Consider the following 68,239-nt stretch of genomic DNA (forward strand, 5'->3'; position numbering starts at 1 on the left):
TGCTGCCTTTCTCAAGGCGTGGCGACCTGGTTCAGGAACAGCACAGCAACCAATCCCAGGTTGCTTGGTTCATCAGCACACAGACACTAATGTGGTGGAGGCAAAATGGCATTTATTCAAAGGTTACACTGCCTTATATAACCTGGGTTTACCTCGTCACTTCCGCCTGCTTACGTCAGAGATCCATATTGATTGGTTGCAGGGAGGGAGGCTCTACCTTTCCGTACAACACGATATCTTCCGGTCGCCGGACCCTAGCTTATCTTTCCGTACAACGCGATATCTTCCGGTCGCCGGACCCTACCTACCACATTTCCCCCCTCCCTATGCTTAAAGTAAATGGGCAGAAGTATAAAAGTTTAAAAATATAAAATACAAGGCACATTAGGTTAGTAGCATCTAAAGTGACTAAAAATCCCTTATTGCGTGTGATTAAGTTGATAAAGCATAACGAACTAAAAAGTTACAATAAAAAGCTTATATAAAACATAGGACATATCGAACAAATAGAAAATAGAAGAAATTCATTAGTTGTAGAACATTCCTTTCTATATAAAAATTATCAAACTAAGATTATATACTAATGTTGCGTTCTCAAAGCAACTGTCGACGTTCTACTAACATTATGTTAACTTTTTCTAGTCGACTCTTAACAAACAGCACAAGCCTGTTCAATATACATGGTCCAAAAATCAACACTAGCATGAACAGTATAATTGGTCCCATTAGCGTAGAAATGAGGGTGGTTAGCCACGGCGTATGGTTAAACCACGACTCAGACCATCCTTGCTGGGCTTCCCTATCCCTCTTTCTTTTTTCTAAACCCTCCCGGAGTTTGGCCATAGTATCACGAACGACACCAGTGTTGTCTGCATATATACAGGATTCTTCCCCCAAAGCAGCACATAGTCCTCCTTGTTGTAAAAACAAGAGATCTAATCCTCTACGATTTTGGAGAACTACTTCCGACAGAGAACTCAGCGATTGTTCTAAAGCGCTGATTGATTTCTCAATTCGAGTAAGATCCTCATCCACTGCCATTCTAAGGGAATGAAATTTTTGATTCTGCTCAACTAATGAAGCTATTCCTGTTCCTGCTCCCGCGGCTCCTATGGTCAACAGGGTAGCTATGGTCAGAGCGGTAAAAGGTTCTCGCTTTTGTACATGGTGCAAGGTTGAAGAAGTCAAATGATCATAAACATATTCCTCCGGGTGATATATAATTCTCGGAATAATTAATACTTGTATACAAAATTCGGCTTTTATCTTAAGTTTCCTAATAGATATACATGGAGTAATTCCGGCCTTTGAACATATCCATTTTGTATTAGTAGCCGGGACTAACCAATCAGCTATTTCTCTGTTGTTTTTATTAAGTTGTTGTCTGTCTTGTATAATCTCAAACTTACATAGACTTCTTTTTTCAAGAGGTATTACACCAACACATGCACCTTGCCCTGACACTTGCTGCATTGTTACTCCCTGTTTGTTTTGAGAATCGCTCCACAAACACTGTATCGGGTTAGGCCCACTCACCCATTTTGGTTCAGAAGGTATACCCACTGCCTCATAAAGAGGGGGTCGTACATCATAACAAAGCCAACAATGTGTCGTCATCTTTGGATTTGTTGAATTTAATATTTGGTATGTCGAATTTAGTAATTTCCATAAAGGGGGTAGTTTAGGATCAAACGTTGTCAAAATTTCAACATCAGTAGGAGTCGCTTTTCTAACAGCAGTCGTAGTGTCATATCTCACAGGTTTAGGCGTCTGTGGATTAAGGACTAGATTTGGCCCAACAGCTTGAGGTGCCTGGGGTACAGTCTTAATGATCTGCACAAGTACTCCCATATCTTTGTAACTTCTCTGAAGAAACGGAGACCACATCTTACCTAAAAGCCATCCTGAATCACCCGGATTTAAAATTTCCAAAACCAACTGGAAACAGTTAGATCCCCAGCTCACTCGTAAAAATTCATCCTTTCTTTCTGGTGTCCATCTACTACCCGTCACTATGGTTTCACAACCCCAATATCCACAAAACCAATATCCAGGGTAGTTACAATAACTTTTCCCTGGATTTGAACCTGGGCACCAATATATTTCCCCATATGTTTGTCCATGTCTCCTAATATTTGGGTTTGTTGCCGCCTCATATCTCGTACGGGAGGAAGCTGTGCGCGGCTCAGGCGCCTCCTCCCCCTCCCGTTTCCCTGACTCTTCAATTTACATTCCTTTGCATGATGTCCGTTCTTACCACAGCGCCAACATGGACCTTTAGGTGATATCTGACGTGAGGTAGGTATCGTGGGTGGATTCATTAATTGAGGGCAATTTGCCATGATATGGCCTGCTTGGCCACATTTAAAACATGCCATTATGTTAGCTATTGCGGTATGGACGGCCGCTTGAATCGGGACTAAATGTTCCTCTTTCGCGACATGTCTAATCATGTCTGCCAAACTCGACCCCACCGGCAGCGATCGTAAAATTTCTTTAGTGCTGGCATTGCATTGTTGGCGTAAACAGTCTGTGACTACCGGACCCTTTGCCTCTGCAGGCAGGGAGGAAGAGTCAATCGCTGCTTGAAGGCGATCCACAAACTGCGCAAAACTCTCACTCTCATTTTGTTTTATAGTTGACCATGGGGACGGCTTGGCAATAACCTTAGAAGCTGTACGAATAGCTTCCCTACCTGCACGGGTGGTTGTCATCACCTCATGGGCTCGCAGACCCAGAGCCTGCGCTTGAGGTGTGATCATTGTTGGATCCGTTCCCATCAATCGTTGTAAACTAGAACCATACAATGGGTGGTCCGCCCCTGTTACCTGAGCTAATTGTCTCACGCAGTTGTCCTCCCAATCTTGTTTGAAAACTATCATCGCTGCGCCATCAAAAACCAGCCTGCAGGTTTGTTTTATATCAAATGGGAGCATGTCATCTCCTCCGAAGATGCCATCTACTAAAGTAGAGACCATGGCAGAATTGAGCCCCTTATCAGCGATCGCCTTAATGATCGCCTGTATATCTTTAGGATTTATAGGAGAGTACACTCTTCGTGCCCCATCACCATCTCCCATTACTCTAACCGGGAATGCTAGCGCGGCTGAGGGGGCCCAATCTGCACATGCAATTTTTATTTTCCTCCAATCCGTAAGAGGAATTTTATCCTCTCGTATTCCTTTTTTGCTATGAGCAGTATTATATCGAGTTCCAATTTTTGTCTCATCTTCATCTGAGTTTAAATCAGCCGTGAGCCAGTCGTCTCCATCTGCATCCGACTCAATATCGGAACTCGACTCACTAGTCACTTCCAGGCTCTGGTGTTTTTCCTTTGGGCTCCTGTCCCGCCTACTTTCCTTTTTGGGACTTCGACCCCTCCTACTTTGTCCGTAATCGGGCAATTCCCTCCCCTTCGACTCGCCCCCTCGTCTGACCGGGGAGGAGTTTACTCTATAGGGGCGTGTTTGTAGGCGGACATTCTGACTGGTCCCCCACCCCTTAGTCGCCTCCGCCTCCCCTTTCTGACCATCCCTCCCATTCTCCTCCTCCTCACTCTCCATTGGTGGAGAATGCGGGCATATTACTGGGTAAATGCTCTGATTGGCTTTCCCCTTTTGAATGTCCATACCGCCTTTCTCTTCTTTGTTGTCCTTATCTTCCTGCCCACGTGTATTCATTAAACCTTGCATTCCTTCCTTATCTTCCCCAAGAACATCATCGCCCCTCCCTTTCTCTTCCCCGGTCAGTGCCATTCAGAGGCGCATAGGGCGGTGGTCTCACCCAGATGTTATCAGATTCTATTTTCTCCGCGGCATTCCCAGCCTCCCCGGCCAGCCCACCCCAGAGGGACTCCGCCCGCCCCTGATCCCTCACGAGCGGAGTAGGGTGGTTTGGGGATTGAGGGGGGGGGGTATCACCCTCCCGCCGGTCCCCAGGGTCCGCTGAATTATCATCATTTAGAGGGCGTGAGGTCTGTGTGGCTGCTCCAACCCCAAGTTTCGGGACAGCTAATAAACAGTCCCTTGCCGCCCTCCATGCTTCCTGCTCCTGCAGGGCTTTTTTCAAAGCCTGCACGACCCTCCCCCACGCCTTAAGGTGTTTCGCCGTGCCTGAGCACATGGTCTCCTCGGCAAACACTTTAGTGCATTTATCCCACGTTTCTGGGTGGAGAATATCCACCGGCTGATCAATGACCCCGATCTGTAAAAGCCTTGCGACTGCAAGGGTAAAGTCTTTGGGCTTACAATCAATCCCCCACTGCTTATGCAGCTCAGATACGACCTTTACCAGGGCTTCCATTCTCCTTGAAGGTCCGGGAGCGTCCTCCCCACCGGGCTGGTCCTGCCGCTCCGGCCGCCGTTCACCAAATCCAGGCGAAATTCCCGGGTTTCGGCACCACTTGCTGCCTTTCTCAAGGCGTGGCGACCTGGTTCAGGAACAGCACAGCAACCAATCCCAGGTTGCTTGGTCCATCAGCACACAGACACCAATGTGGTGGAGGCAAAATGGCATTTATTCAAAGGTTACACTGCCTTATATAACCTGGGTTTACCTCGTCACTTCCGCCTGCTTACGTCAGAGATCCATATTGATTGGTTGCAGGGAGGGAGGCTCTACCTTTCCGTACAACACGATATCTTCCGGTCGCCGGACCCTACCTACCACACCTCACAGTGACATGGCCACTACTGACCTGCTGCCCACTGTGACATGGCCCCCACAGTGACATGGCCAGCACTGACCTGCTGCCCACTGTGACATAGCCCCCATATTGACATGGCCACCACTGACCTGCTGCCCACTGTGACATGGAACCATAGTGACATGGCCACAACTGACCTGCTGCCCACTGAGACTTAGCCCCCACAGTGACATGGCAACCAGTGGCCTGTTACTCACTGTGACATGGCCACCACTGACCTGCTGCACACTGTGACATGACCTCACAGTGACGTGGCCACTACTGACCTGCTGCCCACTGTGATATAGCCCCCATAGTGACATGGCACCACAGACATGCTGCCCACTGTGACATAGCCCCCACAGTGACATGGCAACCAGTGGCCTGTTGCTCACTGTGACATGGCCCCCATAGTGACATGACCACCACTGACCTGCTGCCCAATGTGACATAGCCCCCATAGTGACATGGCCACCACTGACCTGCTGCCCACTATGACATGGCCACCATAATGACATGGGCAGCACTGACCTGCTGCCCACTGTGACATATCCCCCACAGTGACATGGCAACGAGTGGCCTCTTGCTCACTGTGACATGGCCATCACTGACCTGCTACACACTGTGACATGGCCCCTCAGTGACATGGCAACTACTGACTTGCTGCCCACAGTGACATGGCCCCCATAGTGACATGGCCACCACTGACATGCTGCCCACTGTCACATGGCCCCCATTGTGACATGACAAGCACTGACCTGCTGCACACTGTGACATAGCCCCCACAGTGACATGGCAAGCAGTGGCCTGTTGCTCACTGTGACATGGCCATCACTGACCTGCTGCAAACTGTGACATGGCCCCACAGTGACATGGCAACCAGTGGCCTCTTGCTCACAGTGACATGGCCACCACTGACCTGCTGCCCACTGTGACATAGCCCCCACAGTGACATGGCAACCAGTGGCCTGTTGCTCACTCTGACAGGGCCATCACTGACCTGCTGCACACTGTGACATGGCCCCACAGTGACGTGGCCACTACTGACCTGCTGCCCACTGTGACATGACCCCCATAGTGACATGGCCACCACTGACCTGCTGCCCACTGTGACATGGCCCCCATAGTGACATGGCCACCACTGACCTGCTGCCCACTGTGACATAGCCCCCACAGTGACATGGCAACCAGTGGCCTGTTGCTCACTGTGACATGGCCACCACTGACCTGCTGCACACTGTGTCATGACCTCACAGTGACATGGCCACCACTGACCAGCTGCCCACCGTGACATAGCCCCCATAATGACATGGCCACCACTGACCTGCTGCCCACTGTGACATGGAACCATAGTGACATGGCCACCACTGACATGCTGCCCACTGTGACATGGACCTATAGTGACATGGCCACAACTGACCTGCTGCCCACTGTGACATGGTCCCCACAGTGACATTGCCACCACTGATCCGCTGACCACTGTGACATAGCCCCACAGTGACCTGGCCACCACTGACCTGCTACCCACTGTGACATGGCCCCCGTAGTGACCTGGCCACCACTGACATGCTGCCCACTGTGACATGCACCCATAGTGACATGGCCACAACTGACCTGCTGCCCACTGTGACTTAGCCCCCACAGTGACATGGCAACCAGTGGCCTGTTACTCACTGTGACATGGCCACCACTGACCTGCTGCCCACTGTGACATGGACCCATAGTGACATGGCCACAACTGACCTGCTGCCCACTGTGAAATGGCCCCCACAGTGACATGGCAACCAGTGGCCTGTTACTCACTGTGACATGGCCATCACGGACCTGCTGCCCACCGTGACATGGCCCCCATAGTGACATGGGCACCACTGACCTGCTGCCCACTGTGACATGGCCCCCACAGTGACATGGCCACCACTGACCTGCTGCCGACTGTGACATGGCCCCCATAGTGACATGGCCACAACTGACCTGCTGCCCACTCTGACATAGCCCCCACAGTGACATGGCAACCAGTGGCCTGTTGTTCACTGTGAGATGGCCACCACTGCCCTGCTGCACACTGTGACATGACCTCACAGTGACATGGCCACCACTGACCAGCTGCCCACTGTGACATAGCCCCCATAGTGACATGGCCACCACTGACCTGCTGCCCACTGTGACATGGACCCATAGTGACATGGCCACAACTGACCTGCTGCCCACTGTGAAATGGCCCCCACAGTGACATGGCAACCAGTGGCCTGTTACTCACTGTGACATGGCCATCACGGACCTGCTGCCCACCGTGACATGGCCCCCATAGTGACATGGGCACCACTGACCTGCTGCCCACTGTGACATGGCCCCCACAGTGACATGGCCACCACTGACCTGCTGCCCACTGTGACATGGCCCCCATAGTGACATGGCCACAACTGACCTGCTGCCCACTCTGACATAGCCCCCACAGTGACATGGCAACCAGTGGCCTGTTGCTCACTGTGACATGGCCACCACTGCCCTGCTGCACACTGTGACATGACCTCACAGTGACATGGCCACCACTGACCAGCTGCCCACTGTGACATAGCCCCCATAGTGACATGGCCACCACTGACCTGCTGCCCACTGTGACATGCACCCATAGTGACATGGCCACAACTGACCTGCTGCCCACTGTGACTTAGCCCCCACAGTGACATGGCAACCAGTGGCCTGTTGCTCACTGTGACATGGCCATCACTGACCTGCTGCCCACCGTGACATGGCCCCCATAGTGACATGGGCACCACTGACATGCTGCCCACTATGACATGGCCCCCACAGTGACATGGCCACCACTGACCTGCTGCCCACTGTGACATGACCTCACAGTGACATGGCAACCAGTGGCCTGTTGCTCACTGTGACATGGCCACCACTGACCTGCTGCACACTGTGTCATGACCTCACAGTGACATGGCCACCACTGACCAGCTGCCCACTGTGACATAGCCCCCATATTGACATGGCCACCACTGACCTGCTGCCCACTGTGACATGGAACCATAGTGACATGGCCACAACTGACCTGCTGCCCACTGAGACTTAGCCCCCACAGTGACATGGCAACCAGTGGCCTGTTACTCACTGTGACATGGCCACCACTGACCTGCTGCACACTGTGACATGGCCCCACAGTGATGTGGCCACTACTGACCTGCTGCCCACTGTGACATGGCCCCCATAGTGACATGGCACCACAGACATGCTGCCCACTGTGACATAGCCCCCACAGTGACATGGCAACCAGTGGCCTGTTGCTCACTGTGACATGGCCCCCATAGTGACATGACCACCACTGACCTGCTGCCCAATGTGACATAGCCCCCATAGTGACATGGCCACCACTGACCTGCTGCCCACTATGACATGGCCACCATAATGACATGGGCAGCACTGACCTGCTGCCCACTGTGACATATCCCCCACAGTGACATGGCAACGAGTGGCCTCTTGCTCACTGTGACATGGCCATCACTGACCTGCTACACACTGTGACATGGCCCCTCAGTGACATGGCAACTACTGACTTGCTGCCCACAGTGACATGGCCCCCATAGTGACATGGCCACCACTGACATGCTGCCCACTGTCACATGGCCCCCATTGTGACATGACAAGCACTGACCTGCTGCACACTGTGACATAGCCCCCACAGTGACATGGCAAGCAGTGGCCTGTTGCTCACTGTGACATGGCCATCACTGACCTGCTGCAAACTGTGACATGGCCCCACAGTGACATGGCAACCAGTGGCCTCTTGCTCACAGTGACATGGCCACCACTGACCTGCTGCCCACTGTGACATAGCCCCCACAGTGACATGGCAACCAGTGGCCTGTTGCTCACTCTGACAGGGCCATCACTGACCTGCTGCACACTGTGACATGGTCCCACAGTGACGTGGCCACTACTGACCTGCTGCCCACTGTGACATGACCCCCATAGTGACATGGCCACCACTGACCTGCTGCCCACTGTGACATGGCCCCCATAGTGACATGGGCACCACTGACCTGCTGCCCACTGTGACATAGACCCCACAGTGACATGGCAACCAGTGGCCTGTTGCTCACTGTGACATGGCCACCACTGACCTGCTGCACACTGTGTCATGACCTCACAGTGACATGGCCACCACTGACCAGCTGCCCACCGTGACATAGCCCCCATAATGACATGGCCACCACTGACCTGCTGCCCACTGTGACATGGAACCATAGTGACATGGCCACAACTGACCTGCTGCCCACTGAGACTTAGCCCCCACACTGACATGGCAACCAGTGGCCTGTTACTCACTGTGACATGGCCACCACTGACCTGCTGCACACTGTGACATGACCTCACAGTGACGTGGCCACTCTTGACCTGCTGCCCACTGTGACATGGCCCCCATAGTGACATGGCACCACACACATGCTACCCACTGTGACATAACCCCCACAGTGACATGGCAACCAGTGGCCTGTTTCTCACTGTGACATGGCCACCACTGACCTGCTGCACACTGTGACATGGCCCCACAGTGACGTGGCCACCACTGACCTGCTAGCCAATGTGACATTGCCCCCGTAGTGACCTGGCCACCACTGACATGCTGCCCACTGTGACATGGCCCCCATAGTGACATGGGCACCACTGACATGCTGCCCACTGTGACATGGCCCCCATAGTGACATGGGCACCACTGACCTGCTGCCCACTGTGACATAGCCCCCACAGTGACATGGCAACCAGTGGCCTGTTTCTCACTGTGACATGGCCACCACTGACCTGCTGCACACTGTGACATGACCTCACAGTGACCTGGCCACTACTGACCTGCTGCCCACTGTGACATGGCCCCCATAGTGACATGGCCACCACTGACCTGCTGCCCACTGTGACATGGCCACCATAATGACATGGCCACCACTGACCTGCTGCCCACTGTGACATATCCCCCACAGTGACATGGCAACGAGTGGCCTCTTGCTCACTGTGACATGGCCATCACTGACGTGCTGCACACTGTGACATGGCCCCTCAGTGACATGGCAACTACTGACCTGCTGCCCACAGTGACATGGCCCCCATAGTGACATGGCCACCACTGACATGCTGCCCACTGTCACATGGCCCCCATTGTGACATGACAAGCACTGACCTGCTGCACACTGTGACATAGCCCCCACAGTGACATGGCAAGCAGTGGCCTGTTGCTCACTGTGACATGGCCATCACTGACCTGCTGCACACTGTTACATGGCCCCCATAGTGACATGGCCACCAACGACCTGCTGCCCACTGTGTCATTGCCCCCATAGTGACATGGCCACTACTGACCTGCTGCCCACTGTGACATAACCCCCACAGTGACATGGCACCACAGACATGCTGCCCACTGTGACATAGCCCCCACAGTGACATGGCAACCAGTGGCCTGTTTCTCACTGTGACATGGACACCACTGACATGCTGCCCACTGTGACATGGCCCCCATAGTGACATGGGCACCACTGACATGCTGCCCACTGTGACATGGCCCCCATAGTGACATGACCACCACTGACCTGCTGCCCAATGTGACATAGCCCCCATAGTGACATGGCCACCACTGACCTGCTGCCTACTATGACATGGCCACCATAATGACATGGGCAGCACTGACCTGCTGCCCACTGTGACATATCCCCCACAGTGTCATGGCAACCAGTGGCCTGTTTCTCACTGTGACATGGCCACCACTGACCTGCTGCACACTGTGACATGACCTCACAGTGACGTGGCCACTACTGACCTGCTGCCCACTATGACATGGCCCCCATAGTGACATGGCCACCACTGACCTGCTGCCCACTGTGACATAGACCCCACAGTGATATGGCAGCCAGTGGCCTGCTGCACACTGTGACATGGCCCCCATAGTGACATGACCACCACTGACCTGCTGCCCAATGTGACATAGCCCCCATAGTGACATGGCCACCACTGACCTGCTGCCCACTATGACATGGCCACCATAATGACATGGGCAGCACTGACCTGCTGCCCACTGTGACATATCCCCCACAGTGACATGGCAACGAGTGGCCTCTTGCTCACTGTGACATGGCCATCACTGACCTGCTACACACTGTGACATGGCCCCTCAGTGACATGGCAACTACTGACCTGCTGCCCACAGTGACATGGCCCCCATAGTGACATGGCCACCACTGACATGCTGCCCACTGTCACATGGCCCCCATTGTGACATGACAAGCACTGACCTGCTGCACACTGTGACATAGCCCCCACAGTGACATGGCAAGCAGTGGCCTGTTGCTCACTGTGACATGGCCATCACTGACCTGCTGCAAACTGTGACATGGCCCCACAGTGACATGGCAACCAGTGGCCTCTTGCTCACAGTGACATGGCCACCACTGACCTGCTGCCCACTGTGACATAGCCCCCACAGTGACATGGCAACCAGTGGCCTGTTGCTCACTCTGACAGGGCCATCACTGACCTGCTGCACACTGTGACATGGCCCCACAGTGACGTGGCCACTACTGACCTGCTGCCCACTGTGACATGACCCCCATAGTGACATGGCCACCACTGACCTGCTGCCCACTGTGACATGGCCCCCATAGTGACATGGCCACCACTGACCTGCTGCCCACTGTGACATAGACCCCACAGTGACATGGCAACCAGTGGCCTGTTGCTCACTGTGACATGGCCACCACTGACCTGCTGCCCACTGTGACATGGCCCCCATAGTGACATGGCCACCACTGACCTGCTGCCCACTATGACATAGACCCCACAGTGACATGGCAACCAGTGGCCTGTTGCTCACTGTGACATGGCCACCACTGACCTGCTGCACACTGTGTCATGACCTCACAGTGACATGGCCACCACTGACCAGCTGCCCACCGTGACATAGCCCCCATAATGACATGGCCACCACTGACCTGCTGCCCACTGTGACATGGAACCATAGTGACATGGCCACAACTGACCTGCTGCCCACTGAGACTTAGCCCCCACAGTGACATGGCAACCAGTGGCCTGTTACTCACTGTGACATGGCCACCACTGACCTGCTGCACACTGTGACATGACCTCACAGTGACGTGGCCACTACTGACCTGCTGCCCACTGTGACATGGCCCCCATAGTGACATGGCACCACAGACATGCTGCCCACTGTGACATAGCCCCCACAGTGACATGGCAACCAGTGGCCTGTTTCTCACTGTGACATGGCCACCACTGACCTGCTGCACACTGTGACATGGCCCCACAGTGACGTGGCCACCACTGACCTGCTAGCCAATGTGACATGGCCCCCGTAGTGACCTGGCCACCACTGACATGCTGCCCACAGTGACATGGCCCCCATAGTGACATGGGCACCACTGACATGCTGCCCACTATGACATGGCCCCCATAGTGACATGGGCACCACTGACCTGCTGCCCACTGTGACATAGCCCCCACAGTGACATGGCAACCAGTGGCCTGTTTCTCACTGTGACATGGCCACCACTGACCTGCTGCACACTGTGACATGACCTCACAGTGACGTGGCCACTACTGACCTGCTGCCCACTGTGACATGGCCCCCATAGTGACATGGCCACCACTGACCTGCTGCCCACTGTGACATAGACCCCACAGTGATATGGCAGCCAGTGGCCTGCTGCACACTGTGACATGGCCCCCATAGTGACATGACCACCACTGACCTGCTGCCCAATGTGACATAGCCGCCATAGTGACATGGCCACCACTGACCTGCTGCCCACTGTGACATGGCCACCATAATGACATGGCCAGCACTGACCTGCTGCCCACTGTGACATATCCCCCACAGTGACATGGCAACGAGTGGCCTCTTGCTCACTGTGACATGGCCATCACTGACGTGCTGCACACTGTGACATGGCCCCTCAGTGACATGGCAACTACTGACTTGCTGCCCACAGTGACATGGCCCCCATAGTGACATGGCCACCACTGACATGCTGCCCACTGTCACATGGCCCCCATTGTGACATGACAAGCACTGACCTGCTGCACACTGTGACATAGCCCCCACAGTGACATGGCAAGCAGTGGCCTGTTGCTCACTGTGACATGGCCATCACTGACCTGCTGCACACTGTGACATGGCCGCACAGTGATGTGGCCACTACTGACCTGCTGCCCACTCTGACATGGCCCCCATAGTGACATGGCCACCACCGACCTGCTGCCCACTGTGTCATTGCCCCCATAGTGACATGGCCAGCAGTGACCTGCTGCCCACTGTGACATAACCCCCACTGTGACATGGCAACCAGTGGCCTGTTGCTCACTGTGACATGGCCACCACTGGCCTGCTGCACACTGTGACATGACCTCACTGCTGCCTTTCTCAAGGCGTGGCGACCTGGTTCAGGAACAGCACAGCAACCAATCCCAGGTTGCTTGGTTCATCAGCACACAGACACTAATGTGGTGGAGGCAAAATGGCATTTATTCAAAGGTTACACTGCCTTATATAACCTGGGTTTACCTCGTCACTTCCGCCTGCTTACGTCAGATATCCATATTGATTGGTTGCAGGGAGGGAGGCTCTACCTTTCCGTACAACACGATATCTTCCGGTCGCCGGACCCTAGCTTATCTTTCCGTACAACGCGATATCTTCCGGTCGCCGGACCCTACCTACCACATTTCCCCCCTCCCTATGCTTAAAGTAAATGGGCAGAAGTATAAAAGTTTAAAAATATAAAATACAAGGCACATTAGGTTAGTAGCATCTAAAGTGACTAAAAATCCCTTATTGCGTGTGATTAAGTTGATAAAGCATAACGAACTAAAAAGTTACAATAAAAAGCTTATATAAAACATAGGACATATCGAACAAATAGAAAATAGAAGAAATTCATTAGTTGTAGAACATTCCTTTCTATATAAAAATTATCAAACTAAGATTATATACTAATGTTGCGTTCTCAAAGCAACTGTCGACGTTCTACTAACATTATGTTAACTTTTTCTAGTCGACTCTTAACAAACAGCACAAGCCTGTTCAATATACATGGTCCAAAAATCAACACTAGCATGAACAGTATAATTGGTCCCATTAGCGTAGAAATGAGGGTGGTTAGCCACGGCGTATGGTTAAACCACGACTCAGACCATCCTTGCTGGGCTTCCCTATCCCTCTTTCTTTTTTCTAAACCCTCCCGGAGTTTGGCCATAGTATCACGAACGACACCAGTGTTGTCTGCATATATACAGGATTCTTCCCCCAAAGCAGCACATAGTCCTCCTTGTTGTAAAAACAAGAGATCTAATCCTCTACGATTTTGGAGAACTACTTCCGACAGAGAACTCAGCGATTGTTCTAAAGCGCTGATTGATTTCTCAATTCGAGTAAGATCCTCATCCACTGCCATTCTAAGGGAATGAAATTTTTGATTCTGCTCAACTAATGAAGCTATTCCTGTTCCTGCTCCCGCGGCTCCTATGGTCAACAGGGTAGCTATGGTCAGAGCGGTAAAAGGTTCTCGCTTTTGTACATGGTGCAAGGTTGAAGAAGTCAAATGATCATAAACATATTCCTCCGGGTGATATATAATTCTCGGAATAATTAATACTTGTATACAAAATTCGGCTTTTATCTTAAGTTTCCTAATAGATATACATGGAGTAATTCCGGCCTTTGAACATATCCATTTTGTATTAGTAGCCGGGACTAACCAATCAGCTATTTCTCCGTTGTTTTTATTAAGTTGTTGTCTGTCTTGTATAATCTCAAACTTACATAGACTTCTTTTTTCAAGAGGTATTACACCAACACATGCACCTTGCCCTGACACTTGCTGCATTGTTACTCCCTGTTTGTTTTGAGAATCGCTCCACAAACACTGTATCGGGTTAGGCCCACTCACCCATTTTGGTTCAGAAGGTATACCCACTGCCTCATAAAGAGGGGGTCGTACATCATAACAAAGCCAACAATGTGTCGTCATCTTTGGATTTGTTGAATTTAATATTTGGTATGTCGAATTTAGTAATTTCCATAAAGGGGGTAGTTTAGGATCAAACGTTGTCAAAATTTCAACATCAGTAGGAGTCGCTTTTCTAACAGCAGTCGTAGTGTCATATCTCACAGGTTTAGGCGTCTGTGGATTAAGGACTAGATTTGGCCCAACAGCTTGAGGTGCCTGGGGTACAGTCTTAATGATCTGCACAAGTACTCCCATATCTTTGTAACTTCTCTGAAGAAACGGAGACCACATCTTACCTAAAAGCCATCCTGAATCACCCGGATTTAAAATTTCCAAAACCAACTGGAAACGGTTAGATCCCCAGCTCACTCGTAAAAATTCATCCTTTCTTTCTGGTGTCCATCTACTACCCGTCACTATGGTTTCACAACCCCAATATCCACAAAACCAATATCCAGGGTAGTTACAATAACTTTTCCCTGGATTTGAACCTGGGCACCAATATATTTCCCCATATGTTTGTCCATGTCTCCTAATATTTGGGTTTGTTGCCGCCTCATATCTCGTACGGGAGGAAGCTGTGCGCGGCTCAGGCGCCTCCTCCCCCTCCCGTTTCCCTGACTCTTCAATTTACATTCCTTTGCATGATGTCCGTTCTTACCGCAGCGCCAACATGGACCTTTAGGTGATATCTGACGTGAGGTAGGTATCGTGGGTGGATTCATTAATTGAGGGCAATTTGCCATGATATGGCCTGCTTGGCCACATTTAAAACATGCCATTATGTTAGCTATTGCGGTATGGACGGCCGCTTGAATCGGGACTAAATGTTCCTCTTTCGCGACATGTCTAATCATGTCTGCCAAACTCGACCCCACCGGCAGCGATCGTAAAATTTCTTTAGTGCTGGCATTGCATTGTTGGCGTAAACAGTCTGTGACTACCGGACCCTTTGCCTCTGCAGGCAGGGAGGAAGAGTCAATCGCTGCTTGAAGGCGATCCACAAACTGCGCAAAACTCTCACTCTCATTTTGTTTTATAGTTGACCATGGGGACGGCTTGGCAATAACCTTAGAAGCTGTACGAATAGCTTCCCTACCTGCACGGGTGGTTGTCATCACCTCATGGGCTCGCAGACCCAGAGCCTGCGCTTGAGGTGTGATCATTGTTGGATCCGTTCCCATCAATCGTTGTAAACTAGAACCATACAATGGGTGGTCCGCCCCTGTTACCTGAGCTAATTGTCTCACGCAGTTGTCCTCCCAATCTTGTTTGAAAACTATCATCCCTGCGCCATCAAAAACCAGCCTGCAGGTTTGTTTTATATCAAATGGGAGCATGTCATCTCCTCCGAAGATGCCATCTACTAAAGTAGAGACCATGGCAGAATTGAGCCCCTTATCAGCGATCGCCTTAATGATCGCCTGTATATCTTTAGGATTTATAGGAGAGTACACTCTTCGTGCCCCATCACCATCTCCCATTACTCTAACCGGGAATGCTAGCGCGGCTGAGGGGGCCCAATCTGCACATGCAATTTTTATTTTCCTCCAATCCGTAAGAGGAATTTTATCCTCTCGTATTCCTTTTTTGCTATGAGCAGTATTATATCGAGTTCCAATTTTTGTCTCATCTTCATCTGAGTTTAAATCAGCCGTGAGCCAGTCGTCTCCATCTGCATCCGACTCAATATCGGAACTCGACTCACTAGTCACTTCCAGGCTCTGGTGTTTTTCCTTTGGGCTCCTGTCCCGCCTACTTTCCTTTTTGGGACTTCGACCCCTCCTACTTTGTCCGTAATCGGGCAATTCCCTCCCCTTCGACTCGCCCCCTCGTCTGACCGGGGAGGAGTTTACTCTATAGGGGCGTGTTTGTAGGCGGACATTCTGACTGGTCCCCCACCCCTTAGTCGCCTCCGCCTCCCCTTTCTGACCATCCCTCCCATTCTCCTCCTCCTCACTCTCCATTGGTGGAGAATGCGGGCATATTACTGGGTAAATGCTCTGATTGGCTTTCCCCTTTTGAATGTCCATACCGCCTTTCTCTTCTTTGTTGTCCTTATCTTCCTGCCCACGTGTATTCATTAAACCTTGCATTCCTTCCTTATCTTCCCCAAGAACATCATCGCCCCTCCCTTTCTCTTCCCCGGTCAGTGCCATTCAGAGGCGCATAGGGCGGTGGTCTCACCCAGATGTTATCAGATTCTATTTTCTCCGCGGCATTCCCAGCCTCCCCGGCCAGCCCACCCCAGAGGGACTCCGCCCGCCCCTGATTCCTCACGAGCGGAGTAGGGTGGTTTGGGGACTGAGGGGGGGGGGGTATCACCCTCCCGCCGGTCCCCAGGGTCCGCTGAATTATCATCATTTAGAGGGCGTGAGGTCTGTGTGGCTGCTCCAACCCCAAGTTTCGGGACAGCTAATAAACAGTCCCTTGCCGCCCTCCATGCTTCCTGCTCCTGCAGGGCTTTTTTCAAAGCCTGCACGACCCTCCCCCACGCCTTAAGGTGTTTCGCCGTGCCTGAGCACATGGTCTCCTCGGCAAACACTTTAGTGCATTTATCCCACGTTTCTGGGTGGAGAATATCCACCGGCTGATCAATGACCCCGATCTGTAAAAGCCTTGCGACTGCAAGGGTAAAGTCTTTGGGCTTACAATCAATCCCCCACTGCTTATGCAGCTCAGATACGACCTTTACCAGGGCTTCCATTCTCCTTGAAGGTCCGGGAGCGTCCTCCCCACCGGGCTGGTCCTGCCGCTCCGGCCGCCGTTCACCAAATCCAGGCGAAATTCCCGGGTTTCGGCACCACTTGCTGCCTTTCTCAAGGCGTGGCGACCTGGTTCAGGAACAGCACAGCAACCAATCCCAGGTTGCTTGGTCCATCAGCACACAGACACCAATGTGGTGGAGGCAAAATGGCATTTATTCAAAGGTTACACTGCCTTATATAACCTGGGTTTACCTCGTCACTTCCGCCTGCTTACGTCAGAGATCCATATTGATTGGTTGCAGGGAGGGAGGCTCTACCTTTCCGTACAACACGATATCTTCCGGTCGCCGGACCCTACCTACCACACCTCACAGTGACATGGCCACTACTGACCTGCTGCCCACTGTGACATGACCCCCACAGTGACATGGCCAGCACTGACCTGCTGCCCACTGTGACATAGCCCCCACAGTGACATTGCAACCAGTGGTCTGTTGCTCACTGTGACATGGCCATCACTGACCTGCTGCACAATGTGACATGGCCCCACAGTGACGTGGCCACTACTGACCTGCTGCCCACTGTGACATGGCCCCCATAGTGACATGGCCACCACTGACCTACTGCCCACTGTGACATGGCCCCATAGTGACATGGCCAGTACTGACCTGCTGCCCACTGTGACATAGCCCCCACAGTGACATGGCAACAAGTGGCCTGTTGCTCACTGTGACATGGCCACCACTGACCTGCTGCCCAATGTGACATAGCCCCCACAGTGACATAGGCACCAGTGACATGCTGCCCACTGTGACATGGCCCCCACAGTGACATGGCAACGAGTGGCCTGTTTCTCACTGTGACATGGCCACCACTGACCTGCTGCACACTGTGACATACCCCCACAGTGACATGGCAACCAGTGGCCTGTTGCTCACTGTGACATGGCTATCACTGACCTGCTGCACAATGTGACTTAGCCCCCACAGTGACGTGGCCACTACTGACCTGCTGCCCACTGTGACATGGCCCCCACAGTGACATGGCCACCACTGATCCGCTGACCACTGTGATATAGCCCCACAGTGACATGGCCACCACTGGCCTGTTGCTCACTGTGACATGGCCATCACTGACCTGCTGCAAACTGTGACATGGCTCCACAGTGTTGTGGCCACTACTGAACTGCTGCCCAATGTGACATAGCCCCCATAGTGACATAGGCACCACTGACATGCTGCCCACTGTGACATGGCCCCCATAGAGACTTCGCCACAACTGACCTGCTGCCCACTGTGACATAGCCCCCACAGTGACATGGCAACCAGTGGCCTGTTTCTCACAGTGACATGGCCACCACTGACCTGCTGCCCACTGTGACATGGCCCCCATAGTGACATGGCCACCACTGACCTGCTGCCCACTGTGACATGGCCCCCATAGTGACATGGCCACCACTGACCTGCTGCCGACTGTGACATAGCCCCCAACGTGACATGGCAACCAGTGGCCTGTTGCTCACTGTGACATGGCCACCACTGACCTTCTGCACACTGTGACATGACCTCACAGTGACATGGCCACCACTGACCAGCTGCCCAATGTGACATAGCCCCCATAGTGACATGGCCACCACTGACCTGTTGCCCACTGTGACATGGACCCATAGTGACATGGCCACAACTGACCTGCTGCTCACTGTGACATAGCCCCCACAGAGACATGGCAACAAGTGGCCTGTTGCTCACTGTGACATGGCCACCACTGACCTACTGCACACTGTGACATGACCTCACAGGGACATGGCCACCACTGACCTGCTGCCCAATGTGACATAGCCCCCATAGTGACATGGCCACCACTGACCTGCTCCCCACTGTGACATGGCCCCCATAGTGACCTGGCCACGACTGACATGCTGCCCACTATGACATGACCTCACAGTGACATGGCCACTACTGATCCGCTGACCACTGTGACATAGCCCCCACAGTGACATGGCAACCAGTGGCCTTTTCCTCACTGTGACATGGCCACCACTGACCTGCTGCACACTGTGACATGACCTCACAGTGACATGGCCACCACTGACCTGCTGCCAAATGTGACATAGCCCCCATAGTGACATGGCCACCACTGACCTGCTGCCCACTGTGACATGGCCCCCATAGTGACATGGCCAGCAGTGACCTGCTGCCCACTGTGACATAGCCCCCACAGTGACATGGCAACCAGTGGCCTGTTGCTCACTGTGACATGGCCACCACTGACCTGCTGCACACTGTGACATGACCTCACAGTGACATGGCCACCACTGACCAGCTGCCCACTGTGACATAGCCCCCATAGTGACATGGCCACCACTGACCTGCTGCCCACTGTGACATGGACCCATAGTGACATGGCCACCACTGACCTGCTGCCCACTGTGACATAGCCCCCACAGTGACATGGCAACCAGTGGCCTGTTACTCACTGTGATATGGCCATCACTGACCTGCTGCACACTGTGACGTGGCCCCACAGTGACGTGGCCACTACTGACCTGCTTCCCACTGTGACATGGCCCCCATAGTGACATGGCCACCACCGACCTGCTGCCCACCGTGACATGGCCCCCATAGTGACATGGCCAGCAGTGACCTGCTGCCCACTGTGACATAGCCCCCACAGTGACATGGCAACCAGTGGCCTGTTGCTCACTGTGACATGGCCACCACTGACCTGCTGCACACTGTGACATGACCTCACAGTGACATGGCCACTACTGAACTGCTGCCCACTGTGACATGGCCCCCATAGTGACATGGGCACCACTGACATGCTGCCCACTGTGACATAGCCCCCACAGTGATATGGCAACCAGTGGCCTGTTTCTCACTGTGACATGGCCACCACTGACCTGCTGCCCAATGTGACATAGCCCCCATAGTGACATGGCCACCACTGACCTGCTGCCCACTGTGAAATGGCCCCCATAGTGACATGGCCACCACTGACCTGCTGCCCAATGTGACATGGACTCATAGTGACATGGCCACAACTGACCTGCTGCCCACTGTGACATGGTCCCCACAGTGACATGGCCACCACTGATCCGCTGACAACTGTGACATAGCCCCACAGTGACCTGGCCACCACTGACCTGCTGCCCACTGTGACATGGCCCCCATAGAGACTTGACCACAACTGACCTGCTGCTCACTGTGACATGGCCACCACTGACCTGCTGCACACTGTGACATGGCCCCCATAGTGACATGGCCACCACTGACCTGCTGCCCACTGTGACATAGCCCCCACAGTGACATGGCAATCAGAGGCCTGTTGCTCACTGTGACATGGCCAGCACTGACCTGCTGCACACTGTGACATGGCCCCCACAGTGACATGGCCACCACTGAACTGCTACCCACTGTGACATAGCCCCCATAGTGACCTGGCCACCACTGACCTGCTGCCCACTGTGATATAGCCCCCACAGTGACATGGCAACCAGTGGCCTGTTGCTCACTGTGACATGGCCATCACTGACCTGATACACACTGTGACATGGCCCCACAATGATGTGGCCACTACTGACCTGCTGCCCACTGTGACATGGCCACCACTGACCTACTGCACACTGTGACATGACCTCACAGTGACATGGCCACCACTGACCAGCTGCCCACTGTGACATAGCCCCCATAGTACACATGGCCACCACTGACCTGCTGCCCACTGTGACATGACCCCCATAGTGACATGGCCAGCAGTGACCTGCTGCCCACTGTGACATAGCCCCCACAGTGACATGGCAACCAGTGGCCTGTTTCTCACTGTGACATGGCCATCACTGATCTGATACACACTGTGACATGGCCCCACAATGATGTGGCCACTACTGACCTGCTGCCCAATGTGACATGGCCCCCATAGTGACATGGCCACAACTGACCTGCTGCCCACTGTGACATGGTCCCCACAGTGACATGGCCACCACTGACCTGCTGCCCACTGTGAAATGGACCCATAGTAACATGGCCACAACTGACCTGCTGCCCACTGTGACATGGACCCATAGTCACATGGCCACAACTGACCTGCTGCCCACTGTGACATGGTCCCCACAGTGACATGGCCACCACTGATCCGCTGACCACTGTGACATAGCCCCACAGTGACCTGGCCACCACTGACCTGCTACCCACTGTGACATGGCCCCCATAGTGACCTGGCCACGACTGACATGCTGCCCACTATGACATGACCTCACAGTGACATGGCCACTACTGATCCGCTGACCACTGTGACATAGCCCCCATAGTGACATGGCAACTAGTGGCCTTTTCCTCACTGTGACATGGCCACCACTGACCTGCTGCACACTGTGACATGACCTCACAGTGACATGGCCACCACTGACCTGCTGCCAAATGTGACATAGCCCCCATAGTGACATGGCCACCACTGACCTGCTGCCCACTGTGACATGGCCCCCATAGTGACATGGCCACCACTGACCTGCTGCCCACTGTGACATAGCCCCCACAGTGACATGGCAACCAGTGGCCTGTTGCTCACTGTGACATGGCCACCACTGACCTGCTGTACACTGTGACATGACCTCACAGTGACATGGCCACCACTGACCAGCTGCCCACTGTGACATAGCCCCCATAGTGACATGGCCACCACTGACCTGCTGCCCACTGTGACATGGACCCATAGTGACATGGCCACCAATGACCTGCTGCCCACTGTGACATGGCCCCCATAGTGACATGGCCACCACTGACCTGCTGCCCATTGTGACATTGCCCCCACAGTGACATGGCAACCAGTGGCCTGTTGCTCACTGTGACATGGCCACCACTGACCTGCTACCCACTGTGACATAGCCCCAACAGTGACATGGCAAACAGTGGCCTGTTGCTCACTGTGACATGGCCATCACTGACCTGCTGCACACTGTGACATGACCTCACAGTGACATGGCCACCACTGACCTGCTGCCCACTGTGACATGGACCCATAGTGACATGGCCACAACTGACCTGCTGCCCACTGTGACATAGCCCCCACAGTGACATGGCAACCAGTGGCCTGTTACTCACTGTGACAAGGAAATCACTGACATGCTGCACACTGTGACATGGCCCCACAGTGACGTGGCCACTACTGACCTGCTGCCCACTGTGACATGGCCCCCATAGTGACATGGCCACCACTGACCTGCTGCCCACTGTGACATGGCCCCCATAGTGACATGGCCACCACAAACCTGCTTCCCACTGTGACATGGTCCCCACAGTGACATGGCCACCACTGATCCGCTGACCACTGTGACATAGCCCTACAGTGACCTGGCCACCACTGACCTGCTGCCCACTGTGACATGGCCCCCATAGAGACTTGACCACAACTGACCTGCTGCCCACTGTGACATGGACTCATAGTGACATGGCCAGCACTGACCTGCTGCCCACTGAGACATGGCCCCCATAGTGACATGGCCACCACTGACCTGCTGCCCACTGTGACATGGCCCCCATAGTGACATGGCCACCACAGACCTGCTTCCCACTGTGACATGGTCCCCACAGTGACATGGCCACCACTGATCCGCTGACCACTGTGAAATGGCCCCCATAGTGACCTGGCCACCACTGACATGCTGCCCACTGTGACATAGCCTCCACAGTGACATGGAACCAGTGGCCTGTTCTCACTGTGACATGGCCACCACTGACCTGCTGCACACTGTGACATGGACCCATAGTGACATGGCCACAACTGACCTGCTGCCCACTGTGACATAGCCCCCACAGTGACATGGCAACCAGTGGCCTGTTGCTCACTGTGTCATGGCCATCACTGACCTGCTGCACACTGTGACATGACCTCACAGTGACATGGCCACCACTGACCACCTGCCCAATGTGACATAGCCCCCATAGTGACATGGCCACCACTGACCTGCTGCCCACTGTGACATGGCCCCACAGTGACGTGGCCACTACTGACCTGCTGCCCACTGTGACATGGCCCCCACAGTGACATGGCATCCAGTGGCGTGTTGCTCACTGTGACATGGCCACCAGTGACCTGCTGCACACTGTGACATGACCTCACAGTGACATGGCCACTACTGACCTGCTGCCCAATGTGACATAGCCCCTATAGTGACATGGCCAACACTGACCTGCTGCCCACTGTGACATGGACCCATAGTCACATGGCCACAACTGACCTGCTGCCCACTGTGACATACCCCCCACAGTGACATGGCAACCAGTATCCTGTTGCTCACTGTGACATGGCCACCACTGACCTGCTGCACACTGTGACATGACCTCACAGTGACATGGCCACCACTGACCTGCTCCCCACTGTGACATGTCCCATACAGTAACATGATCACTACTGACATGCTGCGCACTGTCACATGGCTCCACAGTGACTTGGCAACTACTGACCTTCTGCCCACTGTGACTGGCCACCACAGTGACATGGCCACCAGTTGACTGTTGCTCATTGTGATATGGCCACAACTGATCTGGTGCCCAAAGTGACATGACCTCACAGTGACATGGCCACCACTGACCCGCTGAACACTGTGACATGGCCCCCATAGTGACATGGCCACCACTGACCTGCTGTCCACTGTGACATGGCCCCCACAGTGACATGGCCACCACTGACCTGCTGCACACTGTGACATGGCCCCACAGTGACATGGCCACCACTGACCTGCTCCCCACTGTGACATGGGCCTCACAGTGACATGGCCACCACTGACCTGCTGCCCACTGTGACATGGCCCCACAGTGACATGGCAAACACTGACCTGCTCCCCACTGTGACATGTCCCAAACAGTAACATGGCCACCACTGACCTGATACCCACTGTGACATAACCCCCATAATGACGTGGCCACCACTGACCTGCTGCCCACTGTGACATGGACCTACAGTGACATGACCACCACTGACCTGCTGCCCACTGTGACATGGCCCCCATAGTGACATGGCGACCACTGACCTGCTGCCCAGTGTGACATAGCTCCCACAGTGACATGGCAACCAGTGGCCTGTTGCTCACTGTGACATGGCCACCACTGACATGATTCACACTGTGACATGACCTCACAGTGACATGACCAAAACTGACACGCTGCCCACTGTGACATGGCCCCACAGTGACATGGCCACCACTGACCTGCTGCCTACTGTGACATGGGCCTCACATCGACATGGCCACCACTGACCTGTTGCCCACTGTGACATGGCCCCACAGTGAAATGGCAAACACTGACCTGATACCCACTGTGACATAACCCCCATAGTGACGTGGCCACCTCTGACCTGCTGCCCACTGTGACATGGACCCACAGTGACATGACCACCACTGACCTGCTGCCCACTGTGACATGGCCCCAATAGTGACATGGCGACCACTGACCTGTTGCCCAGTGTGACATAGCTCCCACAGTGACATGGCAACCAGTGGCCTGTTGCTCACTGTGACACGTCCACAACTGACCTGCGGCCCACTATGACATAGCCCCCACAGTGACATGGCAACCAGTGGTTTGTTGCTCACAGTGACATGGCCACCACTGACGTGCTGCCCACTGTTACATGGCCACCACAGTGACATGGCCACCAGTGACCTGCTGCCCACTGTGACATAGCCCCCTCAGTGACATGGCCACCAGTGGCCTGTTACTCACTGTGACATTGCCAGAACTGACCTGCTGCCCAGTGTGACATGACCTCATATTGCCATGGCCACCACTGAACCACTGCCCACTGTGATGTTTATCCCACAGTGACATGGCCACCACTGACCTGCTACCCACTGAGACATGGGCCCCACAGTGACATGGCCACCAGTGCCCTGCTGCCCACTGTGACACGGCCACAACTGACCTGCTGCCCACTGTGTCATGGCCCCACAGCGACATGACCACCACTGACCTGCTGCCCACTGTGACATGGCCCCCATAGTGACATGGCGACCACTGACCTGCTGCCCAGTGTGACATAGCTCCCACAGTGACATGGCAACCAGTGGCCTTTTCCTCACTGTGACATGGCCACCACTGACCTGCTGCACACTGTGACATGACCTCACAGTGACATGGCCACCACTGACCTGCTGCCAAATGTGACATAGCCCCCATAGTGACATGGCCACCACTGACCTGCTGCCCACTGTGACATGGCCCCCATAGTGACATGGCCACCACTGACCTGCTGCCCACTGTGACATAGCCCCCACAGTGACATGGCAACCAGTGGCCTGTTGCTCACTGTGACATGGCCACCACTGACCTGCTGCACACTGTGACATGACCTCACAGTGACATGGCCACCACTGACCAGCTGCCCACTGTGACATAGCCCCCATAGTGACATGGCCACCACTGACCTGCTGCCCACTGTGACATGGACCCATAGTGACATGGCCACCAATGACCTGCTGCCCACTGTGACATGGCCCCCATAGTGACATGGCCACCACTGACCTGCTGCCCATTGTGACATTGCCCCCACAGTGACATGGCAACCAGTGGCCTGTTGCTCACTGTGACATGGCCACCACTGACCTGCTACCCACTGTGACATAGCCCCAACAGTGACATGGCAAACAGTGGCCTGTTGCTCACTGTGACATGGCCATCACTGACCTGCTGCACACTGTGACATGACCTCACAGTGACATGGCCACCACTGACCTGCTGCCCACTGTGACATGGACCCATAGTGACATGGCCACAACTGACCTGCTGCCCACTGTGACATAGCCCCCACAGTGACATGGCAACCAGTGGCCTGTTACTCACTGTGACAAGGAAATCACTGACATGCTGCACACTGTGACATGGCCCCACAGTGACGTGGCCACTACTGACCTGCTGCCCACTGTGACATGGCCCCCATAGTGACATGGCCACCACTGACCTGCTGCCCACTGTGACATGGCCCCCATAGTGACATGGCCACCACAAACCTGCTTCCCACTGTGACATGGTCCCCACAGTGACATGGCCACCACTGATCCGCTGACCACTGTGACATAGCCCTACAGTGACCTGGCCACCACTGACCTGCTGCCCACTGTGACATGGCCCCCATAGAGACTTGACCACAACTGACCTGCTGCCCACTGTGACATGGACTCATAGTGACATGGCCAGCACTGACCTGCTGCCCACTGAGACATGGCCCCCATAGTGACATGGCCACCACTGACCTGCTGCCCACTGTGACATGGCCCCCATAGTGACATGGCCACCACAGACCTGCTTCCCACTGTGACATGGTCCCCACAGTGACATGGCCACCACTGATCCGCTGACCACTGTGAAATGGCCCCCATAGTGACCTGGCCACCACTGACATGCTGCCCACTGTGACATAGCCTCCACAGTGACATGGAACCAGTGGCCTGTTCTCACTGTGACATGGCCACCACTGACCTGCTGCACACTGTGACATGGACCCATAGTGACATGGCCACAACTGACCTGCTGCCCACTGTGACATAGCCCCCACAGTGACATGGCAACCAGTGGCCTGTTGCTCACTGTGTCATGGCCATCACTGACCTGCTGCACACTGTGACATGACCTCACAGTGACATGGCCACCACTGACCACCTGCCCAATGTGACATAGCCCCCATAGTGACATGGCCACCACTGACCTGCTGCCCACTGTGACATGGCCCCACAGTGACGTGGCCACTACTGACCTGCTGCCCACTGTGACATGGCCCCCACAGTGACATGGCATCCAGTGGCGTGTTGCTCACTGTGACATGGCCACCAGTGACCTGCTGCACACTGTGACATGACCTCACAGTGACATGGCCACTACTGACCTGCTGCCCAATGTGACATAGCCCCTATAGTGACATGGCCAACACTGACCTGCTGCCCACTGTGACATGGACCCATAGTCACATGGCCACAACTGACCTGCTGCCCACTGTGACATACCCCCCACAGTGACATGGCAACCAGTATCCTGTTGCTCACTGTGACATGGCCACCACTGACCTGCTGCACACTGTGACATGACCTCACAGTGACATGGCCACCACTGACCTGCTCCCCACTGTGACATGTCCCATACAGTAACATGATCACTACTGACATGCTGCGCACTGTCACATGGCTCCACAGTGACTTGGCAACTACTGACCTTCTGCCCACTGTGACTGGCCACCACAGTGACATGGCCACCAGTTGACTGTTGCTCATTGTGATATGGCCACAACTGATCTGGTGCCCAAAGTGACATGACCTCACAGTGACATGGCCACCACTGACCCGCTGAACACTGTGACATGGCCCCCATAGTGACATGGCCACCACTGACCTGCTGTCCACTGTGACATGGCCCCCACAGTGACATGGCCACCACTGACCTGCTGCACACTGTGACATGGCCCCACAGTGACATGGCCACCACTGACCTGCTCCCCACTGTGACATGGGCCTCACAGTGACATGGCCACCACTGACCTGCTGCCCACTGTGACATGGCCCCACAGTGACATGGCAAACACTGACCTGCTCCCCACTGTGACATGTCCCAAACAGTAACATGGCCACCACTGACCTGATACCCACTGTGACATAACCCCCATAATGACGTGGCCACCACTGACCTGCTGCCCACTGTGACATGGACCTACAGTGACATGACCACCACTGACCTGCTGCCCACTGTGACATGGCCCCCATAGTGACATGGCGACCACTGACCTGCTGCCCAGTGTGACATAGCTCCCACAGTGACATGGCAACCAGTGGCCTGTTGCTCACTGTGACATGGCCACCACTGACATGATTCACACTGTGACATGACCTCACAGTGACATGACCAAAACTGACACGCTGCCCACTGTGACATGGCCCCACAGTGACATGGCCACCACTGACCTGCTGCCTACTGTGACATGGGCCTCACATCGACATGGCCACCACTGACCTGTTGCCCACTGTGACATGGCCCCACAGTGAAATGGCAAACACTGACCTGATACCCACTGTGACATAACCCCCATAGTGACGTGGCCACCTCTGACCTGCTGCCCACTGTGACATGGACCCACAGTGACATGACCACCACTGACCTGCTGCCCACTGTGACATGGCCCCAATAGTGACATGGCGACCACTGACCTGTTGCCCAGTGTGACATAGCTCCCACAGTGACATGGCAACCAGTGGCCTGTTGCTCACTGTGACACGTCCACAACTGACCTGCGGCCCACTATGACATAGCCCCCACAGTGACATGGCAACCAGTGGTTTGTTGCTCACAGTGACATGGCCACCACTGACGTGCTGCCCACTGTTACATGGCCACCACAGTGACATGGCCACCAGTGACCTGCTGCCCACTGTGACATAGCCCCCTCAGTGACATGGCCACCAGTGGCCTGTTACTCACTGTGACATTGCCAGAACTGACCTGCTGCCCAGTGTGACATGACCTCATATTGCCATGGCCACCACTGAACCACTGCCCACTGTGATGTTTATCCCACAGTGACATGGCCACCACTGACCTGCTACCCACTGAGACATGGGCCCCACAGTGACATGGCCACCAGTGCCCTGCTGCCCACTGTGACACGGCCACAACTGACCTGCTGCCCACTGTGTCATGGCCCCACAGCGACATGACCACCACTGACCTGCTGCCCACTGTGACATGGCCCCCATAGTGACATGGCGACCACTGACCTGCTGCCCAGTGTGACATAGCTCCCACAGTGACATGGCAACCAGTGGCCTGTTGCTCACTGTGACATGGCCACCACTGACCTCCTGCCCACTGTGACATGGCCACACAGTACATGGCCACCACTGACCTGCTGCCCACGGTGACATGGCCCCCACAGTGACATGGCCACCAGTGACCTGCTGTGAACTGACACATAGCCCCCACAGTGACATGGCCACCAGTGGCCTGTTGCTCACTGTGACATGGCCACAAGTGATCTGCTGCCCACTGTGACATGACATCACAGTGACATGGCCACCACTGAACCGCTGCCCACTGTGATGTAGCACTCACAGCGACATGGCCACCACCGACCTGCTCCCCACTGTGACATATCCCAAACAGTAACATGATCACCACTGACATGCTGCCCAATGTGACATGGCCCCCACATTGACATGGCCACCACTGACCCGCTGAAGACTGTGACATGGCCCCCACAGTGACATGGCCACCACTGACCTGCTTTCCACTGTGACATACCCCCCACAGTGCCATGGCCACCACTGACCTGCTGCCCACTGTGACATGACCTTACAGTGACATGGTCACCACTGATCCGCTGCCCACTGTGACATGGCCCCACAGTGACATGGCCACCACTGACCTGCTGCCCACCATGACATGGCCCCACAGTGACATGGCCACCACTGACCTGCTGCCCACTGTGACATAGCCCCCATGGTGACCTGGCCAGCACTGACCTGCTACCCACTGTGACATGGTCCCCATAGTGACATGGCCACCACTGACCTGCTACCCACTTTGACATAGCCCCCACAGTGACGTGGCCACCACTGACCTGCTGCCCAGTGTGACACGGCCACAACTGACCTGCTGCCCACTGTGACATAGCCCCCACAGTGACATGGCAACCAGTGGCCTGTTGCTCACTGTGACATGGCCATCACTGACCTGCTGCCCACTGTGACATGGCCCCACAGTGACATGACCACTACTGACCTGCTGCCCACTGTGACATGTCCCAAACAGTAACATGGCCACCACAGACCTGCTGCCCACTTTGACATGGCCCCCATAGTGACATGGCCACCACTGACCTGCTGCCCAGTGTGACATAGCTCCCACAGTGACATGGCAACCAGTTGTCTATTGCTCACTGTAGCATGGCCACCACTGACCTGCTGCACACTGTGACATGACCTCACATTGACATGACTAAAACTGACACGCTGCCTACTGTGACATGGCCCCCACATTGACATGGCCACCACTGACCTACTGCCCACTGTGACATGGCCCCACAGTGACATGACCACCACTGACCTGCTGCCCACGGTGACATAGCCCCGACAGTGACATGGCCACCAGTGGCCTGTTGCTCACTGTGACATGGCCACAAGTGATCTGCTTCCCACTGTGACAACACCTCACAGTGACATGGCCACCACTGAACCGCTGCCCACTGTGACATGTCCCAAACTGTAACATGATCACCACTGACATGCTGCCCAATGTGACATTGCCCCCACAGTGACATGGCCACCACTGACACGCTGACGACTGTGACATGGCCTCCACAGTGACATGGCCACCACTGATCTGCTACTCACTTTGACATAGCCCCCATAGTGACATGGCCACCACTGACCTGCTCCCCACTGTGACGTGGGCCCCACAGTGACATACTGCCACTGACCTGCTGCCCACTGTGACGTGACCCCCATAGTGACATGGCCACCACTGACCTGCTGCCCACTGTGACATGACATTACAGTGACATGGCCACCACTGATCCGCTGCCCACTGTGACATGGCCCCCACAGTGACATGGCCACCACTGATCCGCTGCCCACTGTGACATATCCCCCACAGTGACATGACCACCATTGCCCTGCTGCCCACTGTGACATGGCCACAACTGACCTTCTGCCCACTGTGACATGACCTCATCGTGACATGGCCACCACTGACCTGCTGCCCACTGTGACATGGCCCACATAGTGACATGGCCACCACTGATCTGCTACCCACTGTGACATAGCCCCCATAGTGACATGGCCACTACTGACCTGTTTCCCACTGTGACATGGCCCCCACAGTGACATGGCCAGCACTGACCTGTTGCTCACTGTTCCATGGCCACCACTGACTTGCTGCCCACTGTGATATAGCACCCACAATGACATTGCCACCACTGAACCGCTGCCCACTGCCAACGCAAAGGTCTCGGACACAACTTAAACGAGCAATATGATCAAGTTGATGCCACTTTATTAAAGGTTACACAGCAATTTATACTCTATCTCAAGCTTCACGTGCCGCTATCTTATTGCTAATATGCTAAAGCTACTTGTTCACGCGCCCTTTTGCCCCCTATGATTTGTCTCAGTGTGGCGTCCACGCGATGCTCTCCCCCTTAGGTAGACCCCCTGTTTTCGACATTCCAACATCTTTATCTCTTGGGAAGGAATGTAGTTTCTCAGACCGTCTCGGCCTTGTTTTTGTCCTTGAACACAGCTGCAGCTTGTTGTTACAGTGAGGCCCCTCGGTTTGGATCGCTCATAATATGTCCATTACTTTCCAGCCATTCCACAAATCCCCCTTTTTGTTTTTGAGCAATCGGGACTCTCTTTTCTTAAACATTTGTTCACCCAGACTATTCAACATCCGTCACAAACACTGAAACAGACAGGGAAGAAGCAACATCAAGATTAGTAAACCTACTAGCACTATCAATACTCCTTTGACCAAGGTCTGCAACCAGCCCCTCATCCCGAGTCTAGTCGTCCAAGATAACAAGGACCACCGACAGGTCGTACAGGAATACCAGGCCATGCTCTATCCCCACAAATCAGAAACACTCCAGGTGGAAGTTTAAAGCCTCTGGTGGTTTCTACGGAGAATCCTCCTGTTTTCAAATTATTCCAAGAAGAATGCCCTGTCACATTTTGACAACCTACAAATAAATCTCGGTGACCATTCTGAGCTAACCAAATATGTCATGGGTCACCAAACCAAACCACTCCTGTGCCATTCACTGGCTGCAGCTGAGGAACCACATTATGGCAGTTTGGCATCTCCGTAACATCAACATACTTAACAGGTGTAACACTGGCCAACAAATCCAATTCTTGCAAGGGTAAAGAAGTTAACTGGTTTAGATTCTCAATGACTGTCTTTTGCCAAGCTGCATTACGCATGGAGGGCCAATTTAAAATGAAACAACTATCATCATCTGGTCTGCCAATCAGGTCCACTCTCTGTTGTTTCCAATATCCTTCAAAATCAGTTTCATTTTCCTGCAACGGAATGCCAATTAAACAGGTCCTAAAAGGATCATCTGCTTGTTGTAGACTCAAACAGAAATCCTTTATCCCAGATGCGTTTGCCCAGGTTACCCAAATGGTTGCTCTGGGTTCGATGTCAAGAATCCCTTCATGGCTTAATATGAGCCAAACCAGAACAAATGTGGCCCACATTTGACGTGTAGTCATCATTCCACCTTCTTTTCTCAGGTGTCCTGGTACACCTGCCAGCTTCGAGAGCCATTCTTTCCCAACACCACAACTCTTATCTACTATCCTATTGTTCTAATTAACACACTGCAAAGCCAAACGTCTACAAAGCTTCAAAATCAATTTCTGCTAGAATCCTTTATCTAAGGTTTTCAATTAAGCCTATAACTTTAACAAACTACTACTGTTTTCTAAAAAATTAAGCCTGCCTTTCTGTAACTAAAAGTGGATTGCTGATATGTTGGCTCGTTGGCAAATTCAGACAACCAACTTGCTTCAGTATAAACTTCTGAACTGTGATAAGTGGCTGTATTCGAACAGCCGTGCAAAACGACTGCAAGCCCAGGAAAAGACAAAAGGCTTCTCTGTTTGCTGGATGTAGTGCTGTTAGTAACGAGGTCAGAATCAGGTTCAGTCGATGTTGATGTCTCTGAAGTGCCTCAAAACACAGGGTTCTCCGTCCAGTTTGCAGAGGCCTACGTAGATGAATTGTTACCTGTAAAAACACAAGCAGGAACCCCTGCCTAGGACCTGTGAGTGAGCCTAGTGCTCTGCGTCATTCTTCCTGACTTCCCCTTTCCAGGGCCGCACCCATCAACTCGGTACCCATCTGACGCCGGTATCTGTAACAACACAAGCATATCCCCGACCGGTCATTCTTAGTTCTGCAGGTCCTCTCCATTCTCCTGTAACGACATCCCTGTATTGAACAAAAACATTACTGTCACATTGGTATGTACCAGATTTCAAACCCAAACTATGTATTATTACTGGTGGTTCATTTCTGTCACCTGTGAACTGCAAAAAATTTAATACATACACCGCTTTTGCAAGTCGCTCTGCAGCAGCCAAGACTTCTCCCTGTCGCAGTTGAGACGGACACGACAAACATCAGATTGTGTGAAAGCGACCAAAATGGCTGCAAAAGCCCCTTTATTGTTTTAACAAGCTTTTTTATAACCTTCTTCAAAGTAGGTGTTCATACAGGATTGGTTTACTTTAGTAACTAACAGTTCACGATTGGGTGATAGTTTCTCGCCTGAATCGTCAGGACAGTTCTTCTTATCTTAGTTCTCTAATCTTGTTTCCATGGCACTTCTCGGGACTTTCTGGCCTCTCATGGATACACTGGAATGTCTTCAAGGTTAAATTCTTCTTCAGTTAGACTAGAGGCAGACCCGCTGCCTCCCCCGACAATTCCCCCTTTTTGTATTTGTGCTAGAAATATTGCAGAAACAGTCTTCTGCAGGGCCCTTTGCAGAAGACTGACAAGACATGGCAACATCAAAAGCACAGTCACAATTACCAAGATCATGACCCCCACAGTTTTGACCAGAGATATCAACCATCCAGAAAGTCCCCATCCTTTAAACATCCTTGTAAGCCAATCCAATCCGTCCTCTTCTGTTAGACGCCTCACACCATCCTTCAGCTGCTGTATACTTTTAAAAATAGATTCTGAGTGGTCAGACAAATTCATGCAACACATTCCTTCAAAATCTTCACATCCATGTCCTTGCGCTAAAAGCAAAAAGTCAATTGCAGCCCTGTTCTGTAAAGTAGCATGTCTAACACTATCAACATCAGTTAAAAGGCCACTTAAAGCTAAAGAAGTAGCATTAGTCTGTTTGCTAAGCCAACATCCCAACTTATTCAAAGTCGTTAAGGCATTTGCAACACCAACTCCTGGTGCCAATATGGAGGCCGTTATGATCTGGCCTGGATTCCAGAATTCAACGTTATCTCGACAAGAACTTTCAAACCGATGAACGGTCCTTGGGACTCGCTTATGTTTTCGAGTCATATTCAGAATCATTGACACATTTGGTGTTAATAACGTGAGACGTCCGAGGCTACACGGGCCTCCATTCAGTTTAGATGGGACGCCTCCCCAGGCACGATCTCCACAGATTAGAAACACACCAGGAGGTAATGCAAGAGGAACAGCAAAAGATCGTGAGATGTTAGTCGAAGTATAATTGCACCAAGCAGTTGAATTATGATAAGCAGCATTAGTTGCATTCACATTTTGCCCTCTCCGTGTGGTGTTATAGGAGTAATTAAAAAACACACAAGCATCCATTATAACAGAGCCTAGCAACTCTAGCTCTTGGGGTTCTTGCGTAACCTGTGGAAGGTGACTATATACACCATCCCAATTATCTGTACAATTTTTTGAAGAGTTGCAAAGAGAGAAAGCCTGAAGGGTTTGTGGGATTGGCCATGTGTCTACTGGCACTCCCACCAAACAGGTGGAGAATGGATTTTCCGGGTTCGCAGTAGAAAGGCACAAGGTTTCTTGATGTGTCATATTTGCCAAAGTTACCCAGATATTCTGCTTGGGTTGTGGAACTACCCATCCTTCAGCCTGATGCAGGTTCCAGCACAGGCCGAACACACCGAGCAGGAACCCAGCGAGGGCCGGCATCTGTAGAGACACAAGCATAACCCCTGCCCCAGGTTAATAATTCACATGGTCCACTCCACTGGCCAGTAATTAGATCTCTAACATGCACTTTGATGTCTTTTTGCAAATCCTGTTTTGAAAAAAGAGAAGAGAAATGCTGAAAAAGAGGAGGTAAAGAAGAATTATCCCCGTAATGGAGAAAGTTAAGAACATAAACTGCTTTATCTAAACATGCCTGTGGTGGTTCCCCAATCATTCCCCCTTTTTGTTTTTGAAGCTGCCGCTTCAACGTACTATGTGCACGCTCAACAATTGCTTGTCCTGTTGGGGAATGGGGAATTCCTGTAACATGAGTAACACCCCACAAATTAAAAAATGTTTGAACCTTCTGTGAAATGTATGCTGGGCCATTGTCCGTTTTTATTTGGCGTGGTACCCCAAGCATAGAGAAAGCCTTTTGGAAGTGTCGAACTACATCTTTTCCTGTCTCCCCGTTATGTGCTGTTGCTACTAAGGCATGAGAATAAGTATCAATGGAAACATGAACATACTTCTGTCGGCCAAATTCATTTATGTGAGTAACATCACTTTGCCAAATCTGTAAAGCCTGCATACCTCTGGGGTTAGTACCAAAATACACTGGTGTGTGAGTTCCTTGGCAGTCAGGGCAGGCGGCTACAATAGACCGAGCTTCCGCATGAGACAAGCCGAACTGCCGTCGTAAAGCTCGATATCCTTGGTGAAAAAATTGATGTGATAATACAGCTTGTTGCTTTATGTTAGGAACAGTATTAAGAGCCATAGCGGAAACAAGAGCATCCACTCTGGCATTACCTTCTGTATAAAATCCTGGTAAAGTGGTATGACTACGGATGTGCATGATAAAATAAGGTTCTGTCCGTAGTTGAATACTTTTCCAGAGTTCTAAAAGTACATCAAATAATAATTGATTGTCTGACATGGTCAAAACCACTTTGTCTAGTCTAGAAACTAAGTTAGCTACATATGCTGAGTCAGTTACAATATTTACAGGAACAGAAAAAATAGAAAAAACAACAGCCATTGCACGTAGCTCTACTACTTGTGGAGAACCATTTTGATATACTACTTTGTTGTTCCAGTTGTTGTTTTCATACCATACTACTGCTGCTTTACCTGTTTTTCCTGAGCCATCTGTAAAAACAGTAGGGCCGTTCACTGGTTCTGGGCGGCTTAAATTTTTTTGACCAAATGGTATTTCTCGAGCAAATTTCAGTAGTGGATGTGACGGCAGGTGATATGACACCTGTCCTTGAAAACCCGCCATGGCTGCCTGTAGTTCATAATTATTTGCCAAGCACCATTCAAAATACCAATTTTGAACAGGTAAAACAATCTTAGCTGGGTCACGCCCTGTTAGTTCTGTACATCGTTTTCTGGCTTTTATGATTACATCAGCAATAAGCTCAAACAGTCCAGGAGCAGTTTTTCGTGGTCGGAATGACAGAAACATCCATTCTAGAATGTGCAGTGGGTCATCCCACTCAGAATTCCACTGCACCAAAGCACCAAATGGTACAGTTTTGTCAATTAGTACAAAGAGTTGCACCAATTGAGACAGATCTATTCGAGAAACAAATTTCTCGTGTATAGATCGTTCCACCATGTGAATTACCTTTAATGCTTCCTCAGTTAATACTCTGGGTTCTGTTGGATCATTGGAATTTTTTAATAATTCCAATAAAGGTTGCAGTTGTGAATTGGTCAGTCCGAGATAGGGTCTAATCCAATTCAGAGATCCCATTAACTTCTGTACATCATTAAGGGTTTTAACTTCAAGGTTAAGTTTCACAGGTTGAGGCATTACCTGCCTACCTGTGACTGTTAGTCCTAAATACTTCCAGGGTTCTACTTTCTGCACCTTTTCAGGGGCGATAACTAATCCATAGTGTTGTAATGAATTTCTAGTCACATTCTCCATGTCATTCAACTGCTCCTTGTTGTTTGATGCTAACAGGATGTCATCCATGTAATGGTAACAATAACTGGTAGGGAATCTTTCCCTTACAGGTGACAAAGCTTGTGCCACAAACCATTGACAAATTGTTGGTGAATTTTTCATGCCCTGCGGCAGAACTTTCCATTGATATCTTTTTGCAGGTTCTGCATGATTGACAGAAGGCACAGAGAATGCAAATTTTTCCCTGTCTTGACAAGCTAATGGTATTGTAAAAAAACAATCCTTGAGATCCATGACAATGATTTCCCAATCTTGAGGGATCATGGCCGGTGAAGGCATGCCTGGTTGTAGAGCCCCCATCGTGGCCATGACAGCATTGATCTGCCGCAGGTCATGCAAAAATCGCCATTTTCCTGATTTCTTTTTTATCACAAACACTGGAGTATTCCAGGGGCTCTGAGAGGGTTCAATGTGTCCAGCAGCTAGCTGTTCTGCCACCAATTCTTGCAGGGCCTTTAATTTCTCCATTGGTAGGGGCCACTGATCCACCCACACAGGGTTATTCGTTAACCAAGTTAAAACAAGCGTGGGTTGCCTAACACCCTGCAGCACAGTGGCCCCCGTTAAAAATCCGTAGTAATCTTCACCCCCCACTGTGACAAGCAATCTCTCCCCCATAGATTGAGGGGAGCTGCTGTCACATATGGTTTAACGACTGCTTGTTGGCCCTCAGGATTGGTGATCAGAATTGCCGTAGCTGCTGTTCTTGCTCGTGCGGAGCCTCCCAGCCCCACTACCCCTGTGTCCACATCCTCTGTTGGCCAGGTGGATGGCCACAGATAGTTAGAAATAATAGTCACATCGGCGCCCGTATCTAGGAGCCCCGCAAGCCTTACTGTAGTCGGTGAATGTCCATGATTTGACAGCGTGCACGTCATATGTGGTCGAGATGATGAGACAGTCTGAGACCAGCACACTTGAGGGGGTCCTGTAGAACCGAAGCCTCCATCGCCTCGCAGTCGCTGTTCTGCTTTTGGGACACAACTCAAAAAAGGAACAAGTTGAGCAAGACGAGTACCTTTTGGAATCGTAACAGGTGGATAAAGGGTCGAAACTAATGCACAAATTTGACCCGTAAAGTCAGCATCAATGACTCCCACATGCACGATTAATCCGTTTAAGGTGCTACTTGATCTTCCTATAAGTAACGCACTCAGTCCTCGTCCTATGGGACCCCTTGCCTCAAGAGGGACCTTAACAATGTCTTTTGTAACTATAGTTATTGTGTCGGCGGTGGATACATCCAACCCTGCTGAGCCAGTAGTTGCGGCTGATAGCTGCTCACAGAGGGGATTTGACCTGTTGTCTGGAGGGGATTTGATGTCCTCGCGCGCCCTCTCGCGCTCTTCTTGTGGTTTCCCTGTATCGGTTGCCCGTTAGCATGAAACTTGGAACGACATTGTTTCGCGAAATGTCCCGATTTCCCACATTTATTGCAATTAGTTCCTGGTGGGACAGTCATGGGCTGCTTGCCTGCCGACCTTCTGTTCGGGCAATTTACTTTCATATGACCGTCTTTACCACATCCAAAGCATTTTCCTGTATTTCGCATGTTCATGGCAGTAGCTAAAGCCGCCATTTTATGTTCCACTGTACCAACCTTTGAACATGCGGCCACCATGTCAGGAATAGAAGGATCTCCTGGTAAAGACTGTATTATCTTTTGGCAGTCCTCATTAGCATTATCCTTTGCTAGCTGTTTGCATAACATTTGTCTTAACGTTTCATCTTCTACCTGTTTCTCCAATGCAGCAGATATTTTTTCTACAAATTGCAAAAAGGGTTCTTTAGGACCTTGCCGGATAGCAATATACTTCTGTTTTGGAGCTGCCATTTCCATGGTTCGCTTTAATGCTGTAATCCCTATGTGTTGTGCCTGTTCAAGGACAATCGGAGGCCACGTAGCTTGCAGCTGAGGGTTACTAAATGGTCCCTCGCCAAGCAAGGCGTCTTCTCCGAGTCCTAACCTCGGATCGTCTTGTGGCAGTCGAGCATTATTTTGTGCAGCTGCTCGTGCCATCTGCCTCCAAGTAGATTGAAACACTTGTAATTGTACTGGCTGAAACAGCACTTGTGCGAGATGTGTAACATCATATGGACACAACAAATCTGTGCTGATTATTCGAATAAGTTGCATCACCTCAGGAGAATTGATTCCAAATTTCTGTGCTTTATTCTGCAAATCCTGCACCACCTTCCAACTGATCGGATTGTGCTCATCATGCTCATTTGTGCCTGCAACAGCTTTATAAACAGGGAATGCACCATAAGCCTCTGCTGCTATATCTACAGGCTTTGGACATGCCGGGGTTGGAGAGTATGGGCTGAGGCGTTCAACCAGATCCCAGTTGCCAGCCTCAGCAGCATACTTTCTAACTCCCTCCCAAAATCGATCAGGGGACCTTGGAATTACAGTTACTGTGGATGGAGGGAGAGTCCATGGCTGGGCTTTCTTCACCATGGGTTTATCTGTGATATGTAGAGTTTGTAAAGCCGTGGTTAAAGCTTCTTCTCCCTCACTTTCATTTTCGCTCTCGCTCTCTGGCTCTGTGTTACCTGCCCTATTTTCCTCCTCGGGGGGGGCTGATGGAATCACCCCTTCTGCTGCTGCGCCGCTAGGGGCCGCCGCTGCACCACTAGGTGGGGGGGGCTCCTCATCGCCCCGCAAAATATTTAATGGTGGAGGAGGAGGAGGTGGGCGAGGGCGCGATCTGCTTTTGCCCGTGAGGGGTTTCCTGCCTGCTATTCCTGAGGCTGAGGTATCCACTGCCTTTGTCCCTTTGCCACAGTCCTCCCCGTCATTGTCTTCAGGTCGAATGTCTGTTAGTTTCCCATCAGAGGCCTCACGCTCTATCTTCCATTCCTTTAAGGTTTCACTCAATAAGCGCCATGTGGTTGCCAACTCACATGCCTCTTTTTGTCCTTTAGAGACCTCATCCAATATTTTCAATCCTACTGCTTGCCATGCACTCACACTGAATGCAGTAACTGTTGTGGCTTCAAAGCCTTGCATCTTACTCCATAGCAAAATCTTTTTCAGGCTTTGTTCTGAGGTTTTAACCCCCTTTCTTTTTAATAGGGCTTTCCAGGTAGACAAAATTGTCTCCTCTTCCTTTGTTAATGACTGCCCCATAATTACAGTCCCGTTCCCGGTGGCTCACCTTTTTAGGTGTCGAAATTCAGGTCCGGACCAGGCAGATTCCCTCTGCTCTCAGCTACACCGGGCTCCGTCTCCGCGGCTCTTCCCGCCGCCGTTATAATTCTCCTTTAAATGACCACTTTGCTCTAATCACGTTGCTCTAATCAATCACGTCGCTCTAATTTATCACGTCGCTCTAATTTATCACGTCGCTCTAATTTATCACGTCGGGGTCACCATTTGTCGCAGTTGAGACGGACACGACAAACATCAGATTGTGTGAAAGCGACCAAAATGGCTGCAAAAGCCCCTTTATTGTTTTAACAAGCTTTTTTATAACCTTCTTCAAAGTAGGTGTTCATACAGGATTGGTTTACTTTAGTAACTAACAGTTCACGATTGGGTGATAGTTTCTCGCCTGAATCGTCAGGACAGTTCTTCTTATCTTAGTTCTCTAATCTTGTTTCCATGGCACTTCTCGGGACTTTCTGGCCTCTCATGGATACACTGGAATGTCTTCAAGGTTAAATTCTTCTTCAGTTAGACTAGAGGCAGACCCGCTGCCTCCCCCGACATCTCCCCCTTTTTGTTTTTGAAAAGCGCTTTCAAGGTTTGATGTGCTCTCTCCACGATGGCTTGTCCCGTGGGGGAATGCGGTATTCCTGTGATGTGACGTATACCCCAGAGTTGGCAAAAATGAGTAAATTTCTGGGAAGTGTAGGCCGGACCATTGTCAGTTTTGATCTGTGCAGGCACACCCCGTGCCATAATTGCAGCATGCATATGTTTGATGACATGCCGTGCTGTTTCACCTGTTTGCGCTGTTGCCCAGAGTGCTAGAGAAAAGGTATCAATAGAAACATGCACATATTTAAGCCTGCCAAATTCTGGGATATGGGTCACATCCATTTGCCAGAGTTGTAAAGGTTGGAGTCCTCGGGGGTTTACTCCCAAACCGAGGCCTACTCCCACCTTCTGGCAATCGGGACAGGATTGCACAATTCCTCTAGCATCAGCCACAGGAATGTGAAATTGTCTGGCTAACATTTTTGCTGACTGGTGAAAAAACTGGTGTGACAGCCTGGCCTGTTCAAAGGTGTTAACGGCAGGGCCCGTCCAGGCTGGAGCGACAAGTTGATCAGCTCGAGCGTTTCCCAACACAAGGCCTCCACATTGTTGATGACTGCGGATGTGCATAATAAAATATTCATCCTGACGTTGGTTCAAAAGTGTCAGCAATTGTAACAACAAAGTATGTAATACAGGATTTCGCACAGGTTTCACCATGCTGTTTTCCAGACGTTGTACTGTACCTACTACATACAATGAGTCTGATACTATATTAAGAGGTTCTTGAGACCAGCGTTGAAATGTCCAGATAACAGCTCGAAGTTCTAAAGTCTGTAAAGAGTCACCAGGCACTCCAGGGAGTAATTGATGTTCCCAGGTGTCCCCTTCCTTCCAGGTGACTGCAGCCCTTCGAGATTTTCGTCCAACATCAGTGAAGACAGTTATCCCTTCTACTGGAACCTCTGATCGCAAGGGTAAATGTACAAACCGCTGATGGCATAATAATGACAAAAGCTTATCCGATGGATAACTATTGGTGATAGTACCTAAGAAATCAGCAATTGCTATTTGAAAGACAGTTGAAGCAGATAATAACCAATCTAAATAAAACTGAGATACAGGTATGTAGATGACTTCTGGTTCGATGCCTGAAATATCTAAAATTCGCTGCCTCCCTTTTATGACAAGCTGTGAAAATAAGTCAGGACGTGTAACTACTGTGTTTCTGGGCTGAAAAGGGAGAAAAATCCATTCCAAAAGTCGTAAATTTGGTTTTTTCACTCAACTGAATAATAAGCCCCAATGGGTGTTCACGTTTACCCCCAGAGTTAACTAACATAAAAGAAAGAGTTTTATCATCCAGTCGCCTGTGAGTATAAGTTGTCATGATTTTATTGCTAATTACTTGTAAAGCTTGCTGTTGATCCTCATCCAGTTGACGGCGCTCCTGAGCTTGTACAGACGTGCCCAGGAGTGGCATCAAAGGTTTCAGATCATCGTTCGTAATTCCCCAGATATTACGAACCCACTGGATATCCCCAATTAATCTCTGTGCATCAGACAATGTTTCTATTTTTGTGTTGATTTTAACCTTTTGAGGGCGAATCATTGCATTTGTAATAATCCAGCCCAGATACAGCCATGGCCCCTGTTTCTGAATTTTCTCTGGTGCTATCTCTAATCCCCTCTCCTTGAGACTGCATGTTAGCTGGCCCAATATTGTCTCGCAGTCCAGTTGTTTTCCTGCCACTAAGATATCATCCATGTAATGATAAATGAGTAAATGAGGATACTGTTTTCGGATGGGTTCCAGAGCCCACGCGACGAAAGACTGACAGATCATGGGTGAATTTTTCATCCCTTGTGGTAGCACCACCCAGTGATACCTCTTTGCTGGTTCGGCCTTATTAATCGATGGCACTGTAAAGGCAAACCTTTCAGCATCCTCTGGATGTAAGGGGATTGTAAAGAAGCAATCTTTTAGATCGATAACTACCAGATCCCAGCCTTCAGGTAACATTACTGGGGAAGGCAAACCAGGTTGTAAGGTGCCCATGTCACAGATAACCGCATTAATCGCTCTCAAATCATGTAACAGACGCCACTTCCCAGACTTTTTCTGAATTGTAAAAATTGGTGTGTTCCATGGGCTAGTTGAAGGCAGGATATGTCCGGCATCTAGCTGTTCCTGTACCAAATCATTAATAATTTGCAGCCGGTCCAGTTTTAGCAGCCACTGGTCGATCCATATGGGATCATCAGTTTTCCAGGTTAATTTTAGGATTGGCTGCTCTACCGTGGCCGCGCCTAAAAAGGCGAAGTAATCAATCGAGCTCCCATTTGACTGAGCAGATCTCTGCCCACCAGTGCCACAGGTGAGTGCATCACATAGGGACGTGTGGTTACTAGCTTGCCATCCGGAAACATAAATGCTATTGTGTCTCTGCTGATGGATGTGACTTGAGTTCCTCCAACCCCTAGAATTCCTGTATTAGCAGGCAGTAAAGGCCACTGACTAGGCCATAGATAAAGTGGTACAATTGTGACATCTGCTCCAGTGTCAATGAGCATTCGTAATTTACTCGTCTGTCCATTAGGGTGTCTCATCTCCATCTGCTTCTCTGGCTTCCCCCGACTAATGTCCAGGGCTAACAAAACATCTGGTTGTCCAGTGGACCCAAAGCCTTTTTCACCTCTCTTCTTTTGTTCTGCATTAGGCACTTTTGATTCAAATGGAATTAGCTGAGCAATTTTCGATCCCTCCATGATAGTCAAAGGAGGAGTAAGTGTGTATACCATGATTTTAATTGTTCCCTCAAAGTCAGCATCAATAAGTCCTGGGATGACAAAAATACCTTTTTTAAATGCTGAGGAACGTCCAATTAATAAGGCACTTAAACCATGTCCCAGAGGTCCCACCAGATTAGAATCAACCAGATGTATTGTAGTGTCTGTAAGTGTAATAGCTACTGCTGTTGCCAAATCCACTCCTGCGCTTCCTGAGGTGGCAGCGGAGCAGCGGTCCAAGCACCCTGGACTTGTGTCGTCACGCGAGGGCGGGCCATGCTCTGCCTCCCATTTCCCCTCTTACGAGACACGTGAGCACGACATTCTGATTTAAAATGACCCATTTGTCCACAGTTAAAGCACTTCTTATCTCGCTTGCCTTTGATGTGTTTGCCTCTGACAATTGGTGTTACTGCAGCTCCTACCGCAGCAGCCATAAAGGCGGCTTTCTCCTGATCAAGCATTCGCTCTGCTGCCTCCAGCAGCTGACCTGCAGTAGATTGTCATGGGAGAAGGCTTAAAGCTTTCTTAGTTTTGTTGTTAGCATTGTCATAAGCAAGCATATCAAGGAATTTAACTTTCATTTCATCACTTAAATCAGGATTGCTATTAATGGCGGCATGCAATCTGTCGATGAATTTTGGGTAGGGCTCCGTGGGCCCCTGTCTCACTCCTGTAAATGCTGGCACCTCTTTTTCATCATGTACGGCTAGAATGATTTTGAGAGCCAATTCCTGGGTTAACCGTAACACTTCTGGTTGAAATCCCACTTGTCAATCTGGGCTAGCAAAAGGACCTGCCCCCATCAGCATCTGAGCTTGCACCCCACATAGAGGGTCTCCTTGCTGACGGGGTGTGGCTGCGGCAGCGTCGCAGGCCACTTGCCAATGTTGGAAAAACTGCAATTGTTGTGAAGCTGTTAGTAAGGTTTGTACAATTATGCGCACATCATACGGAGTCAATAAATGTGCTGTAAAGATATGCTGAATTACCGAATTTATATATGGTGATTTCAACCCATATTGTGTTACGGCTAATTTTGCTTCTTTAATCATTTTCCAATCTAAGGCTTCCCACTCATTGCCCTGTGGGGTCACTATTACTGGGAACGTCACTGGGCCAAGTTCGTTAAACTGCCCCTCTATTATAGCATCCCGAATAACTCCCCGCCAACGGTTTGCCGGATTATTATTACCTCTCGCGCGTCCCAGTGCCCCCCCTCCCATTTGGGCCAGTGCCCCCCCTCCCATTTTGGCCGACGGTGGCGGCGACCCGATAGCCACCGTTTCCCTCTGACCAACGCCCCCCCCCCGTGTCGCGGAAGAAGGGGTTAAAAGGAAGAGGCAGCGGTGCTGTGGGGGTGGGCTGAGCCGCTTGCTGCATTCGGATTTCAAGTTGCTCTAACTTTCTCGTTAACTCTTGCAAGTGCTGATCTTGTAAACCGTAACGAGATTGTTCTTGCGGTGACTGAGGTGTCGGGGGCGAGGACGTGGGCAGGGGTGGGTAGGCGCCGTCCTCTAAAGAGGAAGCAGAGGCGGCGGCGGCGGCGGTGGCTGCGGCGGCGACAGCGGCGGCAGGGGGGTCGGGCGGGGGCCGGCGAGAGCGGGGCCGGCCCGTGAGCTCCGGTGATTGATCTTCTGGGCTTCAGGGAGGGGAGTCGAGCTGGAGCAAATCGGCTAATTTTTGCTCGTGCCGTACGGGTGCCGCGCGTGCAGCATTCCCGTTCCTCCTTTTTGGAGCCACCTTAGGGAACAGGGATCCCGTGAACGTCATAGCGGTAGCGGAATCCTTGGCACCAGCACTTTCTGCCTCTGCTGACAAGGCAGCGAAAGCGGAGGCGGTGGTCTGCCGTTCCGCTTTCATTTCTTTCAGAGTGTCTAGGACCACTCTCCACACGGTGGAAAGTTTCCTACTGTCTTTGGAATCTGAACTAATGTCATCCCACAGTGCCGCGCCGATCTTTTCCCAAGTAGTTAACTCGAAGGCTGCGGTCTCTGAAGCAATTATTTCGTGCTGCCGAGCCCACAACAGCAACCTCCTCAGGTTCCCCTCATCATAAGAAACTCCTCTCTTAGAAAGTATGTGTTGGAGGAGCTTAACCACTGCTGTTTCTTCTTTACTCAGCGTGGACCCCATCTGCTCCCCAGCCGCTCACCTGATCAGGGCGAGATTCCCGACGATTGCGCGCGCGCATCTTCCCAGGCGCCGGGGCAGCTCCTGCTACGGCTGGCTTACGCCCCCTCCGGACCGTCTTCTCTTGCTCGGGCGAGCACCGACGGGAGGGTCCCGATTCCCCAGGGCTTGAGTCCCGCGTATTCGATGAGGCTCCCTCGGGTCCCTGCTCGGGCACCAGTTGCCGACGTGGAAGTCTCGGACACAACTTAGACGACCAATGTGATCAAGTTGATGCCACTTTATTAAAGGTTACACAGCAATTTATACTCTATCTCAAACTTCACGCGCCGCTCTCTTATTGCTAATAGGCTAAAGCTACTTGTTCACGCGCCCTTTTGCCCCCTATGATTGGTCCCGGTGTGGTGTCCACGCGATGCTCTCCCCCCAGGTAGACCCCCTGTTTTCGACATTCCAACATCTTTATCTCTTGGGAAGGAATGTAGTTTCTCAGGCCGTCTCGGCCTTGTTTTTGTCCTTGAACACAGCTGCAGCTTGTTACAATGAGGCCCCTCGGTTTAGATCGCTCATAATATGTCCGTTATTTTCCAGCCATTGCACAGCCCACGATGATGTAGCACCCATAGTGACATGGCCACCACTGACCTGCTGCCCACTGTGACATGGCCCCACAGTGACGTGGCCACCACTGACCCACTGCCCACTGTGACATGGCCCCCACAGTGACATGGCCAGCACTAACCTGCTGCCCAATGTGACATGGCCCCCAAAGTGACATGGCCACCACTGACCTGCTTCCCTCTGTGACATGGGCCCCACAGTGACATACCACCACTGACCTGCTGCCCACTGTGACATAGCCCCCACAGTGACATGGCCACAACTGAACTGCTGCTCACTGTGAAATGGCCCCCACAGTGACATGGCCACCACTGACCTGGTGCCCACTGTGACATGGCCCCCATAGTGACATGGCCACCACTGACCCGCTGACCACTGTGACATGGCCCCCACAGTGACATGGCCACCACTGACCCGCTGACCACTGTGACATGGCCCCCACAGTGACATGGCCACCACTGACCTGCTACCCACTGTGACATAGCCCCCACAATGACATGGTCACCACTGACCTGCTGCCCACTGTGACATAGCCGCCACAGTGACATGGCCAGCACTGACCTGCTGCCCACTGTGACATGGCCCCCACAGTGACATGGCCACCACTGACCCGCTGACCACTGTGACATGACCCCCACAGTGACATGGCCACCACTGACCTGCTACCCACTGTGACATAGCCCCCACAATGACATGGTCACCACTGACCTGCTGCCCACTGTGACATAGCCGCCACAGTGACATGGCCAGCACTGACCTGCTGCCCACTGTGACATGGCCCCCACAGTGACATGGCCACCACTGACCTTCTGCTCACTGTGACATGGCCCCATAGTGACATGGCCACCACTGATCCGCTGCCCACTGTGACTGGCCCCCACAGTGACATGGCCACCACTGACCTCCTCCCCACTGTGACATAGCCCCCACAGTGACATGGGCACAACTGAACTGCTGCTCACTGTGACATGGCCACAACTGACATGCTGCCCATTGTAACATGACCACACTTTGAAATGGCCACCACTGACTTGCTGCTCACTGTGACATGGCTCCCACAGTAACATGATCAACACTGACCTGCTGCCCAATGTGACATGGCCCCACAGTGCATGGCCACCACTGACCTGCTGACCACTGTGACATGGCCACCACAGTGACATGGCCACCACTGACCCGCTGCCAACTGTGACATGCCCCCACAGTGACATGGCCACAACTGACCTGCTGCCCAATGTGACATGGCCCCCACAGTGACATGACCACCACTGACCTGCTGCCCACTGTTACCTAGCACCCAGAGGGACATACTACCACGGACCTGATGCCCACTGTGACAGCCCCCACAGAGACATAGCCCCCACAGTGACATGGCCACAGCTGACCTGCTGCCCACTGTGACATGACCTCACAGTGACATGGCCACCACTGACCTGCTGGTCACTGTGACATGGCCCCACAGTGACATGGCCACCACTGAAACACTGCCCACTGTGACATGGCCCCCACAGTGAAATGGCCACCACTGACACGCTGACCACTGTGACATGAACCCCACAGTGACATGGCCACCACTGACCTGCTGCCCACTGTGACATGGGCCCCACAGTGACATGGCCACCACTGACCTATTGCCCACTGTGTCATGGCCCCCACAGTGACATGGCCACAACTGATACTCTGCCCACTGTGACATGGCCCCCACAGTGACATGGCCACAACTGACCCGCTGCCCACTGTGACATGAGCTCACAGTGAAATGGCCACCACTGACCTATTGCCCACTGTGTCATGGCCCCCACAGTGACATGGCCACAACTGATACTCTGCCCACTGTGACATGGCCCCCACAGTGACATGGCCACAACTGACCCGCTGCCCACTGTGACATGGACCCCACAGTGACATGGCCACCAGTGGCCCGCTGCCCACTGTGACATGGCCTTACAGTGACATGGCCACCACTGACCTGCTGCCCACTGTGACATGGCCCCCACAGTGACATGGCCACCAGTGACCTGCTGCCCACTGTGACCTGGCCCCACATTGACATGGCTGTCATGGTGCACTCGTTGGACTCGTGATGGTTCGTTTGTTACTATCTCGAAAGTGCAAAATTAAGGTGACCAACACCAAAGGGGATAGCAGTAATCAAACAGTGAAACTTTATTGTGTTGCCTGTGAAGCGGCTCGCGATAGTTCGAGATGGGTGAAAGAAAGGAGAAAAGTAAAGTTAAGTTTAGAGAGAGGGGAGAGAGAGGTTATAGCTACCACCGCTGATCTCACGACGTCCTAACAGTCCTGGGTCCAGCTGACGCTGCGTCGTCGATCGTTGTGGTCCTTGGTGGGGAATCTTCCCATTTTCGTTGTCCAGAAGACATCTTTTATGCTCAGTAACACACCTTGCTCCACCTCTGCCTCAGGGGTCTCCGCCGTTCTCAAGCGAGGCTACCACGCATGCACGGGGAGGAGTGTCTGAGGCGTGGTCAGTCTTGGAGGTGGGTAACCTTCAACCAGCAGGTGTGTTTTGGTATTATAATGAAACAAAGTTCGTCTAAGGTTCATGATTTCTTCATCGATGTTATGGCAACAGTCGCGATCCATCTTTTTTGACAATGGCTGTGCAATTATCTCTAACAGCTCCGGATAGGCCCAGGTACCAAACAATAGCACAACGCTCTTTGTATTACACGGCTCAGGCACCAAAGAACAGCACTGCACTGACTGCACCACACGGGTCAGTGCTCAGGAGAACAGCACAGCACTGGCTGTGCCACACAGTTCTGCATTCAAAAGCCTTTGCACCACATTCCACTCCAGGGATCGACAACTGTGTTCCAAACAGGCCGTTGTCGGGTCCGTCACTGTCCATGTCCCTGATGAAAATGTTGAGACAACGCTGATCTTCTGACCGACTCTCACACATGGCCACCACTGACATGATGCCCACTGTGACATGGCCCCCACAGTGACATGGCCACCAGTGACATGCTGCCCAATATGACATGGCCCCGACCGCGACATGTCCACCATTGACCTGCTGCCCACTGTGATATGGCCTCAAAGTGACATGGCCACCACTGACTTGCTGCCCATGGTGATGTAGCACCCACAGTGACATGGCCACAACTGATCTGTTGCCCACTGTGTCATGGCCCCCACAGTGACATGGCCACAACTGCCCCGCTGCCCACTGTGACATTGCTCCCACAGTGACATGGCCACCACTGACTCGCTGCCCACTGTGACATAGCCCCCACAGTGACATGGTCACCTCTGACGCGCTGCCCACAGAGACATGGCCCCCACACTGACATGGCCAGCACTGACCTGCTGCCCACTGTGACATGGCCACCACCGGACATGTCCACCACTGACCTGCTGCCCACTGTGAGATGGCCTCACAGTGACATGGCCACCACTGACCCGCTGCCCACTGTGACATGGCCCACACACTGACATGGCCACCAGTGACCCGCTGCCCACTGTGACATGGCCCGCTCAGTGAAATGACCACCACCGACCTGCTGCCCACTGTGACATGGCCCCCACAGTGACATGGCAACCATTGAAACGCTGCCACTCTGAATGGCCCCCACAGTGACATGGCCACCAGTTACATTCTGCCCACTGTGACATGGCCCCCATAATGACACGGCCACCACTTACTAGCTGCCCACTGTGACATGTCCCCCACACTGACATGGTCACCACTGACCCGCTGCCCACTGTGACCTAGCACCCACTGTGACATGGCCACCACTGAGCCGCTGCCCACTGTGACATGACCCCCACAGTGACTTGGCCACCACTAACACTCTGCCCACTCTGACATGGCACACACAGTGACATGACCACCACTGACGCGCTGCCCACTGTGACGTGGCCTCACAGTGACATGGCATCCACTAGACACTGCCCACTGTGACCTGGCCTTAACAGTGACATGGCCACCACTGACCCATTGCTCACTGTGATATGGCCCCCACAGTGACATGGCCACCAGTGGCCTGCTGCTAACTCTGACATGGCCACAACTGACCTGCTGCCCACTGTGATGTAGCACCCACAGTGACATGGCCACCACTGACCTTCTGCCCACTGTGACATGACCCTCACAGTGAAATGGCTACCACTAAACTGCTGCCACTGTGACATAGCCCAGAGAGTGACATGGCCACCACTGACCCACTACCCACTGTGACATGGCTCCCACAGTGACATGGCCACCACTGACTTGCTGCCAACGGTGACATGACCCCCACACTGACTTGGCCACCACTGACCCACTGCGCACAGTGACATGGAGCACACTGTGACATAGACAGGAGGAAGAGAGCAAGAGAGAGCAAGAGAGAGGAAGAGAGAGAGAGAGAGGGGAATAGGGAGCGAGAAGCAGAAGGAGGAAAGGGGAGAGAGAGCAAGAGAGAGGAAGAGAGTGCAAGGGAGAGGAAGAGAGAGGAAGAAACAGGAAGAACTAGGAAGAGAGCGTATAAGAGAGCAAGACAGAGCAAGAGAGAGTAAGGGAGAAGGAGATATGCAGAGAGAAGCAGAGGGGGAAAGGGGAGAGACAGGAAGGGAGAGGAAGAGAGAGGAGGAGGGGGGAAGACAGGAAGTGGAGACAGGAGGAGAGGAAGAGGAGAGAGGAGGAGGAGAGGGGAGGAAGAGAGAGGAGGAAGAGAGAGGAGGAGGAGAGTGGTGGAGGAGAGACGAGGAAGAGAGAGGATGAAGAGAGAAGATGAGGAGAGAGGAGGAAGAGACTGGACGAAGAGGGAGGAAGAGGAGAGAGGAGGAGGAGAGGGGAGGAAGAGAGAGGAGGAAGAGAGAGGAGGAGGAGAGTGGTGGAGGAGAGACGAGGAAGAGAGAGGACGAAGAGAGAAGATGAGGAGAGAGGAGGAAGAGATTGGACGAAGAGGGAGGAAGAGGAGAGAGGAGGAGGAGAGAGGAGGAAGAGGGAGGAGGAAGAGAGAGTAAGAGGAGAGAGGAGGAAGAGAGAGGAAGAGGAGAGAGGAGGAAGAGAGAGGAAGAGGAGAGAGGAGGAAGAGAGAGGGGGAAGAGAGAGGAAGAGGAGTGTGGAGGAGGAGAGAGGAGGAAGAGAGAGGAGGAAGAGAGAGGAGGAGAGAGGAGGAAGAGGGAGGAGGAAGAGAGAGGAAGAGGATAGAGGAGGAAGAGAGAGGAGGAAGAGAGAGGAGGAAGAGAGGAGGAAGAGAGAGGAGGAAGAGAGAAGAGGAAGAGAGGAGGAAGAGAGAGGAGGAAGAGAGAGGAAGAGGAGAGAGGAGGAATAGAGAGGAGGAAGAGAGTGGAGGAAGAGACAGGAAGAGGAGAGAGGACGAGGACAGAGGAGGAAGAGAGTGGAGGAAGAGACAGGAAGAGGAGAGAGGACGAGGACAGAGGAGGAAGAGGGAGGAGGAAGAGAGAGGAGGAGGAGAGAGGAGGAGGAGAGAAGAGGAAGAGATAGGAGGAAGAGCGAGGAGGAAGAGAGAGGAGGAGGAGAGAGGAGGAGGAGAGAAATGCAAGAGAGAGGAGGAAGAGAGAGGAGGAAGAGAACAGGAAGAGGAGAGAGGAGGAAGAGAGAATAGTAAGAGCGAAGAAGACGAGAGAGGAGGAAGAGAGAGGAGGAAGAGAGCGGAGGAGGAGACTGATGGAGGAGAAAGGAGTAGGAGAGAAGAGAAAGAGAGAGGAGGAAGAGAGAGGAGGAAGAGAGAGGAAGGGGAGAGAGGAAGTGGAGAGAGGAGGAAGAGAGAGGAAGAGGAGAGAAGAGGAAGAGAGAGGAGGAAGAGTGACGAGGAAGAGAGAAGAAGAGGAGAGAGGAGGAAGAAAGAGGATGAAGAGAGAGGAAGAGGAGAGAGGAGGAAGAGAGAGGACGAAGAGTGAGGAAGAGGAGAGAGGATGAGGAGAGAGGAGGAAAAGAGCGGAAGAGGAGAGAGGAGGAGGAGAGAGGAGGACGAGAGAGAGGAGGAAGAGTGAGGAAGAGGAGACAGGAGGAGGAGAGAGAAGGAAGAGAGAGGAGGAAGAGGATAGAGGAGGAAAAGAGTGGAGGAAGAGAGAGGAGGAAGAGAGAAGAGGAAGAGAGAGTAAGAGGAGAGACGAGGAGGAGAGAGGAGAAAGAGAGAGGAGGAAGAGAGAAGATGAGGAGAGAGGAGGAACAGAGTGGAGGAGGAGAGAGGAGGAGGAGAGAAATGCAAGAGAGAGGAGGAAGAGAGAGGAGGAGAGAGGAGGAAAAGAGAGGAGGAAGATAGAGGAGGAAGAGAGAGGAGGAAGAGAGAGGAAGAGGAGAGAGGAGGGAGAGAGAGTGGAGGAGGAGAAAGGAGAAAGAGAGAGGAGGAAGAGAGAGGAGGAAGACAGAGGACGAAGAGAGAAAAGAGTAGAAAAGAGGAGGAGAGAAGAGGGAGAGAGAGTGTAGGAGGAGAGAGGAGGAAGCGAGAGGAGGAAGAGAGACGAGGAAGAGAGACGAAGAGGAGAGAGGAGGAAAATAGAGGAGGAAGAGAGAGGAGGAAAATAGTAGAGGAAGAGAGAGGAGGAAGAGAGAGGAGGAAGAGAGAGAAGAAAAAGAGAGAAGGAAGAGAGAGGTAGAGGAGAGAGGAGGAAGAGAGAGGAGGAAGAGAGAGGAGGAAGAGAGAGGAGGAAGAGAGAGGAGGAAGACAGAAAAGAGCAGAGAGGACGAAGAGAGAGGAAAAGGAGAGAGGAGGAATAGAGAGGAGTAACAGAGAGGAGGAAGAGAGAGGAGGAGGAGAGAGGAGGAAGAGAGAGGAGGAAGAGAGAGGAGGAAGAGAGAGGAGGAGGAGAGAGGAGGAAGAGAGAGGAGGAAGAGAGAGGAGGAAAAGAGAATAGTATGAGAGAAGAAGACGAGAGTGGAGGAAGTGAGAGGAGGAAGAGAGAAGAGGAAGAGAGAGAAGAAGAGACTGGTGGAGGAGAAAGGAGTAGGAGAGAAGAGAAAGAGAGAGGAGGAAGAGAGGAGGAAGAGAGAGGAGGAAGAGAGAGGAAGAGGAGAGAGGAGGAATAGAGAGGAGGAAGAGAGAGGAGGAAGAGACAGGAAGAGGAGAGAGGATGAGGACAGAGGAGGAAGTGGGAGGAGGAAGAGAGAGGAAAAGGAGAGAGGAGGAGGAGAGAGGAGAAAGAGAGAGGAGGAAGAGAGAGGAGAAAGAGAGAGGAGGAATACAGAGAGCAGGAGGAGATATGAGGAGAGAGTGGAGGAAGAGAGAGGAGGATGAGAGAGGAGGAAAAGAGAGGAGGAAGAGAGAGGAGGAAGACAGAGAAGGAAGAGAGGGGAAGAGGAGAGAGGAGGAGGAGAGAGGAGGAAGAGAGAGGAAGATAAGAGTGGAGGAATAGAGAGGAGGAAGAGAGCAGAGGAAGAGAGAGGAGGATGAGAGAGGAGGAAAAGAGAGGAAGAGGAGAGAGGAGGAAGAGAGATGAGGAAGAAAGAGGAAAAGAAGAGAGGAGGAGGAGAGAGGAGGAAGAGAGAGGAATGGGAGAGAGGAGGAAAAGAGAGGAGGAAAAGAGAGGAGGAAGAGAGAGGAGGAAGAGAGAGGAAGAGGAGAGAGGAGGAAGAGAGAGGAGGAAGAGCGAGGAGGAAGAGAGAGGAGGAAGAGAGAGGAAGAGGAAAGAGGAGGAAGAGAGAGGATGAAGAGTGAGGAAGAGGAGAAAGGAGGAAGAGAGAGGAGGAAGAGAGTGGAGGAAGAGAGAGGAGAATGATAGAGGAGAAAATGAGAGGAGGAAGAGAGAGGAGGAGGAGAGAGGAGGAAAAGAGAGGAGGAAGAGAGAGGAGGAAGACAGTGGAGGAAGAGAGAGGAAGAGGAGAGAGGAGGAAGAGAGAGGAGGAAGAGAGAGGAAGAGGAGAGAGAAGGGAGAGAGAGTGTAGGAGGAGAGAGGAGGAAGAGAGAGGAGGAAGATAGAGGAGGAAGAGAGAAAATAGGAGAGTGGAGGAAGAGAGAGGAAAAGGAGAGAGGAGGAATAGAGAGGAGTAAGAGTGAGGAGGAAGAGAGAGGAGGAGGAGAGAAGAGGAAGAGAGAGGAGGAAGAGAGAGGAAGAGGAGTGAGGAGGAAAAGACAGGAGGAAGAGAGAGGAGGAAAAGAGAGGAAGAAGTGAGAGAAGGAATAGAGAGAGTGGGAGGAGAGAGGAGGAAGAGAGATGAAGAGAAGAGAGGAGAAGGAGAGAGGAGGAAGAGAGAGGAAGATGAGAGAGGAGGAATAGAGAGGAGGAAGAGAGAGGAGGAAGAGAGAGGAGGAAAAAAGAGGAGGAAGAGAGAGAAGGAAGAGAGAGGAGGAAGAGAGAGGAAGAGGAGAGAGGAGGAGGAGAGAGGAGGAAGGGAGAGGAAGAGGAGAGAGGAGGAAGAGAGAGGAGGAAAAGAGAGGAAAAGTAGAGAGGAGGAAAAGAGAGGAGAAAGAGAGAGGAGGAAAATAGTAGAGGAAGAGAGAGGAAAAAGAGAGAGGAGGAAGAGAGAGGAGGAAAAGAGGGAAGGAAGAGAGAGGAGGAGGAGATAGGAGGAAGAGAGAGGAGGAAGAGAGAGGAAGATGAGAGAGGGGGAAAAGAGAGGAGGAAGAGAGAGGAGGAAGAGAGAAGAAGAGGAGAGAGGAGGAGGAGAGATGAGGAAGAGAGAGGAAGAGGAGAGAGGAAGAAGAGAGATGAGGAAGAAAGAGGAAAAGAAGAGACGAGGAGGAGAGAGGAGGAAGAGAGAGGAATGGGAGAGAGGAGGAAAAGAGAGGAGGAAGAGAGGAGGAAGAGAGAGGAGGAAGAGAGAGGAAGAGGAGAGAGGAGGAAGAGAGAGGAGGAAGAGCGAGGAGGAAGAGAGAGGAGGAAGAGAGAGGAGGAAAAGAGAATAGTATGAGAGAAGAAGACGAGAGTGGAGGAAGTGAGAGGAGGAAGAGAGAAGAGGAAGAGAGAGAAGAAGAGACTGGTGGAGGAGAAAGGAGTAGGAGAGAAGAGAAAGAGAGAGGAGGAAGAGAGGAGGAAGAGAGAGGAGGAAGAGAGAGGAAGAGGAGAGAGGAGGAATAGAGAGGAGGAAGAGAGATGAGGAAGAGACAGGAAGAGGAGAGAGGATGAGGACAGAGGAGGAAGTGGGAGGAGGAAGAGAGAGGAAAAGGAGAGAGGAGGAGGAGAGAGGAGAAAGAGAGAGGAGGAAGAGAGAGGAGAAAGAGAGAGGAGGAATACAGAGAGCAGGAGGAGATATGAGGAGAGAGTGGAGGAAGAGAGAGGAGGATGAGAGAGGAGGAAAAGAGAGGAGGAAGAGAGAGGAGGAAGACAGAGAAGGAAGAGAGGGGAAGAGGAGAGAGGAGGAGGAGAGAGGAGGAAGAGAGAGGAAGATAAGAGTGGAGGAATAGAGAGGAGGAAGAGAGCAGAGGAAGAGAGAGGAGGATGAGAGAGGAGGAAAAGAGAGGAAGAGGAGAGAGGAGGAAGAGAGATGAGGAAGAAAGAGGAAAAGAAGAGAGGAGGAGGAGAGAGGAGGAAGAGAGAGGAATGGGAGAGAGGAGGAAAAGAGAGGAGGAAAAGAGAGGAGGAAGAGAGAGGAGGAAGAGAGAGGAAGAGGAGAGAGGAGGAAGAGAGAGGAGGAAGAGCGAGGAGGAAGAGAGAGGAGGAAGAGAGAGGAAGAGGAAAGAGGAGGAAGAGAGAGGATGAAGAGTGAGGAAGAGGAGAAAGGAGGAAGAGAGAGGAGGAAGAGAGTGGAGGAAGAGAGAGGAGAATGATAGAGGAGAAAATGAGAGGAGGAAGAGAGAGGAGGAGGAGAGAGGAGGAAAAGAGAGGAGGAAGAGAGAGGAGGAAGAGAGTGGAGGAAGAGAGAGGAAGAGGAGAGAGGAGGAAGAGAGAGGAGGAAGAGAGAGGAAGAGGAGAGAGAAGGGAGAGAGAGTGTAGGAGGAGAGAGGAGGAAGAGAGAGGAGGAAGATAGAGGAGGAAGAGAGAAAAGAGGAGAGTGGAGGAAGAGAGAGGAAAAGGAGAGAGGAGGAATAGAGAGGAGTAAGAGTGAGGAGGAAGAGAGAGGAGGAGGAGAGAAGAGGAAGAGAGAGGAGGAAGAGAGAGGAAGAGGAGTGAGGAGGAAAAGACAGGAGGAAGAGAGAGGAGGAAAAGAGAGGAAGAAGTGAGAGAAGGAATAGAGAGAGTGGGAGGAGAGAGGAGGAAGAGAGATGAAGAGAAGAGAGGAGAAGGAGAGAGGAGGAAGAGAGAGGAAGATGAGAGAGGAGGAATAGAGAGGAGGAAGAGAGAGGAGGAAGAGAGAGGAGGAAAAAAGAGGAGGAAGAGAGAGAAGGAAGAGAGAGGAGGAAGAGAGAGGAAGAGGAGAGAGGAGGAGGAGAGAGGAGGAAGGGAGAGGAAGAGGAGAGAGGAGGAAGAGAGAGGAGGAAAAGAGAGGAAAAGTAGAGAGGAGGAAAAGAGAGGAGAAAGAGAGAGGAGGAAAATAGTAGAGGAAGAGAGAGGAAAAAGAGAGAGGAGGAAGAGAGAGGAGGAAAAGAGGGAAGGAAGAGAGAGGAGGAGGAGATAGGAGGAAGAGAGAGGAGGAAGAGAGAGGAAGATGAGAGAGGGGGAAAAGAGAGGAGGAAGAGAGAGGAGGAAGAGAGAAGAAGAGGAGAGAGGAGGAGGAGAGATGAGGAAGAGAGAGGAAGAGGAGAGAGGAAGAAGAGAGATGAGGAAGAAAGAGGAAAAGAAGAGACGAGGAGGAGAGAGGAGGAAGAGAGAGGAATGGGAGAGAGGAGGAAAAGAGAGGAGGAAGAGAGGAGGAAGAGAGAGGAGGAAGAGAGAGGAAGAGGAGAGAGGAGGAAGAGAGAGGAGGAAGAGCGAGGAGGAAGAGAGAGGAGGAAGAGAGAGGAGGAAGAGAGAGGAAGAGGAGAGAGGAGGAAGAGAGAGGAGGAAGAGAGAGGAGGAAGAGAGTGGAGGAATAGATAGGAGGAAGAGAGAGGAGGAAGAGAGAGGAGGAAGAGAGAGGAAGACGAGAGAAGAGAAGGAGAGATGAGAAAGAGAGAGGAAGAGGAGAGAGGAGGAAGAGAGAGGAATGGGAGAGAGGAGGAAAATAGAGGAGGAGGAGAGAGGAGAAAGAGACACGAAGAGGAGAGAGGAGGGAGAGAGAGTGGAGGAGGGGAGAGGAGGAACAGAGTGGAGGAAGAGAGAGGAGAATGATAGAGGAGAAAATGAGAGTAGGAAGAGAGAGGAGGAGGAGAGAGGAGGAAAAGAGAGGAGGAAGAGAGAGGAGGAAGAGAGAGGAGGAAGAGAGAGGAAGAGGAGAGAGGAGGAAGAGAGAGGAGGAAGAGAGAGGAAGAGGAGAGAGAAGGGACAGAGAGTGTAGGAGGAGAGAGGAGGAAGAGAGAGGAGGAAGAGAGAGGAGGAAGAGAGAAGAAGAGGAGAGAGGAGGAAAAGAGAGGAGGAAGAGAGAGGAGGAAAAGAGAGGAAGAAGAGAGAGGAGGAATAGAGAGAGTAGTAGTAGAGAGGAGGAAGAGAGAGGAAGAGGAGAGAGGAGGAGGAGAGAGGAGGAAGGGAGAGGAAGATGAGAGAGGAGGAATAGAGAGGAGGAAGAGAGAGGAGGAAGAGAGAGGAGGATGAGAGAGGAGAAAAAGAGAGGAGGAAGAGAGAGGAGAAAGAGAGAGGAGGAATACAGAGAGCAGGATGAGATATGAGGAAGAGAGAGGAGGAAGAGAGATGAGGATGAGAGAGGAGGAAAAGAGAGGAGGAAGAGAGAGGAGGATGAGAGAGGAGAAAGAGAGAGGAAGAGGAGAGAGGAGGAAGAGAGAGGAGGAAGAGAGAGGAAGATGAGAGTGGAGGAACAGAGAGGAGGAAGAGAGCGGAGAAAGAGAGAGGAGGATGAGAGAGGAGGAAGAGAGAGGAGGAAGAGAGAGGAAGAGGAGAGAGGAGGAGGAGAGAGGAGGAAGAGAGAGGAAGAGGAAAGAGGAGGAAGACAGAGGATAAAAAGGCAGGAGGAACAGAGAGGAAGAGGAGAGAGGAGGAAGAGAGAGGAGGAAGAGAGAGGAAGAGGAGAGACGAGGAAGAGAGAGGATGAAGAGTGAGGAAGAGGAGAAAGAAGGAAGAGAGAGGAGGAAGAGAGTGGAGGAAGAGAGAGGCGGAAGAGAGAGGAGGAAGAGAGAGGAGGAAGAAAGAAGAGGAGAGAGGAGGGAGAGAGAGTGTAGGAGGAGAGAGGAGGAAGAGAGAGGAGGAAGAGAGAGGAGGAAGAGAGAGGAGGAAGAGAGAAAAGAGCAGAGAGGAGGAAGAGAGAGGAAAAGGAGAGAGGAGGAATAGAGAGGAGTAAGAGAGAGGAGGAAGAGAGAGGAGGAGAGAGGAGGAAGAGAGAGGAGGAGGAGAGAGGAGGAAGAGAGAGGAGGAAGAGAGAGGAGGAAGAGAGAGGAGGAGGAGAGAGGAGGAATAGAGAGGAGGAAGAGATAGGAGGAAAAGAGAGGAAGAAGTAAGAGGAGGAATAGAGAGAGTAGGAGGAGAGAGGAGGAAGAGAGAAGAAGAGCAGAGAGGAGGAGGAGAGAGGAGAAAGAGAGAGGAAGATGAGAGAGGAGGAAGAGAGAGGAGGAAGAGAGAGGAAAAGTACAGAGGAGGAAAAGAGAGGAGGAAGAGAGTGGAGGAAAATAGTAGAGGAAGAGAGAGGAGGAAGAGAGAGGAAGAAGAGAGAGGAGGAAAAGAGAGAAGGAAGAGAGAGGTAGAGGAGAGAGGAGGAAGAGAGAGGAGGAAGAGAGTGGAGGAAGAGAGAGGAGGAAGAGAGAGGAGTAAGAGTGAGGAAAAATAGGAGGAAAACAGAGGAGGAAGAGAGAGGAAGAGGAGAAAGGAGGAAGAGAGAGGAAAAGGAGAGAGAAGGAATAGAGAGGAGGAAGAGAGAGGAGGAAGAGAGAGGAAGAGGAGAGAGGAGGAAGAGAGAGGAGGAAGAGAGAGGAGGAAGAGAGAGGAGGGAGAGAGAGGAAGAGGAGAGAGGAGGAGGAGAGAGGAGGAAGAGAGAGGAAGAGGAGAGAGGAGGAAAAGAGAGGAGGAAGAGAGAGGAGGAAGAGAGAGGAGGAAGAGAGAGGAAGAGGAAAGAGGAGGAAGACAGAGGAGAAAAAGGGAGGAAGAACAGAGAGGAAGAGGAGATTGGATGAAGAGAGAGGAGGAAGAGAGAGGAGGAAGAGAGATGAGGAAGACAGAGGAAGAGGAGAGTGGAGGAAGAGAGAGGATGAAGTGTGAGGAAGAGGAGAAAGGAGGAAGAGAGAGGAGGAAGAGAGTGGAGGAAGAGAGAGGAGGATGATAGAGGAGGAAATGAGAGGAGGAAGAGAGAGGAGGAAGAGAGTGGAGGAAGAGAGAGGAGGAGGAGAGAGGAGGAAAAGAGAGGAGGAAGATAGAGGAGGAAGAGAGAGGAGGAAGAGAGAGGAAGAGGAGAGAGGAGGGAGAGAGAGTGTAGGAGGAGAGAGGAGAAAGAGAGAGGAGGAAGAAAGAGGAGGAAGACAGAGGAGGAAGAGAGAAAAGAGTGGAAAAGAGGAGGAGAGAAGAGGGAGAGAGAGTGTAGGAGGAGAGAGGAGGAAGCGAGAGGAGGAAGAGAGACGAGGAAGAGAGACGAAGAGGAGAGAGGAGGAAAATAGAGGAGGAAGAGAGAGGAGGAAAATAGTAGAGGAAGAGAGAGGAGGAAGAGAGAGGAGGAAGAGAGAAGAAAAAGAGAGAAGGAAGAGAGAGGTAGAGGAGAGAGGAGGAAGAGAGAGGAGAAAGAGAGAGAGGAATACAGAGAGCAGGAGGAGATATGAGGAAGAGAGAGGAGGAAGAGAGAGGAGGATGAGAGAGGAGTAAAAGAGAGGAGGAAGAGAGAGGAGGAAGAGAGAGGAAGAGGAGAGAGGAGGAGGAGAGAGAAGGAAGAGAGAGGAAGATGAAAGTGGAGGAACAGAGAGGAGGAAGAGAGCGGAGGAAGAGAGAGGAGGATGAGAGAGGAGGAAAAGAGAGGAGGAAGAAAGAGGAGGAAGAGAGAGGAGGAAGAGAGAGGAAGAGGAGAGAGAAGGAAGAGAGATGAGGAAGAAAGAGGAAAAGAAGAGAGGAGGAGGAGAGAGGATGAAGAGAGAGGAATGGGAGAGAGGAGAAAAAGAGAGGAGGAAGAGAGGGGAGGAAGAGAGAGGAAGAGGAGAGAGGAGGAAGAGAGAGGAGGAAGAGCGAGGAGGAAGAGAGAGGACGAAGAGAGAGGAAGAGGAAAGAGGAGGAAGACAGAGGAGAAAAAGGGAGGAGGAACAGAGAGGAAGAGGAGAGAGGATGAAGAGAGAAGAGGAAGAGAGAGGAGGAAGAGAGAGGAAGAGGAGAGACGAGGAAGAGAGAGGATGAAGAGTGAGGAAGAGGAGAAAGAAGGAAGAGAGAGGAGGAAGAGAGTGGAGGAAGAGAGAGGAGGATGATAGAGGAGGAAATGAGAGGAGGAAGAGAGAGGAGGAAGAGAGAGGAGGAAGAGAGTGGAGGAGGAGAGAGGAGGAAGAGAGAGGAAGAGGAGAGAGGAGGAGGAGAGAGGAGGAAGAGAGAGGAAGATGAGAGAGGAGGAAAAGAGAGGAGGAAGAGACAGGAGGAAGAGAGAGGAGGAAGAGAGAGGAAGAGGATAGAGGAGGAGGAGAGAGGAGGAAGGGAGAGGAATGGGAGAGAGGAGGAAAAGAGAGGAGGAAGAGAGAGGAAGAGGAGAGAGGAGGAAGAGAGTGGAAGAGGAGAGAGGAGGAAGAGAGAGGAGGAAGAGAGAGGAGGAAGAGAGAGGAAGAGCAGAGAGGAGGAGGAGAGTGGAGGAAGAGAGAGGAGGAAGAGAGAGGAGGAAGAGAGAAGAGGAAGAGAGAGGAGGAAGAGAGAGGAGGAAGAGAGAGAAGAAAGAGAGAGGAAGAGGAGAGAGGAGGAAGAGAGAGGAGGAAAAGGGAGGAAGAGGAGAGAGGAGGAGGAGAGAGGAGGAAGAGAGCGGAGGAAGAGAGAGGAAGATGAGAGAGTAGAATTAGAGAGGAGGAAGAGAGAGGAAGAGGAGAGAGGAGGAAGAGAGAGGAAGAGAAGAGAGGAGGAACAGAGAGGAGGAAAAGGGAGGAGGAACAGAGAGGAAAGGAGAGAGGAGGAGGAGAGAGGAGGAAGAGAGCAGAGGTAGAGAGAGGAAGAGGAGAGAGTAGAAAGAGAGAGGAGCAAGAGAGAGGAGGAGGAGAGAGGAGGAAAAGAGAGGAGAAAGAGAGAGGAGGAAGAGAGAGGAAGAGGAGAGAGGAGGAGGAGAGAGGAGGAAGTGAGAGGAAGAGGAGAGAGGAGGAAGAGAGAGGAGGAGGAGAGAGGAGGAAAAGAGAGGAGGAAGAGAAAGTAGGAAGAGAGAGGAGGAAGAGAGAGGAAGAAGAGAGAGGAGATGAGAGAGTAGAATTAGAGAGGAGGAAGAGAGAGGAAGAGGAGAGAGGAGGAAGAGAGAGAAAGAGAAGAGAGGAGGAAGAGAGAGGAGGAAAAGGGAGGAGGAACAGAGAGGAAATGAGAGAGGAGGAGGAGAGAGGAGGAAGAGAGCAGAGGAAGAGAGAGGAAGAGGAGAGAGTAGAAAGAGAGAGGAGCAAGAGAGAGGAGGAGGAGAGAGGAGGAAAAGAGAGGAGAAAGAGAGAGGAGGAAGAGAGAGGAAGAGGAGAGAGGAGGAGGAGAGAGGAGGAAGTGAGAGGATGAGGAGAGAGAAGGAAGAGAGAGGAGGAGGAGAGAGGAGGAAAAGAGAGGAGGAAGAGAAAGTAGGAAGAGAGAGGAGGAAGAGAGAGGAGGAAGAGAGAGGAAGACGAGAGAGGAGGAAGAGAGAGGAAGAGGAGAGAGGAGGAAGAGAGAGGAGGAAGAGAGAGGAGGAATAGAGAGGAAGAGGAGAGAGGAGGAGGAGAGAGGAGGAAGAGAGAGGAAGAGGAGAGAGGAGGAAGAGAGAGGAGGAAGAGAGAGGAAGATGAGAGTGGAGGAACAGAGAGGAGGAAGAGAGCGGAGAAAGAGAGAGGAGGATGAGAGAGGAGGAAGAGAGAGGAGGAAGAGAGAGGAAGAGGAGAGAGGAGGAGGAGAGAGGAGGAAGAGAGAGGAAGAGGAAAGAGGAGGAAGACAGAGGATAAAAAGGCAGGAGGAACAGAGAGGAAGAGGAGAGAGGAGGAAGAGAGAGGAGGAAGAGAGAGGAAGAGGAGAGACGAGGAAGAGAGAGGATGAAGAGTGAGGAAGAGGAGAAAGAAGGAAGAGAGAGGAGGAAGAGAGTGGAGGAAGAGAGAGGCGGAAGAGAGAGGAGGAAGAGAGAGGAGGAAGAAAGAAGAGGAGAGAGGAGGGAGAGAGAGTGTAGGAGGAGAGAGGAGGAAGAGAGAGGAGGAAGAGAGAGGAGGAAGAGAGAGGAGGAAGAGAGAAAAGAGCAGAGAGGAGGAAGAGAGAGGAAAAGGAGAGAGGAGGAATAGAGAGGAGTAAGAGAGAGGAGGAAGAGAGAGGAGGAGAGAGGAGGAAGAGAGAGGAGGAGGAGAGAGGAGGAAGAGAGAGGAGGAAGAGAGAGGAGAAGAGAGAGGAGGAGGAGAGAGGAGGAATAGAGAGGAGGAAGAGATAGGAGGAAAAGAGAGGAAGAAGTAAGAGGAGGAATAGAGAGAGTAGGAGGAGAGAGGAGGAAGAGAGAAGAAGAGCAGAGAGGAGGAGGAGAGAGGAGAAAGAGAGAGGAAGATGAGAGAGGAGGAAGAGAGAGGAGGAAGAGAGAGGAAAAGTACAGAGGAGGAAAAGAGAGGAGGAAGAGAGTGGAGGAAAATAGCAGAGGAAGAGAGAGGAGGAAGAGAGAGGAAGAAGAGAGAGGAGGAAAAGAGAGAAGGAAGAGAGAGGTAGAGGAGAGAGGAGGAAGAGAGAGGAGGAAGAGAGTGGAGGAAGAGAGAGGAGGAAGAGAGAGGAGTAAGAGTGAGGAAAATAGGAGGAAAACAGAGGAGGAAGAGAGAGGAAGAGGAGAAGGAGGAAGAGAGAGGAAAAGGAGAGAGAAGGAATAGAGAGGAGGAAGAGAGAGGAGGAAGAGAGAGGAAGAGGAGAGAGGAGGAAGAGAGAGGAGGAAGAGAGAGGAGGAAGAGAGAGGAGGGAGAGAGAGGAAGAGGAGAGAGGAGGAGGAGAGAGGAGGAAGAGAGAGGAAGAGGAGAGAGGAGGAAAAGAGAGGAGGAAGAGAGAGGAGGAAGAGAGAGAGAGAAGAGAGAGGAAGAGGAAAGAGGAGGGAAGACAGAGGAGAAAAAGGGAGGAAAAGGGAGGAAGAACAGAGAGGAAGAGGAGATTGGATGAAGAGAGAGGAGGAAGAGAGAGGAGGAAGAGAGATGAGGAAGACAGAGGAAGAGGAGAGTGGAGGAAGAGAGAGGATGAAGTGTGAGGAAGAGGAGAAAGGAGGAAGAGAGAGGAGGAAGAGAGTGGAGGAAGAGAGAGGAGGATGATAGAGAGGAAATGAGAGGAGGAAGAGAGAGGAGGAAGAGAGTGGAGGAAGAGAGAGGAGGAGGAGAGAGGAGGAAAAGAGAGGAGGAAGATAGAGGAGGAAGAGAGAGGAGGAAGAGAGAGGAAGAGGAGAGAGGAGGGAGAGAGAGTGGAGGAGGAGAGAGGAGAAAGAGAGAGGAGGAAGAAAGAGGAGGAAGACAGAGGAGGAAGAGAGAAAGAGAGAAAAGAGGAGGAGAGAAGAGGGAGAGAGAGTGTAGGAGGAGAGAGGAGGAAGCGAGGAGGAGGAAGAGAGACGAGGAAGAGAGACGAAGAGGAGAGAGAAGGAAAATAGAGGAGAAGAGAGAGGAGGAAAATAGTAGAGGAAGAGAGAGGAGGAAGAGAGAGGAGGAAGAGAGAAGAAAAAGAGAGAAGGAAGAGAGAGGTAGAGGAGAGAGGAGAAGAGAGAGGAGAAAGAGAGAGAGGAATACAGAGAGCAGGAGGAGATATGAGGAAGAGAGAGGAGGAAGAGAGAGGAGGATGAGAGAGGAGTAAAAGAGAGGAGGAAGAGAGAGGAGGAAGAGAGAGGAAGAGGAGAGAGGAGGAGGAGAGAGAAGGAAGAGAGAGGAAGATGAAAGTGGAGGAACAGAGAGGAGGAAGAGAGCGGAGGAAGAGAGAGGAGGATGAGAGAGGAGGAAAAGAGAGGAGGAAGAAAGAGGAGGAAGAGAGAGGAGGAAGAGAGAGGAAGAGGAGAGAGAAGGAAGAGAGATGAGGAAGAAAGAGGAAAAGAAGAGAGGATGGAGGAGAGAGGATGAAGAGAGAGGAATGGGAGAGAGGAGAAAAAGAGAGGAGGAAGAGAGGGGAGGAAGAGAGAGGAAGAGGAGAGAGGAGGAAGAGAGAGGAGGAAGAGCGAGGGAGGAAGAGAGAGGACGAAGAGAGAGGAAGAGGAAAGAGGAGGAAGACAGAGGAGAAAAAGGAGGAGGAACAGAGAGGAAGAGGAGAGAGGATGAAGAGAGAAGAGGAAGAGAGAGGAGGAAGAGAGAGGAAGAGGAGAGACGAGGAAGAGAGAGGATGAAGAGTGAGGAAGAGGAGAAGGAAGGAAGAGAGAGGAGGAAGAGAGTGGAGGAAGAGAGAGGAGGGATGATGAGGAGGAAATGAGAGGAGGAAGAGAGAGGAGGAAGAGAGAGGAGGAAGAGAGTGGAGGAGGAGAGAGGAGGAAGAGAGAGGAAGAGGAGAGAGGAGGAGGAGAGAGGAGGAAGAGAGAGGAAGATGAGAGAGGAGGAAAAGAGAGGAGGAAGAGACAGGAGGAACGAGAGAGGAGGAAGAGGAGAGGAAGAGGATAGAGGAGGAGGAGAGAGGAGGAAGGGGAGAGGAAATGGGAGAGAGGAGGAAAAGAGAGGAGGAAGAGAGAGGAAGAGGAGAGAGGAGGAAGAGAGTGGAAGAGGAGAGAGGAGGAAGAGAGAGGAGGAAGAGAGAGGAGGAAGAGAGAGGAAGAGCAGAGAGGAGGAGGAGAGTGGAGGAAGGAGAGGAGGAGGAAGAGAGAGGAGGAAGAGAGAAGAGGAAGAGAGAGGAGGAAGAGAGAGGAGGAAGAGAGAGAAGAAAGAGAGAGGAAGAGGAGAGAGGAGGAAGAGAGAGGAGGAAAAGGGAGGAAGAGGAGAGAGGAGGAGGAGAGAGGAGGAAGAGAGCGGAGGAAGAGAGAGGAAGATGAGAGAGTAGAATTAGAGAGGAGGAAGAGAGAGGAAGAGGAGAGAGGAGGAGAGAGAGGAAGAGAAGAGAGGAGGAACAGAGAGGAGGAAAAGGGAGGAGGAACAGAGAGGAAAGGAGAGAGGAGGAGGAGAGAGGAGGAAGAGAGCAGAGGTAGAGAGAGGAGAGGAGGAGGAGAGAGTAGAAAGAGAGAGGAGCAAGAGAGAGGAGGAGGAGAGAGGAGGAAAAGAGAGGAGAAAGAGAGAGGAGGAAGAGAGAGGAAGAGGAGAAAGGAGGAGGAGAGAGGAGGAAGTGAGAGGAAGAGGAGAGAGGAGGAAGAGAGAGGAGGAGGAGAGAGGAGGAAAAGAGAGGAGGAAGAGAAAGTAGGAAGAGAGAGGAGGAAAAGAGAGGAAGAAGAGAGAGGAGATGAGAGAGTAGAATTAGAGAGGAGGAAGAGAAAGGAAGAGGAGAGAGGAGGAAGAGAGAGAAAGAGAAGAGAGGAGGAACAGAAAGGAGGAAAGGAGGAGGAACAGAGAGGAAATGAGAGAGGAGGAGGAGAGAGGAGGAAGAGAGCAGAGGAAGAGAGAGGAAGAGGAGAGAGTAGAAAGAGAGAGGAGCAAGAGAGAGGAGGAGGAGAGAGGAGAAAAGAGAGGAGAAAGAGAGAGGAGGAAGAGAGAGGAAGAGGAGAGAGGAGGAGGAGAGAGGAGGAAGTGAGAGGATGAGGGAAGAGGAGGAAGAGAGAGAGGAGGAGAGAGGAGGAAAAGAGAGGAGGAAGAGAAAGTAGGAAGAGAGAGGAGGAAGAGAGAGAGGAGAAGAGAGAGGAGAAGACGAGAGAGGAGGAAGAGAGAGGAAGAGGAGAGAGGAGGAAGAGAGAGGAGGAAGAGAGAGGAGGAATAGAGAGGAAGAGGAGAGAGGAGGAGGAGAGAGGAGGAAGAGAGAGGAAGAGGAGAGAGGAGGAAGAGAGAGGAGGAAAAGGGAGGAGGAACAGAGAGGAAGAGGAGGAGAGGAGGAAGAGAGAGGAGGAAAAGGGAGGAGGAACAGAGAGGAAGAAGAGAGAGGAGAAAGAGAGAGGAGGAAGAGAGAGGAAGAGGAGAGAGGAGGAGGAGAGAGGAGGAAGAGAGAGGGAGGAAGAGAGAGGACAAATAGGAGGAAAAGAGAGGAGGTAGAGAGAGGAGGAAGAGAGAGGAGTAAGGAGAGGAGGAAGAGAGAGGAGGAATAGAGAGGAGGAAGAGAGAGAAGGAAGAGAGAGAAAGAGGGAGGAGAGGAGGAAGATAGAGGAGGAAAAGGGAGGAGGAACAGAGAGGAAGAGGAGAGAGGAGGAGGTGAGAGGAGGTAGAGAGCGGAGGAAGAGAGAGGAAGAGGAGAGAGTAGAAAGAGAGCGGAGGAAGAGAGAGGAGGAGGAGAGAGGAAGAGGAGAGAGGAGGAGGAGAGAGGAGGAAGAGAGAGGAAGAGGGGAGAGGGAGGAGGAGAGAGGAGGAAGAGAGCGGAGGAAGAGAGAGGAAGAGGAGAGAGTAGAAAGAGAGAGGAGGAAGAGAGAGGAGGAGGAGAGAGGAGGAAAAGAGAGGGAGAAAGAGAGAGGAGGAAGAGAGAGGAGGAAGAGAGAGGAAGAGGAGAGAGGAGGAGGAGAGAGGAGGGAAGAGAGAGGAAGAGGAGAGAGGAGGAAAAGAGAGGATGAAGAGAGAGGAGGAAGAGAGAGGAGGAAGAGAGAGGAGGAAGAGAGAGGAGGAAAGAGAGGAGAGAGAGAGAGGAGAGAGAGGAAGAGGAGAGAGGAGGAAGAGAGAGGAGGAAGAGTGAGGAAGAGGAGAATGGAGAAGAGAGAGGAAAAGGAGAGAGGATTAATATAGAGGAGAAAGAGAGAGGAGGAAGAGAGAGAAGGAGGAGAGAGGAGGAATAAAGAGGACGAAGAGAAAGGAGGAGAGAGAGGAGAAGAGAGAGGTGGAAGAGAGAGGAAGAAGAGAGAGTAGTGGGTGAGGAGGAAGAGAGAGGAGGAAGAGAGAGGAGGAACAGAGAGGAAGAGGAGAGAGGATGAGGAGGAGAGGAGGAAGAGAGCGGAGGAAGAGGAGGAAGAGGAGAGATTAGAAAGAGACAGGAGGAAGAGAGAGGAGGAGGGAGAGAGGAGGAAAAGAGGGGAGGAAGAGAGTGGAGGAAGAGAGAGGAAGAGGAGAGAGGAGGAAGAGAGAGGAGGAAGAGAGGAGGAAGAGAGAGAAGGAGGAGAGAGGAGGAAAGGAGAGGAGGAAGAGAAAGGAGTAAGAGAGAGGAGGAAGAGAGATGAGGAAGAGAGAGGAAGAGGAGAGAGGAGAAGAGAGAGGAGGAAGAGAGAGGAAAAAATAGGAGGAAAAGAGAGGAGGAAGAGAGAGGAGGAAGAGAAAAGAGGAAGAGAGAGGAAGACGAGAGAGGAGGAAGAGAGAGGAAGAGGAGAGAGGAGGAAGAGAGAGGAGGAAAAGTGAGGAGAAACAGAGAGGAAGAGGAGAGAGGAGGAAGAGAGAGGAAGAGTAGAGAGGAGGAAGAGAGAAGAAGAGGAGAGAGGAGGAGGAGAGAGGAGGAAGAGAGAGAAGGAGGAGAGAGGAGGAAAAGAGAGGAGGAAGAGAAAGGAGGAAGAGAGAGATGGAAGAGAGAGGAGGAAGAGAGCGGAAGACGAGAGAGGAGGAAGAGAGAGGAAGAGGAAGAGAGGAGGAAGAGAGAGGAGGAAAAGGGAGGAGGAACAGAGAGGAAGAGGAGAGAGGGAGGAGGAGAGAGGAGGAAGAGGAGAGAGGAGGAGGAGAGAGGAGGAAGAGAGAGGAAGATGAGAGAGGAGGAAGAGAGAGGAGGAAAAGGGAGGAGGAACAGAGAGAAGAGGAGAGAGGAGGAAGAGAGAGGAGGAAGAGAGAGGCGGAATAGAGAGGAAGAGGATAGTGGAGGAGGAGAGAGGAGGAAGGAGAGGAGGAAGACAGAGGAGGACGAGAGAGGAAAAGGAGAG

General features: G+C 52.0%; 1 protein-coding gene across 2 annotated transcripts; it reads right to left on the minus strand.

Annotated features, from left to right (window-relative positions):
* Positions 1-33,606: 33,606 nt before the first annotated feature.
* Positions 33,607-40,308, minus strand: LOC141938572 (syncytin-2-like). Of its 2 annotated transcripts, XM_074857444.1 has the most exons (3): positions 40,238-40,308; positions 37,913-38,060; positions 33,607-35,098 (listed from the first exon to the last, which is right to left on the minus strand). In XM_074857444.1, exons 2-3 carry the CDS (start codon positions 37,952-37,954, stop codon positions 33,788-33,790), a joined length of 1,353 nt encoding a protein of 450 aa, XP_074713545.1. In that variant the 5' UTR covers positions 37,955-38,060; positions 40,238-40,308; the 3' UTR covers positions 33,607-33,787. The 2 variants fall into 2 exon arrangements, with proteins under 2 accessions (XP_074713545.1, XP_074713544.1); XM_074857443.1 differs by lacking the exon at positions 40,238-40,308 and having other exon boundaries at positions 37,913-39,304.
* Between the last annotated feature and the right edge of the window lie 27,931 nt (positions 40,309-68,239).

Source organism: Strix uralensis, unplaced genomic scaffold, assembly GCF_047716275.1.
Source record: "Strix uralensis isolate ZFMK-TIS-50842 unplaced genomic scaffold, bStrUra1 scaffold_163, whole genome shotgun sequence".
NCBI classification, from domain to species: Eukaryota; Metazoa; Chordata; class Aves; order Strigiformes; family Strigidae; genus Strix; species Strix uralensis.

Bases quoted from the DNA above. Each gene is read 5' to 3' on its own strand.
- LOC141938572 (XM_074857444.1), bottom strand. From the start codon at position 37,954: ATGACGTGCACGCTGTCAAATCATGGACATTCACCGACTACA. The intron at 35,099-37,912 runs GTAAGGCTTGCG...GTGTCTCTACAG, and splicing joins ATGGACATTCACCGACTACA to ATGCCGGCCCTCGCTGGGTT.